The sequence below is a fragment of the Cygnus olor genome, chromosome 8 (assembly GCF_009769625.2).
Source record: "Cygnus olor isolate bCygOlo1 chromosome 8, bCygOlo1.pri.v2, whole genome shotgun sequence".
In the NCBI taxonomy this organism is placed as follows: domain Eukaryota; kingdom Metazoa; phylum Chordata; class Aves; order Anseriformes; family Anatidae; genus Cygnus; species Cygnus olor.
In genome coordinates, this window is record NC_049176.1 from 24,664,840 (window position 1) to 24,736,383 (window position 71,544).

At 44.5% G+C, this 71,544-nt stretch overlaps 1 long non-coding RNA gene across 2 annotated transcripts; it reads right to left on the minus strand.

Annotated features, from left to right (window-relative positions):
• Positions 1-5,916: 5,916 nt before the first annotated feature.
• On the minus strand, positions 5,917-15,229 carry LOC121074129. Of its 2 annotated transcripts, XR_005822148.1 has the most exons (4): positions 13,995-15,229; positions 10,578-10,672; positions 8,754-9,027; positions 5,917-6,894 (listed from the first exon to the last, which is right to left on the minus strand). It is a non-coding gene; the product is annotated as an uncharacterized LOC121074129 (long non-coding RNA). The 2 variants fall into 2 exon arrangements; XR_005822147.1 differs by lacking the exon at positions 13,995-15,229 and having other exon boundaries at positions 10,578-10,896.
• Between the last annotated feature and the right edge of the window lie 56,315 nt (positions 15,230-71,544).

Sequence of the window (71,544 nt, forward strand, 5' to 3'; positions counted from 1 at the left end):
ATTCAGACCATATGACTAAATGCACAGTCCAAATGCTTCTTAAACTCCGACAGGCTTGGTGCCGTAACTGTGGCCCTGGGGAGCCTGTTCCAGTGTGTGAAGAACCTCTTCCTGATATCCAGCCTAAACCTCGCCTGTCTCAGTTTGACACCATCCCCTCGAATCCTGTCGCTGGTCACTAAAGAGAATAGATCGGCGCCTGCCCCTCCACTGCCTCTCCTGAGGAAGCTGTAGGCCGTGATGAGGTCTCCTCTCAGCCTCCTCTTTTCCAGGCTGAACAGGCCAAGTGACCTCAGCCACTTCTTGTACGTCTTCATATGTCCTCATACAGCCAGCAGGTCAAGGGAGGTGATCCTCCCTGTCTACTCTGCCCTGGTCAGGCCTCACCTGGAGTACTGTGTCTAGTTCTGGGATCCCCAGCACAAAAAAGACAGGGATCTCCTGGAAAGAGTCCAGCAGAGGGCCACAAAGATGATACGGGGCCTGGAGAATCTCCCCTATGAGGAAAGGCTGAGAGACCTGGGTCTGTCCAGCCTTGAGAAGAGATGACTGAGAGGGGATCTTATCATTCTTTACAAGTATCTTAAGAGTGGAAGACAGAGGCATTTGGCCAACCTCTTTTCAGTGGTTTGTGGGGACAGGACAAGGGGCCACAAAACGGATCACAGGAAGTTCCTCACCAACGTGCGAAAGAACTTCTTCATGGTGAGGGTGACGGAGCACTGGGACAGGCTGCCCAGGGAGGTTGTGGAGTCTCCTTCTCTGGAGATATTCAAGGCCTGCCTGGACGCCTGCTTGGGCAACCTGCTCTAGGGAACCTGCTTTGGCAGGGCTGTTGGAGCCGATGATCTCTTGAGGTCCCTTCCAACCCCTACAATTCTGTGATTCTGTGATTCTGTCTTCCCCTCTAGGCCCTTCACCATCTTTGTAGCCCTTCTCTGGACATTATTGCGACTTCTGTAATAGCTGTGAGGTTTTTGTTTTGTTTTGTTTTGTTTTGTTTTTGTTTGTTTTTGTTTTTGTTTTCTGTCTTAGCGAAAGGCAGGATTCTGTATTTAGGAGCTGGAAAAGACACACTTTTTTAATTGCACACCTCTACTGCATAGATTAAGGAGGGTTGCACTTAGATAAAGCCATTTTCTATGCATTATCAGTCTCGAGGTTATGAACAGCTTTCCATAATTAATGAGAAGGAAATTCTCAAAGATCCAGGGCTCAGATGGTAACAGTATTAAAATAGTTTATTGCTTATGTTCAGATACCTTTCATATACATACTTTTTAGAGGGATAAATAACTTGTTAAAGATTGTGAGGTATGAGATATTACTGTAAGTGTGGCCATATAAGACCAGAAGATAGATAAATACTGAAATCAAAAATGGCATCATGTTTGTGATGAAAATTTAATATCCACATACAGTGCCCTGGAACAGAAGTACTTTATAACCCTTGAAAAACGAGCACAAGACAGGACAGAATGCCTCTCTGAAGTGACAACACGGTGTTGAGTTTCAGTTCTTTTCTCTGGTAAACCAGGGAAAACCTGGGGTAAGCTGGAGGATGCTTACATAGTGATGCTTCTCCATCCCTCTGTTCTGCAGAGCTTCTCCATATCGCCCCGCTGGGCCTTGGAAGGAAAGGCTGCTGCTGCTGCTTCTGCAGTGTTTTTCTTGTCCAGCCCTTTCTGCAGCAGTGTAAGATCCATCTGGACCTCCTGGTCATGATGAAGTGCATAATTTAGTCTTACATTTGCACTGCGGGAACAGTGATACAGGGAGTTGGGGACAATGAGGGGACTTTCAGCACAGATCCATTTGCTAATAAGCAAAACTGATAAGCAAAACCACAAAGGGCATGCTACTTAAATAGACCTGAGGTTTTAGCTGCTATAAAGTTTCCCTGCTGTGAAAACATGTGAATTCCTTCGCTTTTACAAAAGTAAATCTTCTTGTAACGCTACTTATACTTAGTTCCATGTAATACAAGAGCCTGGATGACAGCTTTGCATTATGTTAATGTTTTTACAATCTCCTCCATTTAAAAGCTTCTTTTTCAGTCCTCCAGCCCCTTCCACATACCTACTATAAGAAGCTTAATGTCATCAAAATACTCAATTCTGTTCTTATTTCTATCATTGTAAATGAGGAGTAACTATCAATAGACTGAAGTTGCCCCGGTTTAAGATAATTATCACAAGAATTCTACCCTATTGTTGTAGTGGTCCAGAGGGTCAGGCCTCAGGAGTTTCAACATATCAGTATATGCTACAACATAGGTAGGTAGGAAATATTGGAAGAATCACATTTGCAAACAGTGGATATTCCAAAATCCAGAATCTAAAAAATATTGGGGATTAGAGAGAAATGAATCAGATAAGACTGGAGATCGAAGAGTGAATCTCACATCGCTGAGTTCGTCAGAGATTCATTTTTGGTTAAGAAGACAAGAATGGTTTTCTCCTTAAACATAGGAAGCATTACACCAGGTGCAAAGTGGCATTTTACACCGGCTGCAAAAGTGGTATTTCACAGGCATTCTGGCAACAAGAATGAAGGAGATAAGAGAGCTTTCCACATTTTTCCACCTTCTACTGCAGTTCTTGTAAGCGTGTTGTCGGAGAGCTGTTTCTGCCTGCTTTAAGACCTTAATGTTGTCGAAGAAGCCAAAAAAGACCTCAGTCAATGCACATCAAGCACTTCTATTTAGATATCATCACTGAGAGTGATTGTCTTGTCAATAACTGTGGAGAATTCCAGGAAGACATCTGCTCAAATAACAGCAACAAATTATGAGATATGGGAAGATTTCCATATTAGAAAAAGCAAACAAACAAAACATTAAGGCTGTTTTACTTCGGAGAGGAGAGAAGTAAGATGTAATACAAAAGAGGTACATAAGGGATTGAATAATATGTAAAAATGGATTTTTCTATTTACCCATGCCTATTTATCCTTTCAAAGGACACATGCAGTGAAATTAAAAGACAACAATCAAAACTGATAGAGGAAAGTACTTTAGATAGTGGAACTCATTATAACAAGATACATTCACCAGTGTTCAAAGCAGAATCAGAGTGCTTTAGAGACCCCATAGGACAATACCCATGTGCATTTCTTATTTTGATCTTCTCACTCAGTGCTAGGTTAAATGTGCAATTCACAAAAGTCAGTTCCTGTGCAAAGAATTGTAGTTGAGGAAAACAGCCAGAAGAAGTTAAGACTAAACAATCCCAGTGCACTATACAGCAGAGCTGGAAGAATTTTGTAATGTGAGAGATTCTAATAGGATCTAAGGGGACCAAAGTGAATTGCATTACTGCAGACAGTAATGTAACAGAGAAGGTAGAATGTTAGATTATTGATGAGGACAGAGGATGGAGATTACCTGAGGGTGTCAGCACATGCTTCACAAAATATATTTTCATCTAATCTTTCTACTTTAAAGCAGGGGAGAAAAAAAAAAGTTGCTCAGAAGTTAGCATTCATTAATATCCACTGCATTGGAAAAAGACCACAATGACTTGTTGATCCCATCAAAGTGTGGTGTATTATGTTCGTCTTGCTCTTTCCTAACCTGCAAGAACACAACTGGGCAAAGCTCTCAGGCTTCCCTGATGAACCTACAAGTTGCTACAGGCAAAAGGGTGCCTGGTCATGTTGTTCTGTAGGGGAAGCCGTGACTTTTCTTCGCCATGCCTTACCAGTCTCACTAGTGCCTACTGAAGAGCGTTTTCTACTGCACATCTGGAGAAACTCGGCACCTCTCTTACATTTCACCATGGCTCAGCCATGACAGAGTGAGTCCTCTGTGTTGCTGCTAAGCCAAAACTCACTTTGGTGGATGTGATCATTAACCTTCACCGATGCTTGATGCAAGTCATGCCTGCAAAGGAAAAAAAAAAAGAAAAAAAAGCTATCTAAATATACTTAAATATTCTTAACATGTAAGTTTTTTTCCAGTTTTACTAAATTCTTTCTTGACTGGCTTTAGCTAAGGAAGAAATCAAATCTGATTTGATTACAGCCACTGGAGGAATATTCCAGATCTTGAATTCAGCTGTGGTAATTGGAAACTTTTCTTGTAAAGGAATGATCTAAATTCATCTAAGAGATAACTTCAATGCATTCAGTCTTATGAATTCACAAATGGTACAGATACAATCAGCCAATGCAGTATTAGATTTATACTCCTAGAAGGTTTCTGGGCTCTCCGTTAATCAATTCAAAAGAGGTAATACGTTCCTTTGTGTTTTACTTTTTTTTTTTTTTTTTTTTTCTTTAAATTATCTTAGATGGAGACGTTGCCCCAGCAAAGTTTTTGCCTGAAACAAAATTCTTCTAACCAAGTTATAAACCCCTGAAAATAGGGGGTTTAAAATGGGACTGCTGATAGACCTTTAACAATAGCGTTGTGAATTGCGCTGCTATAATTAATGATACTTCAGAAAGATTTATGGTCCTTAGACAGAGATAAAACAGAAATATCATTGCTTCTTTGCCTCCCATCATTTTATCCTCTATGAAATTTTATGTGAAATAAGTCAAATGAAAAATGTAAGCTCTTAATCTTTTCCCAGAGTCCTGTCTCTCACTTGATGAACACTTTTGTAGAATAAATTAGAGCGTTTTATTCCTTATGCATGTATAGCTTTGTATTTAAAAAGCAAAGAAAAGAACTTTGGTAGGTTGGCAGAGCAACTCAAGATGATACTAGCGGAGGACACAGAAACTACCAACTCTTCTTGCCAAGTCTTCTGCCATCCCAGAGACGATGGCTCTGGCCCTGCAGGAATCCAAAGCAGCCATCTGGGCAGCGTCCGACCGGGCTCCCGTCTGCTGCAGTGAATGCGGAAGGTTGGCAGTGATGGGCTCTAGCTGCAGCAGCGATAGCACAGACACCTGATTACAGTTGATAAATACCTTTGTATTGAGAAAATGCAGGATACTAAATGGTTCTTTAATATAAGTGGGAAAGGCATAGCAAGAGCCAGCTGCTAGAAACTGAAGCTAGAAGAATTTGAATTAGAAATTAGGTGTTGTATCTTAACACAGAAAGTGAGTAACCACTGGAACCAGCTCTTAAAGGAAAAGGGGAATCTCCATCTTCCAGGAGTTCCAGAGGAAAATGAGGAGCTGACTCTAAAGACATGCTTTTGTCAAAACAAAACTTATTTTAGCCAAACAGAAAGAAAAGTGACAAGGAGCCAAGGCCTGTCTCCCACACCTTACAGCTATGTGTACCTCTGGCCTTCCCCAGGGCTGGAAGTCCTCCTGCTGGGGAGGCCCAGAGGGCAAACACACAGCCTGGGCTCCAAGCTCCTCAGCGTGGTCTTTGCTGAGCTACTTCTGAGCATCAGACACCAGCCTTTTTGGGGAAAAGCCTCACCTTTGGGCAGCCAGGCTAGTGCAGCAGCTGAATAGGCGGCTGAGAAATCACAGTTTGGGGCATGGGCCATCTGAAATGGCAGTGAAAGCCCCAAATCCATCACATCCCACTGTAGTCCCAGGCTCTGGCTTCTGTTAGCCTCAGCGAGCTCAGATGGCATGTAGCTGCTTGTTTTTTCAAAAGCCTCTCTGCAGTGTGGCAGGAGTTTTGTCCCCCTGCCCATTAAAGTAGCAGTGTTTGAGCATCTTCCATGTTAATTTGATTGACAACAGCAAAGTCACTAGAGAACCTGAAGGACTTTCTGGCTGGCTTGTTTTCCTGTTAAAATTGTAGTGTGGTATTCTATTAGAGAAGAAAACTGAAATGCTTTCTTTAAATAATAGCTGAAGTTACCCTGTCTAATAGGGTGCTCTGAGATCTATGCTCAAATTCCTCATAAATTATAGCATTACTCCTTTAAAATTTCTCCAATCCATCAGGAACAGAGAAGGATTCTCTTTTTTTTTTTTTTAACAAGAACTTTTGGGTTTCAGTGGAATTCACTCTGGAGGGCAGAACTTTATTTTTATTTTATTTTTTTTCTTCTTTGTGAGGAAGATTTGTAAAGAGGCAGGATTGTGGCTATTATTAGAGTCAGTCCTAAAGAAAATCATCAAATCCTTTAGAGCACTAGGCAGATCTGGGCTAGAAAGCATAACAGGATGGCATAGAGCAGCCCATATAGCAACAGAGAGAAAATGGAGCAGGAAGAAAGGAAAAAATGGAAACCCAAAAAGAAGAGCAGATGCCAATTAGAATTCTTGCAGTCTGCAGCAAGGGGTGAATGTAAGAAGCCATAGGAAAAGAAAGGGGTGACTGGATTAGCGTTAATCACAGACAGAGGAAGTAGGAAAGGTTTTAAATGAGCTTTAAAAAGCAAAAACCGAGTTAGCAGCTCAGAAGAGAATTCCAGACCCAGCAAGTGTGGGAGCAAAAATAAAATGCAGAATACCAGGAGATATATCTGAGTCTAAGCAATTAAGTTCTTATGGTAATAAGAATTTTTTTGGAAATTGAAGCTTTTCTCTCTCTCTCTGCCCACCACCACCACCCCCAGCTCCCCTCTAAGGACAGCACTATTTTGCTTATCCTAGTGAAAGGGTGCATTTAGTGTTAGAAGAAAGTGACTCCAACCTGAGGTCTTTTTCACTGTCTAATGGTACATACATACAGCACCCTGTCATAGGAAAAGCCAAGCAATAATTTGCCCAGGCACACAGTCCACAATTTGCCTCTGGAGCTAAGTGAGTTACACCAGGTGAGATCTGGCACAGCTTTGCACAGCATTTGCTTAACAGCCTCAAGTTGTCTGAAGACCTCGGGGTTGAAGATGAATTCCAAAATCTGTTACCACCACCACCAACTTCAACACACATCAGAGCAGGACGGCCAGGCAGTGAGGGCAGGGGTTCTCCTTACAGCTCTGGGGTAATGAAACGTCACTTATCATTGCTGTGCTGTTGTGCTGCCTGTAAAATAACTAACAGTTAGGCACTGATGAAAAATAACAAAAATAAACCACACACAACCAACAACAACAACAGAACACATCACAGGCTATTTGTTCTTATGAGCTGCAAAATACTACCATTAAGAAATCCTATTTCTAGCTCTGGATTTATCTGCAGCATAAGAAAGAATAGCATGGTGTTTGAGTACAGGTCTTTACATTTGAATCATCGTTTAAAGGTTAATGAGGAAACTATGGAAAGGTTGTTTCCTCATTAGTTAAACACTTTCTTTTTAAAAGCTCTATGTATTCATAGCTTATCATTATCATTATCATTATTATCAAACTTATCATAGTTTATCATTTGCTGCAGAAAACCTTGATCAGTCCCTTTTTCATTTGCTTATATGACATCATTTTCAGCAAATGCAGTCCAGGCCTCCACTTGAGTCACTGGTCCTGGATCTCTGTTTCGCTGGATGCAGTGGCAGTGCAGACACGTACACTGAGCCAGCTTGAGCCAGCTTTGTGCTCTCACGCTGGCTTTGTGCTCTCACGCTGGCTTTGTGCTGGCTGCTGAGGGATGGACAGTGCCGGATCCATGTGGCGATAAAGTAACCCATAGGGGCTACAAGGAAGGAGCACTGTCATGGAGGGCTTTTGCTAGCATCACTGAATTCAAACATGTCCTAGAGGCCACATCCTTTTTCTCTGTGCTGGCATATATTTCAGAGGTGACAGCAACCCTTCTGACATGGCAGATGGATCCCACCTCACAGCCTCCAACCCAGCCATGTTGTGTGTGGCCGCATGGGGCAAGGGAACTCTCAGGGAACAGAACACCAGAAATTTGCTCCAGCTCCTTGCTCGGTGCCAGGTCCGTGTGTGCCAGCTTTTCTAGCCTGACAGGGCTCTTTTAATGACCAAAATTACACACAACCCCCCTCTGAAAGCAGGGCTCCACGACAGAAACGCCTACACAGCTGTAGCAGCCACTTCTCAAATGTGCTGCTGCTTATGAACCGCAAGAATAATATGGCGAAATGTGCCGACTTTTGCAGTTTTCTCCTCTTTTGTTGAAACTAATGAGTCACGATTAGAGTAATGCTTTTCTGTGACTCTGAAACCATTTTGCTTAATGAGGTACTAAGTCTTTATAATTAGGCCCAGAAGGGAACTGGGACGTGGCCCCTTAAGAGCAATAATTATTTAGGTTATTTATGGTAATAAAAAATTGAAAATAGGAATTCTTCCTCAGAATGTGACTATTTATTCTTTTACATATTGCCTAACAGGCAATTACCCTATTAAGGCAACGTTTTGTTGCTAAAGACATTAATTGAAATGTAAATTAAATGTAAATCAGCTAATTAAATTGATATGTAATGAACTTGTCATGCAGGCCTTTGAGATCAGATGCATTTTGCTAATAAACAAGTGTTACAGTGGTGCCATTGCTCACTGGAGTTAAGGTTGTTTAATGTGTTGCATCTATAACACTCTCCCTCCCTAAATTCAGAGGTTTGGATGTGTCGTGAGAGACCAGAACGAAGCTGGCACTGGGAAGGTCCCCATTATTCCCTCCAATTATCTCCTGATCGACCTCCTTGCATGGCAAGGTGTCCTCCCACTGACTGGTGCTGCACTGCCCACCTGCCTGCAATCCAAGTTCTGTCTGTCCCTTCTGCTCCCCAGAAGGGGTAAAACTCTTCATAAAGCCCCTCTGCAGGACCAGTGCTGCTGTGTCAGATGGCTTTTTTGCGAGGTTAGAGCCCATGGCTTCTGGTGCCAAGGTTGCGGCCTACACGGCGGGTGGGCATCCAGGCCGTGTCTCACTCAGGTGTCCCTCATTCACAGTCACATACACAAAGTGGGTACCTTTGCCTGCAAGCATGTATGCTCTTTTACTGCCATTTTTTAGGGCAGTCACCTCTCCACCAGAGTTTTTAAAAAGCATTTGAAACACATGCAGTGGCTGCTGCTTGTTGACACCATCACCTCCCAGTTAGCTTTTCTCTTCTGGTTGTTGTATCACTTGTTGGTTTTGACTTCAAGCTGTGGGGATGGCAATGCTATTTTTGTCCCAGTGCACTGTGGCTGGTTCAGGAGGGGCAGTGAACCCTCACGGCAGTGGGAGGATAACGAGACATTCCTGAAATACAAAGAAATAAAATGAGAAATGAAGCAATGAAAATTTGCTTGGAGATTATGTCAGCAACGTACAAGGTGAACATCGCAGCTGACATCATCAAGTCAATCCAGCAATAGGAGGCTGAGCCAAGATAACCTTCGGTGCTGTCCATAACACGTGAATAACCTTAATCATCCAGGTGTGAGCTTATGTCAAACTGGAAATTAAGAAGAAGGGATATGAAACTATCACTTCACACATGAAACTATCAGTTTTCCTGCAGCTACATTTTGAACCAAACCCACTGAAATTTCTGGGATAAATTTAGGCCCTGTTTTAAGGTATCATGGAGAGTAGAAGCCCCTCCCCTGCCAGAAACATGGACAAAACTCACTGTCTACCATTATACAACACTAAAGCAAATGTCACATATTTTGCTTTTGAAAAAGCCCTGGTCAGCGCCTTATAAAGTCCACTGCCCACTTCCATTCAACTCATGCGAACATTTTGTGTGCATAGTTATAAAGCTGATGGAAATGTGGCAAAATGGGCTGTGAAAGCAAGAGAATAGAAGTACAGTTTGGAGTTGCTGAAGTGCTTTTGCAGAAAGTTTTCCTGGACACGTCGAACCGTCATTGCACGTGAACATTCACATGTAATTCTGTCTTGAATAAGTCTGATGCTGCATTTATAACATCTCCTACCCAGAGAACCTTCCGCCCTGCAGTCCTTCAGGGCCTGGGGTATTTAATAAACATGTCAACTACCACTCTTCTTTAGCTTGAATGCAGCATCTTGTTTTTTTCCTGCTGAAGAACACTCCAGTTTGAAGTTTACAGAGCAATTAAAGACCCTCATGGGGCCCCTGATATGTAGAGATTGTCAGCATATGTAGATTAGTAATTGTCAAGTTTCTCCCTACGGCAGAAGAGCTCTTAGTCAAATTCCAGAGATCATCAAGTATTCAGATTTCAGTGGGCTTTGTGTCATACACAACATAGTGGCATAATTAAACTACAGTGCTTCTTTTCTAATAAACTTTTGGATCTGGCTATGTTTCTATTAATTTCTTTTAATTAGCTATGATCAGCAAATAAAAATGAACATCAATCTAAAGCTGCAACTTTGCTGTTTCCAAAAAGACGCCCTGGGAACAGCTTTTTCTTCTAAACCACTGGGGTTTGGGGACCACACTTACTGATGTGACTTGCAAAGGCCTGATATAGAACTAAAACCAACAGCCCAAGGGGAGAAGATTTCTCTGGTTGCTTTTCATCTGATGTGGGCACAAGTGATTGAATGATGCTGTCACCTTGAATTTCATTAACCCCCTGGCCTAGCTCAAATTTTAGTATGTTCTTCATTAGTTTCTTTGTCTTTGGATGTTGATCTAGACAGAAACTGAAAAAATATTTGGTTTAGAGGTCAGAGAAGGAAGTTAATTAATATAAGGATCCTCACGATGCAGATCAATGCTGTAAGGATCTATTACAGCATCCTTGTTGAGCCATCTGCCCCGCCAGGGCAGTTCTGTTCTACCAGGCAAATACACATCTGAATTTAATACTCACTTGGTTAAGTGCTGAAGAGGAATTGTGCCAGTTTGCTTTGCTTCTTGCGTGGTCAAACCCTTGAAGATCAAATGACTGCTCTAGTACAGTAGTCCCTGGAAGGCACAGGGTAACAAGAGAAAACGGATGAAGCTTTCATGCGATACCACTGGGCTGTGCACATTCTGCCAGCTGGATCCTATGCTGCAGTCCCCACAGATATTGCATTGTGGACCCTGGGCTCGTACAACGTGTAGGTCATTGGTCTGCATCCACAGTTTGGGTCCCAATCCATCAATCTGTGTACATTTGTAGACAAAGCCTGTGGTAATTTGTTATAAATGAGTGTGGAGTTTTTGACGTACAAACAGATTTTTTTTAAAGCCACATGTGGGAGCTGAAATTTTAATTCCTAATAAAATAAAAATAATTGGACATTGAAATTGTGCAGGCAGTTTTAATAACCTTTGCTACAGCATGCTAAATAAGGGTTCTGTTGTTACTCAGGAGAAGCAGATCATTTCCATGCTGTTCACACCTTCTGGGTGTAGCAGAGGACAAACTGGTCATGCTAGGAAATCGACAGAGATCTTTTGTTAACATAAAGCTGCCCAAGCATGCGTGTGTGTGTGTGTGTGTGTGTGTGTGCGCGCTCTTGCACTGACACTCACAGATAGGCACCTGTGCAAGCAATGTTCTCTTCTCAAACGGGGCTACCTGGAAATACCCTAAGAAGCCCCAAGAGGGATTGTGTTCAGGAGAAAACTCTTTGTTATCTCTATTACTTGCACAACAGTTCTGGCTGTGTAAATCCAATTTATTTGTCATAGATTACACAGACCTCCAGCGCTGGAATGTTGGCAGCTCTAAAGACTGACGTCTTTCACTCACCCCACAAAAGGCTGACGAAGGATCCCCATCCCAACACTAAGGATGATCTGAGGCCAGTGGTAGTTTCAGAGTGGCTTTCTGCAGAGTGGCTTTTTTTTTGAATTCTCAGGCTGAATTCAAAGTGAGGATCTATCATTTTGCCTCCACGTCCCCAGGCCCCTTTATGGGCTAAATCTTCATTTTACAAAAACCACTTAAATTCTTCCCATTGGTAACTACAGCCCTGGACCAGAAGTGACTCTTCTCTGCTTGGCCCACTGTGTATACATCATGCTTCTTTCTCTTCCTGAGACCTGTTTTTATGCTAGGGCATGAAAACTGGATCCAAGCAGCATGAACAAAGTTTGGTTTTGAATAGTAGCCCAGGAGGAGAATCTGAAGGTAAAAGAGTCCCGATAAAAAGAAGGAAAAAAAAAAAGAAAAAAGAAAAAAAACGAAAAAAAGAGAAAAACCTCCTCACATTCTTTCTATGATGATACGTCTCAAAATTATTAATTTTGCTTGTCCTATATCATATCTTAGGGCAAGCTACTTTTCCCAACTGAATTGCAACGTGGAGTTTGGTTCGGTGGGCTTAACTGAAGCGTGGCTATCTGGAAAAGGCAGTGCTATCTGTAATAAAGTAACTCCTTCAAATTTACTTTCTTGATCTTGTACTTTGGTTGGGCTGCCAGAGTCTTAATGCCTGGAAAAGTATCTGTCACCCAGGGCCCTCATTTTAAAGGGTTGCAGGTTTTTAGGGGCTGGATGGCGTCATATCCCTGCATCAATTTTGTCAATGTATTCCTGAGAGCGAGCCAGCTGAGCTGCGTGCTAATTTCTCATCTCGTCTTCAGCTGATGGCAGTCCTGGCTCAGCGAGATTTCAGTTTTGCTCACTGGACGCTTCTTTTCCTGCCCTCCCTGAGCTATATTTTCTAAGCACCAATTTCACTCCCAAAATTAAAGATGAAATTTAAAGATTAGGGGCTGCAGTTTTTTTTTTTTTTTTTTTTTTCCAAAGGCATTTCCATGTCTCATACCCATGATTGAGTTAGGTATCTAAATCATCCAGGGCAATCTGGCCCGTGTCCCAAATTACGTGATGTAAATGGCCAACTAGACTTTTGAAATGCTCTCCATTTTAATTGCCTGCCGTGTGATTAGTAGCACACGTAACAACTGCATCGTACATGGCATGCATAGGGTGATGCAATGGATCCCACTCCCTGGCTTGGTAGAAGTGCTAGAAATATCAAATACCACTTGTGCCAGTCTTAGTCTCAGTCAATCCTAATTACTTCAGTGGTCTGACGCCAACTTCAGTTGTACTGTGGTGTAACTGAAGTCAGGATACAGTACATGATTCTTATCTTAATACCACTTTAGTGCTGTAAAGGTCAAACTGTGCATCATCTGAGGAGAGGAGGTCAGGGCTTTGTTAATTATTCTTCGCATTCCTTGAACAAAGGGATGAAGATTGTATCTCTGCTGACGAACATTCTGCTGTACTGCATATTTACGCTTAAAAGCAAAGAAGAATGGGGGAGCCATTCCTGCAATAACTTCTGTGTGATAAATCCTTGAAGGAGCCTTGCTGGGCTCTACTGGCAGCAAGGTTGAAGCAGAAAGTTACAGCACGTGCTGTGCCAAACTTTCCAGCTGTACCAGCCCCTTTCCCTTGTGTTAGGTAGAGACCATGGAAAGTTGGGTTCAGAAGGAGTTGAACTCGGTTCACCATTTTACTTACTGTTATGGGATAACTGTTCTCATTAACTGCACCCATTTCCAGGCTGCCATCCCAGAAGCCCACGCTCACAAGACATCAGTTGTTCCGTCTCTTAAGGCTGCAACAAAATCATCTTTAAAAACCAGAAAGTGACCCCAATCTGTATTCATTCCGCTAGTTTCCTTTCCTGATACCCCTAAAGCGTTAACTGCTGAAAGCAGGAACATGAAAACCCACCATCATGAGAGCTGATTAAAATTCAGCCCACTGTGTCACCCATAAACAGGAAATAAAAGAATACATGGCTGTGATTAATTGTCTATAAATGGCTATTGCTGCCTTCCCCTATACCGTACAAACACAGCCCGTATATTTATCCAGCTCACCAGAAGACTAACAAGCAGATCACTGCTGTTTGTCAGGATGGGGAATTTAAGCAAATACACAAAGTGGGGGGCTCTGTGCTTGTGTGTATGTAGACATGCACTCACATCTGCTTTTCTGTTTGATTCCCAATATTCATGTGAAAATCAGAAAATATATTTTTATAAAGGTGTATTTGTCAATAGGTCAAAATAATTTGAGACAGCAAATTACAGCAATGGAAGATTTGGTTAAGGATTTTTGTGTGTGTGTGACATTAGAAACGTCAATCTGCAAGGACTGATAATAATAATACTATTAATAAAGAGCAGTTTTCTGCTGTTACGTGCTGTAACTTGGCCAAATCTGAGACCTGTAGAATCACCGGAAAAATAAAAATCCTGTGATATACAGAAACTAAACCTGGGGTTTTCAGCAGTGGTGGGTAAAGGCTGTTTTTAGCAGTCGCGAACGCACCTTCATTAAAGCACCAGCTTGCCTGTTCGTGGTTCAGCTGAGCTCACCGGAGCGGAGCTGCCTGCTCCATTGTCTGCCTGGCAAAGCGCAGGAGCAGCTCTCATTTGCTGTGATTTACAGTCCAGGGGCTGCCGCCGTGGACAGCGTGCTGCCTCCCGCCTCTCTGGCCTCTGCTGCGGCCGGATGCTGGGCACAGCAGGCGTCTCTCAAATATACGGCTGCACAGGTGTTGTGGTTGCTGTGCTGGTGCGGGAGTGGGAGGTGACACTCTGGAGATTCGGTCCCTCTAACACCGTCTTCCTTAATGTCTTTAAGCAATCATTTGCTTTCTGACTGTCCCAGTTTCCCTAGGTGTTAAGAAGGGATGAAGAACCACCAGCCTCTGCAGAGACATTGCAGATCAAGGAGTGAAAAGTGCTGCAGGAGACCTGGATATTACTATTATTACCCTACCTGCTGCAGAGGAATGGTATAATAGTCAGGAATTGATATAAGAAACAGGAAACAGAATCCCAGCATGGAAAAGATCTTGAGAGCATCCTGTCCAACCCCTCTGCTCAAGGCAGGTCTTCTGGAGCAGATTGCCTAGGACTGTGTCGTGTTGGGTTTTGAATCTCTACAAGGATGGAGACACCACAACTTCCAGGCCGTTAGCAGAGATTGTCTAGCCACAGGGAGCCCTCCCTGGGCCTCCCTCCCTAATTGTAAACCACAGTGATTATCTCCACCACCACCAAAAGATAGCTCCTTCAGAAATAAATAAACAAACAAACAAACAAAAAACAAACAAAGCTCATGCCTAAAGATGTTATCATGCATAATTCAGAGGAAGAAATCCATACTGCATTTAAAAGATTACATCTTATCATCCAGGGTACTTATTAGCTTGATGATTTAAAAGTACACGGGGATAGAGTCTCTGACGTGATTTTGCACTGGCATCAGTGCAGTTGTACTGATGAACAATTTGCCCTGCAGCCCTGTTTGGGACAGAACTGCTTTTCTATGCCAGAACTGGCCCAGATGGAATCAGGATGGACCCAATGCGAGGTGGGCAGCACAACAGCCAACAAAAGTGCTCTGGGGCAGCCAAGAGCTGAATGTGTTGGACTTGCTTGTCTTTATCAAGCGCAGAACACTGGGCTAGTCCATAGCACTGCTAATATAAATTCTTGGGATCATCGTTATTATTTGTATTACTTCACCTGTAACTTCTCACCCAGGGAGTTCACAGTAAGAAAGGATTTTGTCCTGCATGCATTTAAGCATGACTTTGCAGTCCCGTAATCAGCGTAAGGGGTTACAAAAGCGTCTGAGGGTTGTTGCTGCCCCTGGGCATTCCCTCCGTATCAAACACAGACAGGATGCTGGCCACCAACGTGCTGATAAACTGCTGGCAGAGACGCAGCAATGTGCTTCTCTTTGTCCCCCTCAGTTGTGCCTTCGGTCAAGTCTAGTGTTTTGAACCTACAGTGGCTGCCTGCAGCATGGACATGTTTTTACTACAAACTGCAGGCATCTGGATACTGAGAGAGTAAGGAGGCTGGAACAAAACTCAGACAACTTTACCCTGGCCACCACTGGCTGCTCTGACAGCCCTTGATATTTTACAGGACAGGTTCCCCATCTCACAGCATGCCCTTCTTTTATCCTGGCACACCCATGCTGCATGGCACCCTAACACAAAACAGGGTTTGGGTTTCCGCTTCTGGCCCCACACTGTGCAGCCAGTCACCATTTTTCTGAATCAATTAAAACATTTTTTTTTTTTTCAAACTATACCTAGGCTGCTCTCAATTCAGCACAATTGACCCAGAAGGTGCCCCCCCCCCCCCCCCCCCCCCGATCATAGCAAGGGTCATGGGGGTTTCTGGGGTTCTCCTCTGTGCGACTTCCCACACAATCTGCAGCATCCTCAGAGATCTCACATTTGTATCTCGGGCATGGAACTAACTAATTACCTGGGGACTGTGATGTTTACATCCATTTCAGTCAGAAATCTTCAGATGAATGGTTCAGGATGTCTCAGGATGGCTGAGTGACAGCTCAGTCCAGGAAAAAGGATGTACCGAACATGTAATGTGAGAGTGACAGAAGAGGAAATATTTTTCAGAAACTCTTCTCCCCATTTTTTCAAGGTTGAGATGTATGAACCACCTCGATTTAACAGCCATATTAATTACCATTTACCCTCTGCTAGCACTGCTGTGGGAGCACCTGTGATGTGTTCACCAGGCATCCATCAGCATCGCTCAGCTGGGTGCTGGGCTGCATGGGGTCTTGTTCACTTCCCTGGCTGGCTCAGTGATTTGCTTCTGTCCTACTTCAACTCACTTCAGATGCCTGAGTCTGGGGCCACCACGTGAGAAATGAGTGTTTCCTCACGTGGAAAAGAAGCTGTGTAAAGCAACAAGGTAGACTTACTGTGGGGTTTTGAATGGTAGAGATGAATCACGGAAAGGCATATCCTGCTATTTATCCTAAATCTTGCAGCATTGCATCCATGGAAGAGCTGAGCATTCAAGATTTGAAGATCATTTAAGATTTGTGGGGTGAAGTCCTGGCTTCATTTAGAAGAAAAACAAAGCTGTTCTTGACCTGGAAGGTTTCACCCAACCTTCAGTGCTGAGCTGCAAGCTCTCCAAGGGCTGCTCCAGTGCTAACAGCATCCCTCAGTTCTATGCAGCTTCCTGAGCTAAAGTTAAATCGTGCTTCTCCACCTTCCTTTCTCTCCTCTTCCTCCTACTTCTTCGTCAAGCCTGCCCAGACACACGGTGTATTTTCCGCTTTGTGACTCAGGATCAGCTGCTCAGACTCCTTGTGTGACAGAGCTGTGACCGACCAAGGGGGAAAGGAATCTGCCTTAGGGGAGGAAGAAAGAAAGCGCTGAGTACAACACGGATTTGCCAGAAAACAACTTCCCACCAAGGCCTGTGCTCGGCATTCAGCAAAGCAAACAAGAGCCCAGCAGCCTCAGAATTTACTGCAGCACAGCTCAGTAAGGTGGCATCTTGCAACTGCATCCCATAACGTGGGTTACAGAGGGCCTAAAAAAACAAAAAGACACCTCTATAAATTCCTTCATTCTTCCTTGAGATGGGCTCAAATGCTGCAGAAAAAATCCCCAATAGTCTTCGTGGTACAGTCAGGGATTGAAACCAAAAAATCGCCCGCCTTCACCTAGCACCAAAGGGAACTGCGTACGGATCCCCAGCGTTTGTTCAGGCCGCCTTGGCTGAAGGCACCCGGTGTAACAGCCCTAAATGTGCAAAATGAACCAGGGACTCCTTACACTCAGTATAATTTTGTGCATGCAGTGGGGGGATCACAGGAGGATATTGGCTCCCTCTGACTGTGAGAAAGACTTCTTCCCCGATGGCAAAAGTTGCTGTAGCTCTTTATTGATCTTCCAAACACTGGCTGGTAAGAAAATCTTCCTTCGTATACCAGGCGCTTGATACTGCAGCTTAAGTTAGAGCTGGGTGGTTCTGTTTCCCACTGCTTCCAGAGAGTAAAGTTCAATCCTTACTGGAAAAAGCAGCATTTTAATATATTTTTAATATTTTAAAACGTTTTTAATGATAAAGAACTTCTTTAATGAACAATTTTATGAAAAAAAGGGGCTCTGATTTCAAATCTTTTTAAAGTACCTCGCTGATCAGTGCCCAGCCTCCCTTGTGCTCCTGTCACGGGAGGATTCAAACCCCTCCAGACTCGCTCTCTCAAAAGCATTATCTTCCTTCTGAGTGTGCTAGTCTGCCATGGAGAGGCACAGGAAATGTGGAATAAATCCCAGTTCCCTGAATTAACCAGCTCTGACAACCCCTGGCTGCCGTACTGCTGCGGTGCAGCTCCCATCGGATGCCCTTGGATCTCTGCTCGGAGCTACCAGATGGGGAAGAACATGAGTGATGAGAGGGGCTCCTCCAGGCCCAGGCGGAACCACAGGAGGATGTATCAGAAGGATGTATCGTGCCTGAGCTGAAATCCCCTCTCGCACACCACAAACGTGCAGGCCACGGCGCACTTACCTCCAGGGAAGAGCTGAGACGAGTCACCTCTGCTGGGACGGCAGCCTGTGGCTGCAGGAAGCCTTCCAGGCTCTTCCATGCCTGAAGATGGCCCAGTTGTGTTTGCACAGAGGTAATGAGCAAGTCTGCAGGCTGTGGGCCATCCTCCCCCTCTGAAAAGTTCATACTTACATGGAGAACTTGCATCTGAGCACAGTGGAGCAGCTACATCGGTACCCAGCGCCGTGTAGCCCCGGCCTTGCAGAGACCCCGGGAAGTTGCTCTCTGCTCTTAACCTGGAGCTGTGGCCCACTGCATACCGGTACTAAAGCACAGGGAAAACCTTAATTGACTCTTGCAAAGTTCTTTGAAATCTCTTTCTGTGAGAGGACAGGGAGACTGTAAGGGGACTAAAATCAGCTCCTTCACCAGCCATGCCAAATGTTTTCAGCAGCCTCCAGTACAAAGGAGACGCAGCGAGCTCTGCTTATGAATCATTACCATCCAGCACTGTGCTTCAGGCTGCAGAGGAAACTGGTTTAACTTCGTTTATGTGAAAAGGAGATAGACACACACACACACATTTATAAAGCACACAACATATAATACAGGAGCCAGAGAGAGAATCTGTATCTACATTTATGATATCTTCCTGCACCAGGTAAGGAAAGCATCTTTTTCCTTTTAACCAGGTGCTGTACATACATTGTTTCCTTGCAGTCTATCTTTAGGTTATAGCAGTTCACAAGGTTTTTCTGCAGATGTGTTAGTCAATACTTCAGGGCTTTTCCATTTGTAATATTATGAAGCAATGATAGCCAGCAGACTTCACCTGTCTTTTAGAGATAGCCAGCCTGGTAATTTTAACTCTGCCCATTTTATCCACACCAGTAAATCTCATAACATGGTTATAGAGAGATTCCAATTTTTGTAGAACCTTCTCCCGGGAATTCCTGTATACAATATTGCCGTATAGTCTGTAATGGACATAACCTGTGATTGGATTAATGTTTCCCTAGTGAAGAAGTCAAGCATTTCATGTTCCTATAACTGGTTTGCAGCTCTGCAGTAAAGGTCCTTGGCGTGGCAGAGAAAATAATTGCAAACGCAGTCCCAATCAGAATATATAATCCCCTCACAGCGAGGGTCCAATTCAATGCAGTTAGACTGCCTGTGCAGGGGTTTGTAGCAGGATTTTCTTGTCAGGAGAGCAGAATGCACAGAAAACAAGTTAATTTCAGTATTTTAATATTCATGCCCTGGTCCTGTGCAAAGTAAAGTAAACTCATTGTTACTCCTCCAAGGGAGGGCCCTCCAACTCCCCAGGCAGAGAGCAGGAGAGGCAGGGCAGTGCAACGGGGCTCTGGTGTGGGCTCTACAAGAAGAGCCACCACATGGGCTCAGATAAACACATGCATTTGTTCTGGAAAGCAAATTCATTTCTGACAAGTCAGACACCCAATTTTGGCCTTGTATTTGTTTCTGAAACTTTGAAAATCCCTGATATTGCTTTACCTTGAACTTGACATGAGAGACTAGGAAAGAATTACTTGTGAGTGTACAACATGCATTACTTACGTCTGAGACACAGATCTTCTTATCCGGGAAGACGAGGCTCCAACCACACCAGCTGGCAGGCTAGAAGTAGTGCTCTGAAGTGGGATCTGTCTGCTCAGATGGAGGTAAACGACCTCAGTGCTCACGTGGGGGAACTGAACTAGAGACTGGGCACTGAAATGCTTCATACTTTCACCTCCCATGATCATCTCCCCAAGCATTTGTGAAACGGTGTGTGCACATCACACGCTTGGCCCCACGGATGTGCAAACCCTCATCACGTGAGCCAACAGAGAAGGCTCCTGTCCCCAGCTGGTCAGGGGAGAGCTTTCCAAGAAGCATGCTTTACTGGTGAACCACAAAAGCAGGGTGAGTCTCTGGCGAAACTCTATAGATCCACTTTGTAGGGTTCAGAGGGGACACAGTAGGGATGTCGGGGTGGAAAGATGGGTTGGGCAGCTGGTGCTGGCTAGTGGACCAGAAGGTGTGGGAGACAAACTGAGACAGGAGTGAAATGCGAGAGCAAAGACTTTGAACACAACGTGCTGGAACAAGGATGGGGAGGGTGGGCTCCAGAACGGGCACGCTGCCCAGCTGACGAGCAAGGCAGATGCTCTTGGCAGATAACCTTATGTCTGGATGTTATGGTATTGCTAGGCAGGTGGAGAGGATGGGAAGAAGGTTACCAACATGGGAGTTGACAAATGGGATGTCATCATTTCCCATATGGGTAACTGTCTCCAATCTGTCCTTTCTATCCAACTAGAAGCTTGGGATATCTCGGCAGAAAGGAAGCATCTCTGGTAGAGATGAGGATTCTGCATTAGGTCTCTACTAAAAGTTGAAAAATTGTCAGGCTCTGGAGCAGATATGGGTGACAGGAGACAATTAAGAAGCAGAGACAGCGATTTCAGGAAAATCCAGTTATTAAATCTAAACGTAAAAGGCTGACAAGTCAGATGGCAGGAATCTCTGACACCTGACAGCAGGGCTGCCCAAGGGCTTCTCAGAACCCAGCTTGTCCTCTTCTTGGTTTCAAAGTGACTCTGGGGACTACTGGGAACGAAGAAATGAAAGTGAAACAACACACACATTCCACAGCTGCTTTTATTACTTTATTCACAATTCTAGAGTAATCCTTTAGTAGCTAAGCAAATACCTGAAATTCTCTTGTTATATATATGCATATGTATATATAGAACCATCAAAATAAATAATAAAGAATTCTGCAAATGTTTTCCCAATGAATACACAAAAGGAACATTTCTCCCCAGTAAACCAACTTTGAAAATCTTCCCCTCGAAACCTATAAAACACAACGATAGTCATAAATTAACAACTAGATTAATTCAAGGAGAACTTATCCCCCCTCTGCATACCTTCTAATCCATATCTCCAAGAGGTCATTTTAATTATCGCACTGTCACTGCTATTCATTACTCTGCTCTTGGAGTCGGAAAGCCAGCACAGTGCCTTTTGGATGCCTTGGAATTCATCACGAGGGCATTTTATTCTCCCTAAAATGCTCTCAGTTTAACCCCCTCACCTTGAAAGACTGACAATATCAGGTTTGTTTGGTGTTTAAAATCATTCTCCTTTCAGTGAGATATCTCTTGCTTGTTTTCAGCCAAATTCCCCTTATCAGAGAGAAACTAACTAATGAAAGCCCAGCAAACAGCTGGCAATGCACAGACACAAGCACCTCAAGTTTTGTCAGATCCTGAGTAGCTTGCCCTTTTTCAGAGGCATACAAAGCCTAAATTTTTGTCCTGAATTATACCTGCCCACTCCTTCTGACTGCAGTCATGCTATTGGGATGGAAAGCATGTGCCAGTGGCTCCCAGGAGGGCTGTCCTGGGGGTGCAATAGAGCTACAGAAGTAGGCGTGAGGTCCCTGAGACACAGAAGGCAGACCTCAGCCCTTGACCCTGCTTGCTTTGTTTTTACTTGTATGGAAAGGACCCCCAAGGACCTTATACTGAGCTCCTTCCATGCATCGTGACATGGCTTCCTGGCTGCATGTATGCAACCCAGGCTGCTTTCAGGCAGTTCTTTGTAACATCTGTAAGATGAGGGCCCAGCTGAGTCTGTCCCTGCTCCTAGATCATAAAGCTTAAGCCCTGGGAAAGAGAAGAGGAGCAACCAACCCTGGTCTTTCAGTAGCTAAAGGAATGTCTGGGACTCTGCTACTTCTTCAAGGCCACTCCACACAAAGGGGAGCTCATTCAGTCTTGTTTCACACAACCCTCTTCAACTCCAGCCTGGCTCATCCTTTCCCTTCCTATCCACTGGGTCTCAGCATCTTCGCTCTCCAACCAGCACTTCTAAGTCCACTCTCCCTTCTCAATCCCGAGAGGTACTTCCAAGGCCCCTCCCAGTCACCCTCTTTTACTCTCCAGTCTGAGAACCACTGGCATTGCAGTTCAAATCCACATCATTGGCAAATATTTCCAGTAACTCACACAAGACAGGAGACAAGACTGCCTGATGACAGTGGCTTCAAGCAGACATTGCACTTGCTCTCCATGCAATGGGATGATAGTGACGTTCCACCTGAGATGTACAACAGTGGCACAACATCATTGGTTCATCCCTTTCAGCACTCACCCCTAGCTGATACTGCCTCATGTCATAAATCTTTTGGGAAAGTCCAGTCTTTCTAGACCCCCAACCAGTTATTTGCTGGAGGACCATGGATTGTGCCCTGTTAGACAGGTATTGCAGTGAGTTCATGCCTGCAGCCTGACAGGTGACATCAGGAACATTTCTCATATGACCACTTTCCTCAATGATTCTGATAGAACAGCAAAAAACCTAACCATGCAGCAGATGATAAACGGCACACTGAGGAGCGCCTGCCTGACTCCCAGAAGCTATTTATCAGGCTCTCTTAATGCAAGCTAACTGGGCTACTGCATGCAATTGGCATAAAAGCTTCTGAGCCTGACACTAAAAGAGGAGACATCACACGGGGCAGCAGGGGAGCCAGGACTCCCTCATTTGCTCATCGTATGGATTACCCCTTTAAAGAGAGCGAGAGAGGCTGGTGGAGGAAGGGGAGGCTTTCTCATTGTAACAAATAGCTTTTCAGCCACTGCAAATGATTTCTCTAAATCTATCGGGTCACTCTTTATTTTCCCAGAGATGAGGGGAAGAAAAAAGTCTGAAATTGATTTACCATCTATAAATAAAAAGAATCAATGGTAAAATTTCTAGCTAATTTCCCTCTCCCTCTTTCCCCCTTGGACTATTTGTTATCTTGGAAATACTTATCTGGGAAAAAAAAAGAGAACATCCAGCAGTTCCAGCCCCAGCTGCACTCCTCCTCCTCCTCGCCCCACAGACCAGACCTCTTCTCCTCTCCTCTCTCTCTTCTCTCCCTCTCATCGCGTGGAGAGAGACTGGTCCTTTTGGGTGCGTCTGGCTCCTCTTCTCCAGCTTGCCGCCGGCATGGCTGGTCCCTTGACCCTGCGGGGTAGTGCCTTTAAAAAGCGGCTCCTTTTCTTTCCTGCCAAAGGAAGAGAAAGAGAGATGTTGTGAAACGCTGTGCTGCTCCCGCAGCAGTTTAGCCGCGCATGGGCTGAGCTCTGAGGAGCCACCATGTGTAAATCTCACAGGGAAGTGCGTCTGCAAGGAAGGCTTTGGCAACTCGAGAGAAATTGGAGGTGGTTAAAGACCAGCTGGGCCCACACTCCTTTGGCCAGAGCAGGGTTAGTCCTTCCAGGAGACTTCAAGGGCTTTGCACCAGCTCTGAGCTCTCCAATAGATGGGCCCCACTGCTTCCCTTTGGGCTAACGCACCTACAGCTCACTGCAGCCCCCATGCTCCCAAAGCATTTCACTTCATTTCTCCCCAGTAACACCCCTCATCACTGTGAGTACTTCCTCCTGGGGCAGAGACTGTTGACAGGACAGCTGGGTTCCCAGGTGTGCTCACCTCTGCGTTGCCCCCGCTGCCAGAGCAGCTCACAGCCCACGGGAGTCCCCAGACTCCTGCCATGGGTCCGGGGAGCACCCATCGTACCACACGCGATGCCAATGCGCTGGCATCCAAACCAGTGTGCTCAAAGAGCCCAGCTGTTTCACCGTGCCCATTAAATCCAAATATCTAATGGTAATTGAGAACTGGAGCTGTCACTGTTGTTTGGGGCCTGGCACTTCCAGCACCTGGTGGGCTGCTGTCCGAGCAGAGCAGTGGGAGTTAACTGCTGACCTCTGAGGAGCAGAGTTACACGAAATACAAAATACTCTTGTGGAGCTGCCCCAGGAGTTCTGGGGCTAAGGACTGAGCTCAGCACAGCTCTGTGGCTTCCCACAGCTTGTCACCTTCTCCGTGCAGCTTTGGCTCCTGGAACAATCACTGCGGGTTTCCCAAAGTGCTGCTGGGGTGTGTTTACAGCGTGCGTGCTGGATGTTTGCTACTTTAAGGAAATCTTTAGCCTTTATTATCCATTAATTCTGTAGCATTTCTATTCTGTTTACTTACATAGCCTCGTTGCTTAAAGGCCTTAATTAAAATCCTCCGTATCACATCCCAGCGCTCTCGCCACCCTCCGGCTCCTGCCAGTTGTGTTTCACAGCAATGACAGGCACAGACAACTGGGCAGCCTCAGCCTGTCTGTCTGTCCTATCCATCTAGCTGCTAAGGCCCTTTGCCTTGCAGCACCGTCAGGTCACACCGGAGCTGCAAAGGTGCCTCTGAGCTGGGCGCTGGGTGCAGGAGACGAGGAGCAGCTCCTGGCCCTGCCAGCAGCCCCCAACCCTGCCGGTTTTGTTCATTCACCCCCACTGCTATGGCAGGAGGCAAGCAGAGAGCATCCTCTACCTGTGCATGACCTATCCTCTGTGCACTCGCTCTGCTCCCTCCTAACCTCAGTTATCTGAGCCTGCCGCAGCAGCTGGAGCCCCCAACCCAGCTGGTGCTCGGTGCTGTACAAACCCGCACGGAAGCAGAAATGTTTCAGTGAAAAGAGCTGAGATGGAAACCAGGTTTCCCCGATCGCTCCACCCCAAATCACCCCAGGGAACTGGGTGCCTCTGAGCCTTCCTGCCGCCGCGACACATTGCCGCCTTTCTTCCCCCCATGCAGACGTGTTTGTCAGTGCTCCTGCTTTTATTTGCAGTAAGAGGTTTAAAAATACATTTGAAATGAATTGTAATAATGTAGGTGCCGATGGGGCACAGGGCTAGGAGGCTTCGCTCCACCAGCCCTCCCCTCCCTGCTGCCATCACAGCTGCCACCATTTCAGCATCTGCTGCATCTCCACAGCTCGATCACCAACCTATGGCACAGTGGTATTTTGAAGAGATAAACATTGAGACAAAATAAATAAATTAGGACCCTGGGAGGGAGACCTGAGAGGCACACAGAAGTGAGAACGAGCGCTTTCTCTGGTGCTGTGTATAATTACATTGACAAGTTCCTAGACGACACTGGAGACCCAAACGCGGCAGCAGCTGTGGACCAAACACAGAATCCTGCAGAACACAGGGAGGCACGTCAGTCAGCCCATCCCCTGCCCTGGGGCTGCCCCTGTCACTGCTGACAGCATGCCCGTGCCCAGTGGAGGAGCAGCATTGGCCAGGCAGTGCCCCTATGGAGGCACTGATTTCCCTGCTTCCGATCTGCCAGGGCAGGAGAGCATCACTGCTGAACCTCCTTCCCAGAAAGGCAGCCCGACCCGTCTCCTCTCTACAAGGGAAGGAAGCAGTATAACAAGAAACATGCAAAGAGGAGAAAAATGGGTCTTATACCTCCTTTTTCATCAGCTAGGTAACACCAAAAAAGGAAACCTTAGTTGACCAGCGGCACTAACAGGTGGGATTTTTAGACACTGTCCTTTTTCAGCAAGCTATCCAAGCATTCATTGAACGGAAGCATCATGAGTATCAAGCACTCTGTTCACACCAGGTTCTCGTGGCAGTGATTTTTGGATGTACAGCCAATTGACAGACAGACAGTCATGATCAGATCGCAGCTCTGCTGCGAGCTCATCGCACATACAACAGTTAATCTTGCAGCCACGCAAACTGTTTTGCAAATTGAAATCTCAGAGGCATAGCAATTACAATACCAATTTATACCACATCTCACAGTCAACTAATTGTACATCCAAAAAATCACCACTTGAATAATCTGAATACATTCACCTTTACTGCTAAAAAAAACCCCACTACGTGCTTGATCTCAACATAATTTTGAGTTACGGAACCCACAGGAAAAAATGCCAACCTCTGATTTCAACAGCAAAATTGCTTCTATCTAAATACAGCAGAAGCATAGCTCGTATTGGGGCCTGGCATGTTGGTGTTTCCAGTGATGCTTTTATTTTCACATTCTGCAAATGGGGATGTTGCTTGCTTTAGCTCTCTCAGCCCATATGCAGGAAGACAAGCCCTATATATGTTTACACCAAATACACTTCCCATGTTCACCTCTAAAACAATTTTATCAGTATTTTTAATTGCTAGGAAAACTTAAACCTTATAGGTTTTACAGTGAATCAGCAGACTGACAAACCAGGCTGACGTTTTAGACGAGCTGAGGTTTACAAAGCCACTGCCCTGGAGGAGGTGAGGACTCTCACAGCCCCCAAGCACACTTGTGCCCTTGTGGCATTTTGAGCTCTTTCACACACGCGTTTCTTGACTTTAGTTCCCACCTGGTGAAGCATGTTGAGGTGGGGAATGACAGATTTTAATTAGGGACTTAGCAGCTAGCATATTAAAGAGGGCCAAAACTGAAAAGGACTCTGTTTAAACTGCAAAGGGAGGAGAAAATGAGGTTATTCGAGCCATGTGAGTGGGATCAAAAATGAATCATCAGGGCTGGAAAATGGCTAACCTCTGATCCCTGAAACCAAGAAATCTGGTTGCTGTCATGTATCTGCTGATCTAATTTTTACATGTTCCCCTCCATCCGGAGGAGCGGCGGTTCCGTTGCAGATGGGCAGCCATTTCAGCTAAACAATCAATGCCTGATTACTTCAAACGCTTCGCTCTCAGGGATGCACAATTAACCGGGCCTGTATTTGACACTGCAAGGAGAGCGCAGTATTTTCTGGGATTGTCTGACAAGTTTCAAACGTAAAAAACACAAATCAAATGGCCCAGCAGATAATGACAGCCAGTGCCCTGGCAGTTAGATAATGTGCGTGCTCCAAAGCAAGGCCAATTAGAAGCTATAAAAACAAATTTACAATGTTAGAGCAAAGGTCAGAAATCCTCAGCCATTACCACAGGCTTGATTTTTTTTTTTCTTTGAGCAGTCACCAGTGCCTATTTCCAGAAAGCGAGCACAGATTCACGTTTCCCAGATGGCCACCCACCTCTTACTGCAGATCATGATTTCTGGGCCATGCAAAGCCCACTAGGTTGGTGCATGGAGAATCCCAGGGCTACTCGGCAATCACACCGGGTCCATACCCTGGGGCCGTACCTTTCCGAATGCAGGGATTGTTCCACGCTGCTTATAGAGAAGGCATCATATTAGAGCCTGCTCCTCAGGGGAGTTCGCAGGTGTCTCTCCCTCTGCCGCTGAGGGGATCCTGCTACTTGTCATCCATCCCTCTGTTCCTGCCCTCCCTCCCCACCTCACCGCAGCGAGGCACATCTTCTTCTAGAGGAGAGACCTCATGGAGGCAGGAGTGATTCGCCTGTAACTGGGACCACATTTTCACGCAAGGGAAGGAGAAGTAGCCACAATTACAAGCAATGTGCATGGCTCAGACCCAGCCATAGTTGTGTATCTGTACTGACCCTGGAGCAGAAAGCTGCAAAGAGGATGAGAAAAGGTTTCTTCTTGTCCCCCATCCTCCTATTTTCTAAGGAGGATAATGCATTGCATTCACCTGATGAGATATTAGCAGAAAATGACCATCTCTTGAGTTCAAATAAGAAATATGATATTGGGATTAACATGCTACGTACACCAGACATTACCCAAGTCAACCCATCCAACACACAGCAGCTCTCCGTGCTTTCAAAGTGGAGTGTGCTGTCCTGCTCTTTGGAAACAGGGGAGTCCACACAGGGGTGAGGCTTGAAGTAACCACAGATGCTGTAAATCTGCTTACTGAGCCCTGGCTTCCTCAGAGCTGCAAGCCCAAGGAAGGAAGAGAAAAGCAGGTGGGTACGTCTAGGCGTATCTACGTGAGGATACCCAGGAGAGCTAATCCAAATACATTTAAGGTGTAAACGTAAAGCTGATTAGTGAAACCACAGTAAGCTCCTATGTGGATATGCTCCTCCAGAGTTAAAGTAGCCATAATTCAATTCATTCATTTAGCTCATTTCCAAAAGTAAATTAAGGTAGAGAAAATTAAATTAAACAAGCTGACAGCACCTTCATTTGAAAAGGATTGTTAACACGGACCCAGTCTACCTCATGCAGTAATGCAGATTATTTTCCTCTGCTAGGCAGGCATGCTGGCTCCCCAGGCCAGCCTTGAAGCCGTGTGTTTTCACACATCCTTTGTTCAGGGATGGTCTGAAAGCAGGACCAAGCCTGAGGTGTATTTGGCTGTTTGCATGTGCTTTAGACTGCGTGTGCTTAAATCCAGGGCAAAATCCTTCCAGCCAGTGCTCCGGTCCCTAAGCGCTTGACAAGGTAATTGTGGTAATGGGGTGTTTTGGTGAGCCCTCTGCTGGAAGCCAGCCAAGCGCTGCAGATCTCCCCAAACTCTGCAAATGGATCCTTTTCATTGAACCCATGCAAACGTGTCACAGTTTAAAACCTGAAAGGCTTTCTGTAATGACAGCCACAAGTATTAAGAGTTGCATAAAACGTGCAGACGTGTGTGGGAGTGAGCTGACAGATTATAATTACCAATAGAGAAGGGGGAAAAAACAAAAATTAATTTTTGAGGCAAAACATATAATTTGCCTTTAAACCATAGTAGTGTTCCCATTACTAATGCCATTTACAGCCCTGGAAATCGGATTGAAGTTGTTTGACTCCTCAGCAGTTTTATTTGCTTTTTTCTTTCTTTGCCTTTTTTTTTTTTTTCTTTCCTTGTAAAGGTGCACCAGCCAATGTGGGAGGATAAAAAAGCAGGGCTTTTTTTTTTTAGACACTCATATGAGATTTGCACTGTTTGAACACGAAGGGAGCCAGGTAAGACAGTCTGCAGGCTTTGGCAGCGTTTCTGTGCTAGCTGGTAGGATCGTGCAACATTGCAGGCCCATACAGCCCTGCCAGTGACACAGGGAAGGCTCTTAAATTCAGTCTGCTGCCACTTGTCTACTTCTCCCTACAAAACGGACACAGCTATAGGGCACCCATTGACCATGAACTGGTAAAATCCCCAAGACAGGTTGCAATCCTCCCTTGGAGCCAGGCTGGTGATGGAGGGTTTTTCAGCTGACTTTTTTTCCTACTCTCACTTCATTTCCTCCTTTCTTTACAAATTGTAAGTGGTTTTGCTGATCTTCCTCTGGAACAGCGCTGGAGGAAGGGTAATAAACCATTTACTTTGCTGTGCCTGCACAATTCAAGAGGCGCTGCCAGTAGCGTACACCCTCAGGCTGTAGTAGGGTGAAGTGCTGATGTTACAAGTAGCCCGGGGAGGTGAAGAGCCTGTGTGCATCCTCTGTGGGCAAGAGAAATGGCCAGACCTGCTAATGTCTCCAGGATTGCTCTGGGGAACTTCTCTTTGAAGACCCAAGTCAGTTTTATTTTGTGATAAAAAATAAAATAAAATAAAATAAAATAAAATAAAATAAAATAAAATAAAATAAAATAAAATAAAATAAAATGAGACACCAAACTTGCTCTCAGCAGTAGTAGCAGCCTCCCAGTGTTGCTGGCTGAGCTGCCTCCTTACCCACATGTCGGAGCACATGTAGTTTGGGTGTCCCACACTGACATTTCATTCAGCCCAGTTTACTAATGGGGCTGGGAAGCCTATTTTCCTATACTAACACATGCCCATGCACTGTCATCACCTGAGCCCAGTGGATGTATGCCTCGAAGATGGCCAGCCACATCTTCAGTATGAGAGAAGTTGCGAGCAAAAGGGAAAAGGTACCTAATTTTCTTTTCTCCCACTTCCACAGAATTGCAATGCTACTGTGCCCTGGAAGCTCTGGAGTATTTCGGATCTCAGTTGCACTGAGATCAAATTTGTTCTAGAGCACTGTTACCCTGATAAAACTAGTAATTCTTGTGAGGACCTCTACTTTTTTTTTTTTTTTTTTTTATAATATAGGACTGCTTTCTCACTCAAAATGTTGGGGGAAAAGATGACAAACCAGCAGTTTAAGTTTGGAGGAAGTGAGCTGGGGATGACAGCAGAGTCCCCAGAGAATGACAAGAAGCAGCCATCTACATAAAGCAGGCAGGTGGCTTCACTTCCAGCTCTCATCTCAGACATGGCCAGGTCAAAGAAAGCACCGACAGATGCTGGTAAAACCTCAAAAATCCTCAAGGCATATCTTTAAAGCATAGAGAGAATTTTTTTTCTGAAGACAGCAAGAGGGGGAGTGGGAAGACATCCCAGACCCAGTGGGACAGAAGGACCCCCACACAGCATGTGCCACAAAGCAGCAAATCCCCGGGATGCCATCAGCCTGAGCCTGCAAGACCACACAACCCTGGAAACATCTCCTTTGATCAGATGGGGCTCAAAATGTGAAAGACTGAGTTATCCCAGCAGAAGCACCTGCTTGTCAGACCGTGCTTGTCCACGGGAAGACATTCCCCATCTCCACCCGACGTGATGCAGATGATGGTTCCCATCGCCTCCGAGGATGACGGGCCAGCCCTGTGGGCCTCTCTGTCCAGGTGGGTACGCAGCTGTGAACTCATACATCATCATTAAGGCTGCAAAGTCAAGCAGCAAGAGGAGGAATTGCCAGAATAAAGGCTGTCAGAGCAATTTTAATTCAACCTCCTGGTGGATATGCCTTCTGATGCAGTCTTTAATTACCTCATCACAGCCTACTTTTTCCTCAACAAGACTGCTGCTTCATTCAGGGCACGACAGACAGGCAGCAATTAGTGAAGGGCCGGTCAATATTTTGTTCTGTCCTTTTTTTGTTCAGTGCGCTGCCCCAGGCATTATTTGCTGCATGCCATCAATGCCTGCTCTTAGAATTATTCATCTTCTCCTGGACTTTCTTACACATATATCAGTGCAGCAACTGAAAGTTTCCCATGTAGGAAGGAATTTCTTTTCCTACACCCCTAAAGGAAAACCCAGTGCAGAAATGAGTTGCAGAATATTCCACTGGTGAGGTGAGGTTTTTTAGGGTACTGACATGATGTCTGTTCAAAGCCCAGCTCCCATAACCTCAGTCAGAGCTGTAAGCACTTAACGTTTCTATAATTTGGACTCCAGTTGCCAGAAAACCAGAAACATGGGCAGCTTTCGGGGGGGGGGGGGGGGGGGGGGGGGGTTGGGGAAAGTTGTTGGTTAGACAGGCAAGAGGAACTCTGCTGACGCTGCGCTGGAGCACGGCTCTGCTGCACAGTCAATGAGCCAGGAATGAAAGAACAGAGCGATGCTGGTGTGGGCAAAGGCTTCAGGCAGTGTGCAAGGTGACTTGCATTTGCAAATTTTTGCATTGCAAAATTTCTGTTTTCCTACTTAGCAGCTGTACTCTGCTTTCTCTTCATCTCATACAATTTTTTTTTTTTTTTTTTTTTTGTCTTTTACCAGACTACAGTGGAGGACATTTTTTTGCTTTCAAGCCAAGCAATGTTAACCTTTACCTTGGCACAAGTAGACAGGTGTGTGCAGGATTGACTCAGCAAGAGAAAGAGCTGCCTGTGCCACTGACGGCATCAAAGGGAGTCCCAGTCAGATGCTTCCCAGTGAGTGCAGAGAGAGCAGAATTTGCTGGCCACTGAGCAGCATAAAAAAGCACGATAACAAGAGGAGAGGAAGGGCAGGGACCTTCATTGCCACCTGACAGCCCCTGTCTGCATTGTGCTCTCCTGCTCTGTGCCCACTTAACCCAACCTTGGGGAGATGTCTTTATGCACTGGGTGGACTTTCCTGAGCCTCTCTGAAGGCTTATCACTCTAGAAAATGTTCAGCATTTTCAGCAAGGCTTTTAATTCATTAGCTCACACATGAAAATATACTAACCTTTCTGCCCCTCCTAGCTGAGTCATCGATGCTTTCCTATCTTGCAGCAGACACATCACCTTCAGGAAAATAATGGCTTAGCATGCTGATAGCAACGGACCTTATCTTCCTCAACTGGGCATTCGTTTAGGATCACAGGGTCTTGCACGCTGTGGGGAACCCTGTGTGGCCACTAGGCTCCTGGGGAAGCTGAGGTAAGGCTGGAGGAAACTCAACAAGAAGAGTCCTGGAAGAGACTGAATGGACTGTGGTGGGAGGGAGGTCGCATGGGAGGATAGCTGTGGGCAAGGTGGGGGTGGAACAGACAGAAAAGATTGTCTGAGAAGTAGTTGGTGATAAAATGCCCTTTAAGCATTTCACTTTTGTGTTTGGCTCTCTACGGAGTCAGTGTAGAGTCCAGAAGTCTCCTCAGGGCTCTGAGCTACCTGGGGACTTGAGGCTTGCCCAGATCCTCCCTTGGCTACAGGGCGAGCAGAAACCCCTAAGGTAGGCCGTGGCCAGCAGCTGCGAACACCTCCCCATGCTGGTGAGGACATGTTGGGAGGGGATGGGTTTCCCAGCTGCAGAGCCGGGTGCACACAGACTCACTCCAGTCCTTTAGAGACCACCACAACAATGGGTTCAAGCTTCATTTCTAGCACCAGCTATTCAGAGACAAAGCACAACACCCCTGCTGCCCCAGCAGGCTCAGCAAATACTTGAGGGCACCAGCCCTAAACTAACTTTCACAGTGGTCTCTTCAGAAGGCAGTGGAGCCTTACTCCTGGGAGGATGGTGGGAACAGTTCAACACTGGGGAACTGAAGGCCTCATCTAGAGGTGACTTGTCACACAGGCTTCTGTAGACAAGGGCTAGTGGCGTCTAACCACAGGTCCAACTGTGGATCTGACCAGTCGAATTCACTTGCAGGCACATAAACACCTTATACAGATGCAGCTATTCCTCTTTCCCTCTTGGAATAAGATGCACAAGTATACATATAGCACAGGGTGCTCTAGTCCCAGCCTCAGTCTTGGGCCTGTAACCAGAGCTGCTGCATCAGTTCTTGTCTCTTGCTCCAGGTGATCCTAATTCCAATAAAATGCCCATGTTATCTAAGCCCTAAGGATGTTATCAACCATCTAAGGACGGCTGTTGTCAGACATTCTGAGAGGACTAAACTTTGTGAAAAGGTGTCTGAATCTGAGCACTAGAAATATTTCCAGCAATTTTCAGGACCATCTCTTGCTTTCTATGCCTCAGTTTCCTTCTGTGACGATACCATCATACACACTTCCTTCTTTAAGACCCTTCAGTCAGATGTGCTCTGGAAGCGTTTCAGGTTGTTGTTATTTTCAGGGCTATAGTTATAACACATTTTGGCTGCACTAATTCCCTCAAACAGAAATCGTTTCGCCTGTAGTAGGCTGGGACAAAGCAGCCAATTAGTTGTCCCTTACACGTTTATTAACTCTGCAGCTTTCTTTCAATGAGTATGTGGAATCTGGTAATGTTTTAATATATTTTCATAAACTGTGGGCACAACATGTCCTGTTTCAAGCTAATAACCATACCATATAATTAGTCCTGATTACACAGATATTTAGTATCATTTTCCATATTCCAATCCCTTCCTAGTGCCACTGCCCAGCCAAGACATATTTAAAGCCACAGTCATCTCCCTCCTCTTCCCCAGCAGTTTGCAAGATTTTCTTTTGGACAGGTTTGCAGTTAACATGATAGCTTCAAAGGAAAATTTCATTTCATTGATGTACATTTTATATATATACAGGCTCTGATCAAATGTCAGGTGACAAAACCCAGGATACAAATAGAAGGCATTTGTCTCTTACAGGGAAAAGCCGGTATTTGAAAGCGATGAGGAAATTAACAACATGAATCTTTAAAGATCTATTCCTTAAACATCTGTTGGCTCTGGGCTGAACATTTACTGTATTTAGGATTTTACCGTGAGGTAGCACTCCCCAAACAAAAGATCCCTCACCCCATTAGATTCTGGTGGGGGAAGGAGAGAAATTTGCTCTGTTCAACCTGATTATAGATGTGTATCTTTCCCTGCTGGCGTGGCTGTCTCTATAGAGATGGACATGGATATTTGATGAGATTAAAATGCTTCAGTTACCACTGTCAGTGGCTCTTTAATTTAAAATGAAGAAAGCAAACAAACATTCCTTTTGATGAGGTAACTGAATGATGCTACAGAAAAGCACTTTGCTGTCAGGTGGTAATTAGGTTCGGTAATAGTCATGGGTTTTTAGCCTTGGAGGCTGTGGCCCCTGGGAGTCTGAAAGAAATGATACATTCAATTTCCGGAGGAAAGGAAGATGCTGGATGCTTTTCTTTGCTAACCCTGCAGGTCTCTGCAGATAAGAGCATTCAGAGCTGCAGCGCTGACAATCCTCCTTGAGCCAGCCTAAACTGTTGTGTCAAGATCATGAACAGAGAAAGGGAGATGGACCCAAAGTAGGACATTTAAACACCTAATGCAGTCAGGCTGGCCCTGACCGCATATATAAGGAACTGCCAGGATGGCTGCACCGAAAGGATTTTTAAAGGCTGCCAAAGGGTACTCCAGCAATTGCTTTATGGCCTGGGCTGATATTTGTAACATCCATCTTAGGCATCAATGGAAAATCTCCGGTAGGAAAGTATTCCTTTGTAAACAAGCAACTGTTCCCACAGGTGCTTTCTTAAGGGGAAAAAAGAAGGGAAAAGAGGAAAGTGAATTTCAAGGCTCATCTGCATTCCTTGGTGGAGAGGAACAATTCCATTTGGAACTGGATTTTCTATTGTAAAGTATAAATTATATCTGGCTATGCTGTTAAGAGCTGAAATCCAAGAGAAACACTGCAATTGATCCAAATGCATTTAGCTGGAAATTTTGATACTGGAGTTGTAACTTCTCTGTTCTCAGAACAGAGATAAATTCTGAATATGGTGTTTCCCATGAAATAGGAGCTTTGGTTCTTTGCTCCTCTCCTCATGCTATTATGAGGCTTTGTCTGTTCAAATAATGGTGGTTCTCAACCAACACTTCAGTAGTATTACCCCTGCTCCTTACACAAGGTAAGATGCTGAAAAGACACCACACTGAGGACCAGCAGCATTGCAGGGCAGTGCTTGGGCATTTCAAACCCTTTCTTCACACCTTTGTGCATTGCTCACTGGTGGCCTTACTTCATGTCCAAAAAGGACTTGCTTTTGGAGAAACAGCCACTAAGCTGGCTGTAAAGCTGGATTAAGGATTTATGGTGAGGGGGAAACTTGAGGCAAAGGGTCCTGGTCACACTAGGAGAAGGAAACCTGCCGTCCAGCTGCCAGCGCTGCAGCAGGTCCAAGGCGAGGTGAAGAGCACTCGCTGCCTTCAGTATAGGCTTGCCAGTAATTTCCTGAAGCACTGAAAAGTTTTCACTTCCAGAATTAAAACTTTTCAAAATAAAGCAAGTCTGATTCTCCTCTCACTCTTGGGAGATAAATGAAGGGTAAGTCCATTAAAGATACTGGTGTGAGATTGGTGTACAGCAGACAGAATTCAGGAAAGATATTGATATCTCCAAAATCCCCTGAATATTTTTTCAGGCATAAACCAGGTATCTTTCCTGATCATAAATGCTTTATTTCTGAATGGAATTTCAATAAAATAAGCACAGTTAGACTGGCATGCTTATTATAAAGCCATAATGCAGCAGCACTGAAGTTTAGTCATGAAAGGTATTAAAAAAGCAGCCCCACTAAAGCAAGAGAAATTGCTTTTTGACCTACCGAGTTTTAGGAGTAGGTGCTAGCGGTCTTTCCACCAAGGAGTTCAGTCTGTAGTAGTCCAAGAATGTCCTGGCCACGTTCCTTCCAAGCTTCATATCTGTAAGTTTTTAATTAAGGAGCATTTCTGGAAATAATTAAAAATAATAATAATAAAAAAGCAGAGTCTAGAGGTAAATTACTGCTATTTGACGCATGAGCAAGTTTTACATTAGCCATCCCACAGTGCTCAGACCTCAGGCAAAATGACTTACATAAGCAGATAAAGTGAGGGTCATCTTGTTTGCTTCTTGTTTTCAGAGGCAGATGTTATATAAAACCACAGACAGGAGGAAACAATCTCCTTTTCTCCCAATGCCTGGCTGCAGATCCCCGTGGCATTCATGAGGTAATAGACAAAACCAAGGAGCGTTCCAATTTCAATGTTCAGGGAAAATAAATATCTAAAAATGTCTGTATACAGGCAGTATTTCTGTGCTTGTATCTAGGAAACAAGGTCAACGATGTCGTGGCATGAACCAGCTATGAACCAGTATACAAACTCAACACTGGGATTAAAGTTGTAGCCCTCCACCTTGAGCACAGACCTCCCACACTGTCCTAGGAGAATCTTTAGTTGTGGTGTATTCAGGACCTAAAATGGTGTTTTAGCACTGAACTGGAAGGATGCCTTGGAGAGCTGTACGTTACCTTAAGGAGGTCAGCAGTAACACTGGGAGCTCTTCCCTCCTCACTAGCCATGATTTCAGCTTTGGTTAACCCAAACCCAACACTACACAGATGCTACCTGTAAAAACTGCTACAGAGACCTTGCAGGCACCTGAACCTCCTGAAGACTCAGTTGCCTAAAAAGAAGCTCAATAATCCATGTTTGAATTGAAAAATAATTTGCTAGCCAATATATCTATGGGGCAAACCTCCTCTGTGAAATATCAGTGCTAGACCTGCCCGTTACAGAGTAGCACCTGCTTATCCTCTACAGGGTGGTGAGCAACTGGAAGAAATGCAATGGATGCCATTACCCACAGCTATATTGTGGGGGCTGAGGACTCCCTTAGTTGCTTATTTTTAACTGATGCCTACACAGACACATATTTTTTACCAGGATGCTGCCCCAAACAGCTATTTCAGGGGTGTTGATGCAGAAGCTGAGGAGGGTACGTAACCTGGGGAATCTAAACATGCCTCTGGATCTGACAGCCAGCAGTCCAAGGAAATAAACCATTGCTGGGTTGTTTTGCGTGCATGTGTGCATGTTCTGTTTCATCAATAGTTATCTGCTGATGTTTCCATTAGAGGAAAATTCCAGAAGTGCAGCATCCCAGGGGCTTCCAGCAGCGCCTGTGAAGATGCTAGCTTCTAAATGAAGCTTTTATTACCCGCCCACTTACATTAGACACATCAAAACAAGTGAGCATGAGACATCAGGTTCAGGCATCACTGTGAAACCTCTTTATCATTTATTTATTTATTTGTAGGGGAGGTCGAACTGACATGACAGTCTCTAGCTCTAGCTCTGCAACCAAAAACCGTTAGCCAGCCACCAGCTCTGCTGGCGCTGCAGTCAAGCCCTGATCAAGTGGTTGAGGATGACTCCTGACACTGATTTTCTCCCCAGTGATCCGGTCCCACTTCTCTAGTTTCCATTGCCATGCCTGGGGATGGGTACACAGATCCATCCCTTCTGTTTCAGAGTCTACTTGGGTACACTAATTGCCATCCTAATACCATGTGTGCTTCGGGCATCTATACTCCTCTGCCCAGTGGTGCAGCACAGCCCAAACAGCTGGTGTTCGTGGCTGTTGGCTGCATGGACAGGGACAAGGGGGTGTGTGAAACGGCACCGGCTGCATCTCGGCTGCTGCAGCACCCAGAGAGCAGCAGCCTGCCAGCACCAACAGATGTGGATAACTGTACATGCACAAAAGTTTAGAAAGTTGGAGACAGCTTAAAGTTTATCAGTTCCAGGGAAGGCACCATCTCTTTGAAAGTGTTTTGTGATTGTTACAGGAATTTGGGGATGGCTGGGGGTAGTTTGGTTTCTGCAGCTGTGAGCTCAAAGCAGCAGCAAAGGTTAAGAGTTCAAAGTCGTCTGAGAAAGCCAGAAAGACGGGGAGAGGGCTGTCAAACATTTAAGGGATTGAGACGACTAACATGGCTTGATCTTGTAGTTTCTTTCATTTACTCGGCACTTTAAAGACACAAAGTGGTAATTGGACTCAGTCAAGTCTCTAGGACATTTTGTCGGTGCCACTCTCAGAAGGCTCATCTGCCAGAACTGGCCCTGCTGCCCTTTTCTTTGTCTCCCTACATCACGTGTGTTCACATGGTGGGAAATGCCTGACCTGCTGTCCTGGGGGACGAAGCCCTGAGATGAGAGTGGGTGCAGCTCAGGAAGTGGCTACATGAGCTCCTCCACGGTGCCTTACAACTCTGCTTCAGCCCTGACCTGGAGAAACCCAGTTCTACGCCTGAACTTAGATCTTGGGGAAAGCTTTTTAATGACAAGCACAGTTAACTACTGGCATAACCTGCCTAAGCACACCTTGAAATCTCCAGAGTTAAGGTCTTCAAGAACAGGTTAAACCCATAGCAGACAAGAAGGACTTAGGTCTAACTAGCTTTGCATGAAGTTAGGGAAAGGAAGTATAGAAGAGCCCCTAATGCCCCTCCAGCCCCATATCCTTCAGTTCTCACCGTGTCCTGCAGCCCACACAGACCTCCTGTTTGCTAGGTTTACAAGGAAAGGCAAAGGCATTTTGCAGAGCATGGACACACCGGTAGGTGGACCCTGGGGCAAAACTGGACACGCAAACCTGTGCCACCACATGGGGCTACTGCAAAGCCACAACACGGGAACAACTCGCAGTCAGTGCTGCCGGGGAGAGAGATTCAGAGCAGCATGGGATAAAAAATGTGCATGTTCTATTACTAGCCTCTGTAGCCATCCTACCCCCACTGCTCTGCCGGCCGCCTCCGCAAAGGATGAGTGGTTTGTGTCATAGAAATCAGGCACCTGATACATAAAAACAGAAACAGCAATAACAGCTTCTCCCTGTGACTGCCTAGCCTGGGCGAGAAATGGCCTGACTCACTCAGACAGTGCGGGCAGCAGGCGCCTGCACAACTGACAGAGAAAAACAAATCAAAGCAATGACATTTGCATTTATTTCACACGCACAGAAGACCCAGACTCCATTTTGCTTCGCTAAATATCACAAGCACATAAGTAACTGTAGCTACAACCAGAACCCACCTTTTTCTGGGTAGTTGTTTTGGTTTGCTTTTTAATCACCTTTCCTTCTGCAACCACTCATGCTGTGCTGTTGCTCACAGAAACACCCTACATAACTTCAGCCACATTTGACAGAAGACCATTGCCCAGCTATTCCCATCACAGGAGATCCCATGAGACAGTAGAAATCCACCTGGAAATCCACAGTGGAAACAGCTGGGTGAATCTCCACCCCCACAGGCTGCCATGACTTCCTCTCCTCTTCTTTACTCCTCCATCTATTTGTTGTTTCACCATGCTCTGTATTTCTACCTGGAAGTGGAAACCGGCATCCCCATGGCTGGTTTCCCTCCTGGAAATGCTGTGAGAACAGCATTCGCTCTTTGAATGGCATCAGCACTTTCAGGGAGATTTCGGAACAGTCTGCTCATGCACAACGCTGCCAAATTTTGCAGATGTGAGGAAGTTCAGATAAGACAGGAATCATGTGGGGCTCTTTGCTAAATTCCCCATACTTATGATCCTCACCACGTCTCACACCCTGAAGCTGCTGGCCCTGGCATGAAAACAGGACAGAGGAGGAGTGGGGATCTCGCAAGTCATTACGAGTTTTTGACTGAGAAGATTCACTGATCCTATTGTGAACAGTCTGCTTCAGCTGGAGGCTCCAGAAGCGCACACACAGTCTTGTTCTGTTCGTGTGTGGAGGCAATAAAAATCTCAATTTGGAAACCAGTTAGCAGTACAAGTCATTAGGGGAGGTACTAAATGTTGCTGCTTTAATAGCTCACTGATCATTTAATAATGTCACTGCTGCAGAGCATGGTGGCACCATTCACTCGCTTTTGTTTTGCTTTTTGAAATTCACGGTCATTCCACTTTCAAGTGAGTGGATTATCTCTCTTTCCCCCTCTTGCCAGACACTGCAAACTGCTTTAAATAATTAGAAAAAGGATGGCTCCTTCAAGTTTGCCATCTCATTTTCATAAGGTCCAGTGTCATTGCTTTGGAACAGGAAGAGAAGCTGTGGTGGTAGCGAGGATTTGACAAGGGCAAAACAGTTAGCAGCCCCCACTCATCTTTGATAAGTCCTGTGGGGTCCCTGCCAAGCAGATTGGATCTCTATTTTTATGTCTCATCTAGAGGACAGCACCTCCATCAATTTGAAACACTGCACTGGGTTATTAGTTTATGGAATTCGTCCAAGTTTACTCCTAAGCAGGATTTAAAATCGTGACCTTCCAATTCAGAGGCACCACTTACCAGACCCACACAAGCCTTTTGTTTCAAACGAATAGCTTTAAGTTCTATAGATAGACAGGAGGGAAGAAGAAAAAACAGGGAAGGAAGAAAGAGGAAAGGAAAATGAGATGCAAAGAGAAAGAAAGATGAATCTTTTTAACAGCGCAAATTAAAAACCAGAAGAAGCTCTTTGTCTAACAAAACTGAATTCTACAGCAAATCTCAGTCCACCACCACAACAATCCTGTTATTTATGAAAAGAGGGTTATTTTGTGTGGGAGAGTCCCAGATGACTGTGGTCAGTGAGCATACTGTCAGCTTCATACAATCTCAAGAGAAATATGGATGAGGTTTTCTCGTCTGTTTATAACAGCTTCCATCAATGGATCAAACCCCTTCCTGACATGAACAGGAGCTCTAATGGAAAATGGCATTACACGGCTTTAAACCGCAGTGCTATATTACTGTGCTATATTACACCCAGAACCAGTCCTCTATTTTAGCAGAGCTGTTCTCGCCACAGTCACTTACTTGTTGTTTCACAGGACTGCCACTGTCCTTTGACAAGTAAGAGATGCTGCCTACGTCACGTCTAATTGTGGGGGGACACTTCAGATGAAGTGTGACTGGGACAATGCAGAGACTTTGGCAGGGGGCAGTTCTGTGGCTTTTCCTGATCACTTAACACAGTGCAAACCCGGGTGCTGATGATATATCCTTCCCCAGGACTGTCACTTCAGGAAACAAGGTTCACATGTTTCATATATCTCATTATGTATTTCAAAATCATTAGCAAAGGAGGAAACTTCCAAAAGGGAATGTGGGAGTGGACAGGACTGACCCAGTCCTTCCTACTGACTTTTGCAGGAGCAGGGCTTGGGCAGAAAAGCGCTGAAAACACCAGGCTGTCAGCTTGCAGGGCTGCGAGGTGTCCGTGGGCATGCTTCCTGGGAGGGTCTGCCATGGTCAGTGAGGACAGGGCTCCTCGTAGCTCCAGTGTGAGGCCCAGGCTGGATATAGGAACTGCTGGTCACAACCTCTCGTGGTACCTGGCAGGAGGTCAGGAGACAGATTTGCAGCTCTCCCCTCTGGCCTTAAAATCTATCAACGTCCTGAACGCAGCCAGCCTGGAAATGGCATAAGGACCTTCCCCAAGTCCTCTCACACATTAGGAGAGTATTTCCATTCCCAACAGCCTCTGATCCTGATCCAAGGCATGACCAGGCAGCACAGATGCTTTTGGAAATGAAACATAATGGCAAAGACAAGTCTTCATTTTTATTCCTCTTGCGTGTTATCAAGGAAGGAGCTGGGCAGAAAGCCCCCTGGCTGACTATTTCAGGCTTTCAGGCCCTTTTCCTGAAATGCTTGATTGTGGTGGAAGAAATTACAAAGATGGAAGTTGTGCGCTCTTCTCCCTGAGCAATCAGAGGCCTGTAATTTTCCTTCCTCCTCTGAAAGGGGAGGATGAAGAACAGGTATCTTGGAGAGCGGGGTTTTATCTCTGCTAGAGGGAGTGTGCCGCAAGGACTGCGCCGTATTTCCCATGAACTCATTTCAATATCAGCTGTTGCATCTGCCCTTCTTGTGAACTCAACAGAAACAGGCAGATCCTGGTTAATGCCTGGGGTGCAGAGCAAGGGTTCTCATGGTAGAGAAAGAAGTAGGTAGAAGGTGGAGTTGCTGGATGGGAGACACTGTCAGGAGAGAGTCAAGAGCCCCTGACCCCATGCCCATGATGGGGAGCAGAGGGAAACATGGTTAAATGCCTGGAGCCTCACTTCTCCCTCTGCCACACCACAGCACCAGCGAAGAAGCCACCCAACTGAACACGTTTGGCTGCTGATGAAAACCTCTGCACAAAACCGACCTGCAGAGCTGCCGCCACATGCGGCCAGGAAAGGGGAGCACTTAATTCACCGTGGGATTAGAGATACGCAGACAGGGAAGGAAAATCAGGCCACCCAGAGCAAGCACAGAAACAGAGAGGTGTGAGATGTCTCAGACACTACCAAAGTAGCACTGGAAATGCAACACTGCCCATTTTTAACTCTGAATCCACATGCCATTTACCCTGCACTATGAGCATCATTTTGCAGGGACATCTCTGACTGCTGTTCCATTATCCTAATGCCATCTTCACATTGCTCTGTGCAAGTTACATTTTATCCATCTTACAGTCACTCTACGCCACTGGGAGATGGAAATGGGCCCTCCTGTAAATGGTAATCTGGCCTAAGCTGTAAAATGAAAAAAAGAAAATGGTTTATTTAATATCTTGGCGGCACTGACTCCTGATGAGATTATCTAAAGGGCAGAGGTCACAGCTCACAGCTGAAAAGGAACGTCTCAGAAGGGGTGAATTTCAGCACCAGTATATTTTAATTCATGAAAATACTGTATCAGCATCACTCTATATATTGATATACTTTAAAAATGATTTACTTAAAAAAAATAGTTATAATAGCTCCTGCTAAATTGTCCCAGAATGAATTTGGGCCCGTATTTACTGGTCTCACATTACTATCCGAGGAATCTTTAGTCAGAGTATCAAGAAAACATGGGGCTACGTCTCTTCTTGTGATGTTAACGTTTCAGATATTTTGTATTGTTTAATTCTGGTCACTTGCCAAAGCTGGGAAGGAGCCTTTGTGGATTAGCTGACCTCAGCTCTTTACACAGTCAATGAAAATTACAGAGTTGATTCTCTCAGACACACTGAAAAGGGATGAGGGGAAAGGAAGCAATTTCCAAGTGAAAATACAGCATTCACAATCTTCTCCGATCACTGATGTTCTCAAATGCACAAGGGAAAAGCAGCAAGTAAACTTAAGTGTTAACAGCTTTTGTTTTCAGTTTGGTTAGAAATGCAAGAACAGTACAAGCATTTCCAATTCCAATTAAAACTCCCAAAATACAGTGGAAAATCATGAGCAGAACTTTTTTTGGATGCTCTTGGTCCATCACAGCTCAGCCCTGAAGCATGATGACACCCATCGCTTCACGTCTAACAGTTTGCATTAGATATTCCACTCACAGCTTTGTGCATAACATTCACCACTACCCAAACAAAATCAGTTTCAAGATAAATGGTAAAAAGAATGTTTCAACACACCAAAGTGTGGATAAACCATTTTTCATCTCTAAATTGTTGGAAGCTCATGAATTGTATAACTCATAACTAGGCATCAGTAGTCTGTTGCATGCTGCATTTTCCCTCTTCAGCTGCAGCTTGCATTTTGAGACAATAAGTAGCTCTGAGGAGAGAAATCCTAAAAAAGATGAAGTTATGAAATACGAGGAGCTAAGAAATATGAGAAATTAAGAAATTACGAAATGTGAGAATTGAGTTCTGTTGTGATATAAACCTGCCTATAACTGATTTTAAAGCTTTTGGGTAGAGGAAAGATAGAGTTAAAATGCCTCTCCTTAAGGACTTGCTCAAAGACCCACTGGATTCTTCCTGCCTTCAGTCAGTCTTTGGTAAGTCCGTTCAGGGCAAGGCATCGTCTGCGTTTGTACTGGACAAAATGCAAGGAAGAGAAAATTTATATTCAGAAACTGGCTCACCTCCTCTCTCAGATTGTCCTGGGAGGAAAAAGGACCATGGCCTCAGAGGCTGTACCTTTAAAAACACTTGCAGGCTGCAAGTAATAGTCATGCTTCAGTGTGTTCAACATTTTGGCTGAGCTCAGTACAATGCGCAGTGATTTAAGGCTGGGAGATCAGGCGGGATTCAGCAAATTCAGAATTATTTATTTCTTTAGAGCAGAAAGTCTGGCTACAGATTATTTACTGCAAATGGGTCTGTTTGGGGGAGGGGAGAAAGGAGAGAGGGTAGAGAAGGGGCAAATTGAATGACTGAAATTTTTCAATTAAAATAAGCAGTTTTTTAAAAGATTTAAGGTTTTATTGGAAAGTGTGAAATAATTCAAGAGTGTGGAGCCCTGCTAAGTGCAGATCATAGAGATCTGGGGAGGGAAAAAAACAAAATCTTATTCTGTGGAAGAAGGGGAGGAAGGAAAAAAAATGGAAGAAAAACATCATTATCTTTGTTTCTTCTGCTACGTTAATGTATTTCTCTCCCCGTGTTATCTCCAGTATCTGCAAGTATTGATTCAGAATAAGGCACTGTGGTGTAGGCTGCAGGCAGCAGAAAGCTCTGCTGGGAGTGGCATGTTTCCAGGGCTGTCAGGGCATGAAAAAAGACCGGGGGATTGGTTTTACAATGGGATCTGTGCCTGGCCAAACTGGAGACAGGGACACTACCTGCAAGGACCAGGCTGAGCTGGAGTAGCAGAGAGGGTCCAGCTCAAGGGGTGGATCAATGATGGAGGCGTCTTTGAGTGTTTTGCCTGGGCTTGAGTAGCATTAAAGGATAGGAGGACAATGAGAGTTAAATGAAGTAAAATTCTTCTGGATGGGGAACATGAGGCATGCATGCCAAGACCTTATTTTTGTTTGTTTTTCTGTTTTGGACTCAAAGGTCCACACCAGCTCTTGAGCTCAGGCTGTAGGGGACACACATGAGCTCTCTTCACATCAGCCAGACACACCTCATTTGTAGCTGGTTACTCCAAAGTGATGCTGGTGAAGGACAGGAAAGAATTAAGGCTGTTACTAGTAGGTAGAGAAAACGAATGCTATTTTTGCCTCTGTAAGGCAGGAGTAAAATATTATTGTAATCTCCGTCCCCCCAATTAATTTCCTCTTTTGCTATTATAATTCCCATTCCCAGATAAATTTAGCTTTTCCTAAAACCTTTGATTTTTCCTTTGTGTTTTACACTCAAGCTGGAATGCAGTGATAAGGGACTACACACACATATATATTTAATCTACACACGCACACGTATAGCTATATATAGTCCCTGCCACAAATAACACTCCTCTGACTGCTGTCACAAAGCCCTTGCTAGAAAAGCTACTCACCCAAGCTGGCTTGCTTTCCTACATCATGTCCCTCAGGGAAGGACTGTTGGCAGCAGCATGTCTGTGTCCAAATAAAGATGCTGGAAAGGTCTGCAGCTCTCCCCTGCTCCACTGCCTGTCTCTTCCGCTTACTTCTCCTATGGGGTGGGAATAAACCCCTGCCAAACTTCAGCCCCACCGTCTCCTCTCACAGAAACAACAGCTGACTTTGCTGAAGTGGCTGGAATTACACCGCTCGGCAGTCAGTGTGGGAGAGGCTCTTGATTTATAAAAGGGGGCATCGCAAATTGGGAGGGGATTCAGCATTACCTGGTGGGGCAGCTTTAGAGCCACTGCTTTCTCTGGTGAAAAGGGCTTTCCTAACAAGATGCTTGTGACCATAATATATCCACAAACCTCTGTAGTTTATGAGAGACCTGAGCAGCAACTTCGCATCTCTCCATTTTCCAGAGTGTCACTTATGGTTATAAAAATCACTTCCCTTTCACATTCTCCTTGTAGGGGTGAGGCCTGTCTGCTGCACTGGCACAGCTCCTGTGCAATAAAATGAGAGGCTGGACTGAGTGACAGCCCCAGTGGATAAAGGTAACAGGAACAGGAGGCTGTTTGCCTCCTATGTTTTTTTTTTTCTTTTGGTAAAACAAACCCCCAGTAATATTATATTACTTTTTTCCTATGAAAGCCTTGTATTTTGAGGCCACATCCTGTTTTGCTATTGCCACAGTCTCACTGTCTGCTTGCATTCCCCATCTCTATCCCCATATTTCTATGAATAACTAGTATTAATTCCAGAACTTGCCTGAACTCACAGGTTCCTGTATCTTGTGGAGGACTTGCACTGACACACAGCTCAACTGAAACAGCAGCACCAACCTCTGCACCACCAGCACCCCCTTCCCCGACCCACCTCCTACACCGGTGTTCACATCACATCACCAGGGAATATTCACCCACGGGTGCCAAAGGACTTGGCTGCAGCTGCAGACCCTGACACACAGGGATGAGATTGAATGCCCCCCTTCAGTGAGCAGCCCTGCTAAGCTGGATGGCCGAGCTTCCAGCTGCATCCCAGGCTTTTGTGAGATGCAACATTTGGCTATGGAGTCACCAAGCAGAGTCACCTTCTGCCTCTCCTGAAGTTGGTTTAATTTCAGCTTCATTGTCTGGGGGCTTAAAAGACTTTTAAAAGGATGATCAGAAGTCCAGAAAGCCTGGGGAAGAAGAACTGGTAGAATCTTTGGCCTTTGGACCACAGAATAGTGAAGAGAGAGGATGCTCTGAATGGGTAAATGCTGATGTAGAAGAGGATAAACTTCTCTGCATCTGCTGGTGATGGGATAAGAAACAAAGGTCTTATTTCACAAGAAAACAAACTGTCATTAGATTTTAAGGCAAGCTTTCCAGTGATAAGACTAATGAAACACTGGAAAAATATCTCCTGGGGAGGCCAAGGCAGAATTAGGAAAACAGATATTAGGAGAGGGACAAGTAGAATTGATCCTGCCTCAAGACTGAGGGGTAGGTAGACAGAGGGGTACCCATCTAACTCAATTCTCTAGGTTCAGATTGTGTCGCATAAGCGACACGGGGACATCTCCATGGGGATATTTCTCAGTCCTTAGCAAGGCAGATATGACAAGTCCCTACTTCTACTGCCAGGAAGAATAAGAAGCATGAAGAGGCAGGTGCTGGTCTAGTGCATGGTGTCTCTGCCACGGCTCTGGGGTTGGAATCAGATACCTTTCTTTAAGGCCCTTTGTAGCTCACAACCCCCAGAAGACCACCACAACCATCTCACCACCCACCACTATGGCCTGCAATTGAAAATTCAACCCCCTTAAAGTCACTACATGCTGCCATCTTCAGCTGGACTGAATCCTGAATTCATTTGCTCTGTATTTCTGAATTCAAATGCTGTTCTTCTTTAAAAGCCTCTCCGCCTTTTGCTGCTAATTAAAATATTGGTTGCACTCTGGCTTGCTTTTCCAAGAGGTCTGGACAGCATCGCAGGCAGCTCAGACAAACAAACAACCAACCAAACAGGATCCATTAGGAACTGCCACTCCTGACTGTCGCCCTTTCGCATACATCACGTTGAAAAGGTTAATGCTTCCCCAAAGGTGTGAAGGAGACTGGCGGCGGGGAAGGGCAGGAGGGATCCAATCCTGTAAGGACCAGATGTCAATGAGACTCAATACAGCACAGAATGGGCTCCCCCTGCCCCCCCAAGTAAGACAATTGCCCATCCCTTGGCAAAGCTTCCCTTTGAGGGATCTATAATTTATTAGGGAAGGTGGAGTTCTGAATAAATTGCACATAGAGATGAAGTGGTGATGATCACTAACTCAAATCCCTAGGAGCTTGGCATTTTCAGTCTTTAGCTCCCATTTGTGTCCCCCCCGGTCCCTACTAAGTGAGCAAGCCAAAGAGCTGAATATCGACAAAACATAATGAGCTCATTGAGATCTAAGCATTGCAATTAGCAGGGTGGAATGGAGCAGAGGGGCTGGGAGGCAGACTGTAATTATTTATAATGTTGATAATCACTTACATGTAGTTAAAAATATAAATACATCCCAAAGCTTGATGGCATTAACTACCCTTCAATTAGCTCCGTGCCCAATAAGTAAGCGATACCCAAGCACTTAGAGGAGAAAGGCTCCAGGCCTCTGTCTCAGGGCTGTACTCACTGGGAGCCTACAAACTATTGGCACGGGTGGGTGGAAGTAGAGTTTTTAGAGGAGATATCATCAAGACAGCTCCCATCACTAGCTTATTGCTAATACAGTTGTGGAGGAAGACAGCTCAGATACGTGGCTCATGCTCACCTGGTGGCTATTTCCCCTCTGCCATTTTCCCTCATAAATTCCATGCATCAAATCCTTTAGATAGCTCTATGGGTTCTCACTGACCAGAATTCGATTAAGTCGAGGGGCACTGGTACAGAGAGCCCCCCGGGAGGAGAGAAGCCCTTTGCTGTGTGACAGGCTGGTATCTCTGTGCTGCAGTCCCAAAGTACCCGTGGTGCATTACAGAGATACTCGAACCCTCGTTAGGAGCACTCAAACCACGGCACCGTGTGTCTGTGCACAGCTCACCTCATGCTGTTTCTCTTGTGCCTAAGCCAGCTTGTTTAAAAATAGCTTGAGTACCTCTGTGCTGCAGATATTTCCCTGTTCCTGAAGATTTCGACCAAAGCAACTCTTCCACAAAGCCAGCCAGTATGAAGAATTGCCGAGATGGACAATCAACTGCTTTCCTTTCCTGCAATATCCCATCTCTTTGTGGACACTGAATCAAAATGTCTCTCTTACAGAAACAGAAGAGATGTTACGAAAGAGTCGGTCCAAATACAGACATGTTTTACCAACCCGAGGGAAGGGAGAACAAGCAGTGGAAAGCAGCAACTCTGGGCAGAGGCAAGCTCTTGGGGAAGATTACGTGCTTGAGAGCAGAGCCAAAGATCAACAACACACCTTCACCTGAACGGTAAGCAGCTGTGACCCTTATCATCTCCACAGTGCACTCCACTGACGTAAAAGTACAGCCTAAGTCAGGTTTTAATGCAAAAACAGGTAAGAGTGAAACCACCAGGGAGGGGGAGATTACTGTACATCAAAAAGAAAGAGATTTTGGGGTGGGGGAGTAGATGAAACCCCAATCTGCCTGCACCATTGATTTCCTTCCAGGTGAAGGGAGCATTTAACACACGGAGGTTAAACGTGGGCCCTTCTCAGTGCAAATGTACGGAGAGGGCAGCGGTGGAGGAATGGTCACCGGAGTCTAGTGAGGGAGCTTAATGAAAACAAGGAAATTGTGGAAAGAAAAAAAAAGCAGAAAAAGAAAAAAAAAAGGAGGGGAACAGAAGCAGGCTGTACTGCAGTCAGACAAGCTCTGAGAAAATACAGGCAGTGTTCAGTGAAACCGAAAGGGAGAAAAGCAAAAGCAGAGTAAATGGAAATTGTTCAAAGATAATTGAATGTATGTCCAAGTGCTTGCGTTTGCCAGCTAGCAATAAATACACTGCCTGCGAAAGCAAGCCAGTGTGGGCAAAGGGAGGAAGTGCAAAAAGCAATCAAGGGGAAGCAAGAAGCATATGCAAGCGGGGCAGCAGTGCTGCGGGGTACAGGAACAGGAGACAAGGGACGACAGGTTAGAGAATGAAGCCGTGAGACTGGAAATGAGGCAGAACTATGTATCTTGAACTGCATTCAAATGGGGCTCTTAGGCCTACCTCGAGCATGCTGGAAACCTGAAGGAAAGGCAGCTGGATCACGCTGCTAGGGCCTGGCAGCGGTCAGGAGAGTCGACGTGTATGGGACTGTGTTCTGGTAGGATGACCATTCAATATAGTAAGAAGGTCCAGGAAATTGGTCCTTGCTCTGTAGAGGATTTTGCAGGGACTGAAGCAAGTGATTTTCAGCTAACAGAGAAATATACCCGAGCTATTCTAGCAGAGAAAGAGCAGAGAAAGCAGAAAGCACAGGGAATTTCTGGCCTGTCTAGAAAAAAAACGCAGAGAGCAGGAATAAAAGATTCTTTCACAAGAAATACCAAACCAGGTCAGACCAAACTTAACCTACCCTAACAGCCTGCCTTTGTTACCAGCAAGCGTTCAAAGGAAGAATACAAGAAATACTTCAAGTGAAGAGACCCCTCTCCTGGTAAGAGGAGCAGTGCAGCCACCTCAGCCAGGGGCAGTGCCCGAGCTGAGCACATCGGTTCACAGCCCAAATCAGCTTGGGCACAGCACTGGACAAACACAGCTCAGCCATTTGCAAGGCCGATTTCCCCTCTCAGCTGCCAGCAAAGCCCACCGAGAACCAAAGGGACCACCGCACAGGCATAGTGCTACAGCACCAAGTACCAAGCCAGGAGCCAACATTTCCCCAGCACATTCTTGCAAGTGGTGTTCCCAAATAAAAAGATTAATGCAGGTGATAAGAGACATAAAGAGAGGGTCACAACAACAAATCAAACAATACTACTTTCACCTGCCAGTAGTAAAAACCTTTCAAAGGCCCACAGGCTCCTCTGTTTGCAGATTAAACCAAGGTGCAAAAGGGGATGTGACGTTTCCAACCCCACCAAGGAAATCCAGCAGCGCAAACAAGAAAAGGAACAATTTCCTGGCTTGATCCATAAGAACATGCCTGTCCTTGCTCAAGGTGATTCATGTTTCAGAGGAGACAGCCTAGATGCATTATTTGGTAAGGACACCAAGGAGGGAACAGCATCAACAATATTTCCACAAAGATCTTCTACAAGAAAATCCCTCTGCTCCAGCAACATTTGTGCTTGCAGCACATCGCTTTTCTCATAGCTTGCAAGAAATCAGTGTTCTGCTGCCTCACCTCTCACAACCAGCAAGACGCCTCACCCATGTTCAGCCAATGCAGGAAAAAGGAAATGAACCCACGGGAGCAGGGAGCCCCCTCAAAGCAGATCGCCTGTCAAAGCGTGGCTCCCATGAAGAACGGCTTACAATCAAACAGCCACCCCAAAATTGCTTGGCAAGTCATTTTGAGCTGATGCAGCTGGAAAACGTGGGTCTGTTTGCAGATCATTTGTCAGGCTGGAGAATACGCCAGACTGATCAGAGAAGGCAAAACTGTCAGAAGAGCCAAAATGTGTCCTATAGCTGAAAGAGCATGAGAGCTGAGAGCTGGCCTTTATTTAAGCCCTTCTGAGCACCTCAACCTGCACTTTTTTGCTTTTCCAGAAACGCTTGAGCTGATTGCTATTTTTGTTTGGTTGGTGTTTTTTGTTTTAAGTTTAAATTTATTTTTAATATAAAAACAATGATAGGTGTTTTCTGTTTTCCAAATCTAGTATTTTCAGAAAAGAACATGTGTTAATAACAACTACTATTTAAAACATGGAAAGAAAATTAAAAATAGGTCCTTTTCCTGTCTTGTAACATGGAAACAACCTCAGTACTTTCAATGCTTTTGATGCTACATTTTTCTCTCTCTTATGCAGTCACATCAACTCTAACTGGTTTTGACTAACACATCTGCTTTAGGAACACCTGAACCACAAGGCAGGGATGCCAACAGGGAGACGCCTGGCTATTTCATGTGCTTCAGAGAAGTTTTGTGTTGGATTAACCACTGAATCCAGTCAAAGACCTGGAGAACAGGGGTGGAAGTAATTCAGGCTCCCAAACACGGGATTACGAGATTTTGGCAAACCAGGCCTAGAGGTGGGAAGGTGTCTAGATCGACACCTGTTCACCTGCCTGTGACTCCTGCAGTAACTTGTCGCACGTTAGATCAGTTTTGTGACAGCCAGCTCAGCTGATCCCACAGCCCTGCTATTTCTGTCCCGTATTTCTGATTCATTTATTGCACTGTTTTTCATGCGTGCTAAAATCCCCTTTATTCCTCTCTGTGCTACTGTTGCCTTTGATTGCACAGAAGGGATTTCTAAATGCTTATTTACTACCATCCTCTTATAATTCCAGCATCTTGGAGGAAAGGCCGACCAGTTCATTTTGAAGCAGGACGTTCATCTTCTCGACAGCTAGCATAGACCAGGGCATCAATAAATTAAAGCTTCTAGGGATTAATTGATTGGAACAAGGTTGGTTAACTTTATGACTAAATGGGAACTAATCTGCTAGCAGACAGAGCAGAGCTGGGTTACATTTGTACTCAGCGAGTTTGGGCTGAGAAAATGAAACACTGATGAAGGTAATAATAATACAAACAGGGATGCCAAAAGGAAAAGGGAAAAGGGAGGTTTTCTCCCTAAAGAAAACGTACACAGGCTCTGTTAGATCTGAAACGATATCTCCCTCAACCTCTTTTCTTTGTGAAAATCACTACTTCTGAAACAGAAATTCTACCGAAGGAAAGATCCCATTATCAGCAGCAGTCACATTTCACAGCAATGTGATTAACTGCCGGTCACATGGGCCCCTCGCTCGCCACTTGTAGACAGCTCAATAATTTTAACGAGGAAAGAAGAGCGTCTTTCTCTTCCTTCCTTCCTTCCTTCCTTCCCCTCCCCCTTCCTTTTTTTTTTTTTTTCTTCCTTTCTTCCCCTCCCCTCTCCCCCTTCAGACTTCCCTTACAAGGCAGGCAGTTGAAGCTGACCCTTAAGGAGAACCCCTCGGGGACCTGGATATCACTTATCAAGTCTAAATACGCTGTCCTGGTCCAGGTTGATGCGAAGCGCGGCAGCTGCAGCTCAGAAATCTCCCCCTTTCGGAACAAAACCAGTCACCTTGGCCAGGAAATGTACTGCCTCCATCGCAGTCACACTTCAATCACCAGCCTCTCCCTCGTCTCAGCTCCTGTCCTTGGTTTGGAGTATTTACAGCCCATCTGTCTGTCTCAAACACACTTCTCACTCAAGAGGGAAATTAATCTCTCCTTCTCTCCTCTCTCTGCTTTCTCTCTCCTTCTCCCTCCCCCTTCCCCCAACACTTGCAATTTGCCATGAACAGCTTCCCTTTTCTCATCTAAAATTCTCGATGACTTTGAAAATTGACTGCACCCACACACCTGGGCACGGCGAGAGATAATTGATTGCATTTTTATTTTGTCTCTTCCCTAAACTGTTTTCCTTGCTAATGGCCAGTTCTCTGCCATTTTTTTTTTTTTTTAAACTGACACTTGGTGTGAGGGACTGAGGGAAAGGTAGAAATAACCAGCTGCTGAATATTGTCTTTTCTGCTTCTCTAAGGAAGTAAAAGCTCGGTGAGTGATGAGGATCCTGTCTGGAGATGGACCAGAGCTCCCGGGGTCCAGGTGACAGCGACCCCTGCACACAGCCTCTCTGGGGCTTTGCAAAGGGGCACCTCCTTCAGCACTGTTAAAAGCAAAGGCCACACAGTTTGCACAGACAGTAGCTACAGACACCTCCACATTCTCCTCTCTCACCATCCAGACTAAGTTATGTACCACTTCTGCACCCTCTCTCCAAATTGATCAAGCTCAACATCTTACAGGGCAAGAAAACTGAGGCACGGTTTGTGTGCAATGCCATGGGATGGGAGGCAGCACAACCAGCAAAGCAAAGGACCGGGAGCCAAGACACCCTGATTCTTAGCCCAGACTACCCAGCTAGGCATCAAGTGAGGTCAGAGAAACCAAAATACTCAGATACAAATCCAAAAAAAAAAAAAAATAATTCTAAATCCAAAATGAAGGCACTAAATCCAAAATAAAGGCACATAAAGAGACATCCAGATTTTTCAGGTGAAATACTGGCTGTAATGTCTCTGACTCAGTTTCCCCATGCAAGAGGTGACTGTGAACCTGCCTCCCATTGCCAGGAACTGGTGGCAGCTATCTTATGCCTTTCAGATCGATGGGATGTTACTAGTGTATTTGTTCCCAGCAAAACCTGCCTCTCCTCCCATCCTCTTCACATGAAAGAGTATAAGATGCATCGATATCAGTCAATTAGATAAATGACACACACACACACACACACAAAAGGCAGCCCTAGTGAATAGCCAGAAAACCAGGTGTGAAGGGCTGGGAGCAAAGGATAAACATGGAAGAAAATTACAAACCAAAACCCACAAGTTACAACGTGAGAAAGCCTGTGCTAACCAGAACTGCTCTGAACGCATACAGAAATGAACCACAAAGGAGAATTAATCTGGAGACTAAAAGTAAGGTACAGGGATACTGGAGGAGTTTTAAAGGAGGAATGAAGCAGATTTGGTAACGTCAAGTCATCATTTGAACCTGGAAGGCATCCACTGGTTAGGTGATTACTTCCCACCTGTATCTACCTCCTTGAGGCTGTGCTTCTTAAAAGTAAAGCTGTTCTTGCCTAGTGGTGGCTCTGACTGCAGGAACGTGCTGAGAAGGCGGCGATGCTTCTGGGGCGCGCCGGGGCAATCAATCTGTGGCTGAAGGCCCAGCAAGAGCAGTCTGGAGACAGATGGCAACACAGGAGAAGCCACCATTCAAATGGCACACACTCATTTGACCCTCAGATCCTGACAGACAGGTTCTGCACATCCAGATTGCCTGCAGCACCTGCAGACACCCTTGGGCAAACGCACATTTGTACATTATTTACAAAAATGGTACTAACAGAAAAACGGCCACAGTCCACAGCTTAGGGGAGATCACGAGCATCTTATGAAACATTTCTCTTTGAGAGTCGACATCTAGCTATGCAAGAAATAGATCTGGAGCTACTAAGGAGAAGGAAGAGAAAGGGCTGGACTCAAATCCCCAGTATGAACTTGCCTCCCTGATTTTTGTGCTGTACACAGCCAGCAAGATCCTGGCACTGAAATCAGCTTTCAGCTTAATTCTATACCTGGGAGCTCAAGATTGAGGAAAAACTGGAGAGAATTTGTGGTCATACAGGATTTCTGCAGTGCAAGATGATGGAAAGCTGGTGAAGCAACCTGATTACTGACCAAAACCTAAAGACATTTTGGCACTATTCAGTTAAAATCTACACTACACTTTAGTTTCCTTTTACGTCTGTGCAGCAAAACAAGATCCAAAAGAAACTTTACCCATGACTACAATCTGTCCAGCAAACTGTGAGCTTGCAGTTACGTGGGCTAAGTCAATTTATCTCAAATCTCATAAGGCCAAAGCTACTCTACCGTTTTGCTAATCTGTAACAGGAAGGAGCATCCTTCACTTCTAGTCTTTCCAGCATGGATCAGCTGATTACATACATCAAATACTGATGCCAGAGATGAGTGAGAGCAGGAACAGTGGGAAATAAGATTTAGCCCACACCTTCATTTATTTTTTATGATCAGAATGTTTCCAAACCCAGTTATGTCTGAGGATATCCTCAAGCTGCATGAAGGTGTCAGGCAGAAACTGGACCCTTCTTTTCTGTTAGCCCATTGCAGAAAACAGAAGGGACAGTCTGGTGCTTCCAGAAAGCCAGGACAGGTGCCTAAAGAGCATCTCCTCGGGGTGCAGCTCTGAAAGATTTCAAAGCAAGACTTCTCCAGCAATAACGTTTAGAGGAGAATGGATGATATTTTTAGGGACGATATAGGTTTGTTTGAACTATTTATCCTCTCTGTACAAAACTGTTTCCTCTTCTATTTCAGTAAGTACATAGTTCCTCTCCAGATTTATATTCCTAGGTGTTTGTATAACCTTCACTCAAGGCTCACAGATTTAAGCATAAACACGTTTGATCCTTTCCCTTCACCTCATCCCTGGATTTCTGTAACTGCAGGAATGAAGAAGCATGAAGAAGCGCTCCCCAAGGCAAGCTCCCCTCTCATCAGGTAGCAGTGACCTTGGGTCACAACCTCTGGCTTTGCCAAAAGTGGGCAAACACAAAATATGTACAGAGCTGCAGTTCAATTCAGTTTTAACATTCCCATTAAAAGTCAAACCTTCTTGTTATTTATTGTCAGTCTTTGGACAAAAGCAACAATAACAATTTCTGGTGCGCCGACCTGCTGCGACCCTCTCACCTTTCTTGACTATCCCCACCATTACCAAAAACCATCTCCAGAGCTGGTGGTTGTCAACAAGAGCTAACTTTTATTGGCCTAGCAAAGCTCTATTCTCAGAGGTTCCTGAATGCCACCAATTGGCAATTTCTCAATTTGCTGTCTGGAGATCACCCCTCTTTTTCTGAGTGCTCTGTTAATAAGCATTTCTGAGCAAAAGGACTGAGAGGCCCAAATCCCAGCACAGTAGGAAGCCTTCTTCTGCATCCATCAAGATCTGGATCAGGCTTCTAACTGGACAGTAATTACTTGGATAATAAATAAATAATAATAAAAAAGGTAATTGCAGACTTTGGAGCCAGCATAAGGCACAGAATCATTCCCAAGTGTTAACCCTGGTGCTGGACCACCAGCAGCTCAACTCTCTTCCTATCCTACAGCACCGTTCCTGGGGTCAGCCAGGAATATGGATATGACCTTCTGCAGTCCTACAGAAAAGGAAAATCTTAAATTCAAAACCCAAAAGATGCACTCTCCAGTGGGCAACATGCCTCTGACTTTCTCAGCAAGGGTTTGTGGCTTTGCAGTCGGGCTGTTTTATTTTACAAATAAATTTCATACAAGATGGGAAATGTAACAAACAAACCATTTAATTAGCAGGTATTGCAGAAAGCAAGAAAAGAGCAATGCTGTGGAGAGAGTGACTGTATTTTCTCTCCATTTATTTCACACAGACAGAAGTGTTAGTGACAGCAAAAAAAAAAAGTAATTCTTGAAAGAAAAAAAGTTTTTTTTTTTTTTTTTAATAAAAAAACTTAACAGTATCTGTTTGAAGACAGCCTTTAAAATGAGCAAGGCCCTACTTGGCCCAGATAGTTTTTGATCTGTACTAGAACTGTTCTCTTTGGGATGTCATATAAACGCAATTGATCCTTCCACTGAAGCACAGGAGATTTACACTGCTCACGCCCAGTCGCACTAATGAATGTCCCCATACTGCGGCAGGAAAACAGGCTGCTGGAGAATCAGTATATATATTATGTACATAGGTGATTTTTTTTTGTATTTCTCTCTGCTTAACTAGAGTCCAAATGTGCAAATATTTTAGTCCTCAGTACTTCAGTTCCCCTAGGTGATCTGACCTTGGTTAGGGCCATGGTAGAGTCACTGCCATGACTCCGCCGCAATACAGATCTACCAACGGTGCTGTAGGACCCTTGTGTGAAATGCGTGGCCTGTCCAGTGCTGCTCTGCCGTGTCTTCAACAGGCAGAAACCACAGCTTGCCCTAGCTGCATGTGACTTGAAAATGGTTTGACGCCAGGAGAGTACTATGGAGGAAATGCAGAAGAAAACTGATTTTAAGTCCAGAAAAGGATTCAGATATATCCCACTATCTCACAAGCCACAGAAGATACAAAGCCTGCCCAGGAAGAGGAGTGAACACAAAGATGCTCAGTGTGACTTAAAATTTGTGCTACTTCTCCAGACTTTGTCTTCTCGAGCAGGGGACACCCAAGTTGTTGCAGCCACCATGCCGTTTGTTAGGCTCTGAGCCTGCCAGGCTAACAGAAAATGCTATGTAATTACTGTGTTTGATATGCAGGGACGGCGGGACTCTTGTGTAAATAAGAGGTATCTTTAGCCCCAGAGAAAGGAATTTAATGCCATTTAGTAGGAAGTTCAATTACAGCATGATGGAAATGTCAATTACCCTCTAAGTGAGAAGAATCAAACCCCAAATATTCAAAGAGGAGGAACCCAATGAGAAAGTACACGAGAGAGAGAAAACACAGCACAGCTGTTTAAAGTAGAGATACTGTCTGTATCCAAAGCTGCAGGAGGCTGTAAACGTGAAGGAAGCAGAGACCCTAGAGGACACCTAACAGACCTGCAGAGTGCTCCCCTCCAGACAATCAACGCCCTGCCTCAAGTCAATAAACGTGGCTCACCAGCTGTGCTTTGGTATGGACTGGGCCTGGGCTTTGAAGGGGGCACGAAGGTCAAGTGGGCACATGCAAAATGCTGCAGCAGGTCATCTTGGAGCAGATGACCATTTCGTAAAGTGTGGCCCCTATGTACATCATGCAGTTGAAGGAAATGAGGTGGTCTTAGGTCCATTTGCCAGTGGAAATGTGTCCACAAGACAAAGCCTGCTGCTGCCAGGGTTGGCACCCTTGTTGCCTGTTTTCACAGAGAAACAAAGCACTCAGTGGGCTATTGAGAGGTCTTTACTTTTCACCTCTAAAGTTGGTCCTTCCAGATGAGTGCTAAGACAGTGGCACGGATAAGCTCTTCAGAGGATGCGTTTTTCAGGGCTGTTAATCCATCACTAAATTCACACACACACACAACATTCTCATAATAAGGTATAAAAGCAATTCCTTGTATATGTCACACCATTCACAGTATCTCACAGGCACTCTCTGGGGCTTTCAAATACAGCACAGTCAGACCTGTGGAGACTCAGAGACACTGGGTCATCTTTGGATGCCGAGTTACTAGCCTTTCCCCGCACCCTGGTGGCCTGGCTGGTAATGGATGTTTCAGGGAAGAGCCCAGAAACACAAAAACTGTCTCACACCGATTGCATTTTAGAGCACTGTGCTCTGAAAAAAAAAAAAAACAAAAAAAAAAAAAAAAAAAAAACAAAAAAAAAACAGCCTGCACTCAACAGCTCTCCAGAGCAAAACAAGCTGGAGGCAGCTGAAAGCACCTGCTTCTTCAGAGAAACCCAGACCTGCCTCTTGGTATCTGGGAGACATCCTTTTGAAACAGCCCAACTGCAGCTCAGTAAATAGCAGCCTGTTTTGCTACGCTACGTTCTTATTCAGCTTGGGGAAACATGCACCAAATGTTTCTGCCACAGCTGGGAAGCAGTGTCAACAATGCAAATCTGAGAGCTAAGAATTGTGTCACTCGTGACTGTCTTGCTTTACTCCTGCCTCTTAACTTCAATCAAAATCCACTCATCTACCTCACTGAATTGAGCTTGTTTCTTGTTGCTGTTTTCTGTAACGACTATAAAAGTCACCGAGTGACAGCAGTTGGGTTCTCTATAAGTATTTGCAATTGTTTCATGATGCAGTAAGTGGACGCTGGGACAGACAAAACCACAGTGATGTCTCTTGAACTCAAGTCATCGGTGTCTACATGAAGAGCAACAAACAGGAAGGCATGTGAAGCATGCACATCCACACTGCTGCATTTCAGTGAGCACCAGGCCTGAAATGCACATCTACAAAGTTTCTCATACGTATGGATAACAACACAGCGCGTGTATGTGGCTGTGCCCCTCATCGGTGCAGCTGAGCATACCACAGCTGCTGACTAATGCTAGAAAAATGGAATCGACCCACCTGGGCGTGGGTTTGCTCGTCTTGCTTTGTGCCCACCCATGGAACAAAATGCCTGTCAGCTTAGAGGCAATCAGTCCGTATCCTTTTCAACGCCCCAATAGTAACCGAAAAGGTGAGAAAGAAAAAGAAAAGAAAAAACAATTTACCTTAATGATACGGTTTGGTTAAGAATTAAGTGTTGATGAAAATTTGAAAGCTAAAGCCCACTTTTTAATTCACAGACCAGCTGCAGCACAGCATGTAGAAAGTGGGGTTGTCTGTTTCATTTGCTAAAACACCTCTTTCCTAGCATGGTGATGACTATACTCTTCTGTAATTCAGTTTAATTGAAATTCTATGCCTGTTAAATTCTGAGTCCTATATTGATCAACATATGTCAACTGTGGAAAATTGTACTAAATTGTGCTGTGTTACTGTGCAGCAGTCAACTGTCCATTGGTGTCTGAAGTCAGTTTATTTCACCTACTCAGAATTGGACCTGGGCTGATATTACATCTACAATTTGATTTTCTGTTCTTGATTTTTAATAACTAGGATTTGTACCACACTCAGAGAGATAAACAGGCAGCACGTTGGGCTGTGAATCCATCAAGCCGTACACACAAAGCAGAGCCTTGCCTGGTTAGGAGCTGCACAGAGCAGTCAGCTCTCGTGCAAGGCAGTGCCGGAGTTTTGACAAGCAGCTCTCTCCCCACCCTGCCAGCTCTGAACCGATCCCATGACACAGGGTTCATGGCAGTTAAACATGCTTCTGACCATACTTTTTTACAACAATATTTTCTAGGCCTTCTTTTCCTGTTCTGAATGATCTCCCGTGGCTTTTTGCAAGAGCCAGGATGCTGAAATGTCGCATCCTGAGCACTGGAATGTGATCCTCTAAACCAGACAAGATTCCCCAAAATACAAGCCAAGGATAAAATTATGTCAATGTATATGCAGAAAGCAGATAAAACAATAAAGGGACCCCAATGTGCTTGCTGGTTACCACACCAGCATGGGATTTAAGCAAAGTGCGCTACAGGGGATTGGCAGCTGTGGCTTTTTGGCCCACCAGTCATACTAGTTTGAGGAACCTAAACTCAACATCTAGCACTCCAGAAATGGAAGGAGGATATAGATGACATTTAAGAGGTTAGAGTCTTTGAAACTTTCCATGCGTGAATTTTCCATCCTGAGCAGTTCTCCCTTTTGTGGGGCTAAGAGGTGACTCATAGAAAAGGCATCTACAACCAGTGTTTTTTGTTTTTTTTTTCCCACCTCCACAGCTTATTGCTAAGGATGATGCTTCCAAAATGAAGACATTCAATAATTACAAACTGACCCTAGGATCTACAGACTGTTGCTCTATGAATATTTTATCTGGATTTATTTCAGCTGGAACTGACTAGCAAGGTTACTTTTTTTTTTTTTTTTCCTTCCCCCCCCCCCCCCTCCCCCCAAGTCATCAGGTAACAAAATCGTTCTGGAAAACAACAGAACAAATTTGTTCTCCATTCTTTACACCTCTTTTTGGATTTGCAGGTCCTTGATCTCCCAGGTTAACAAGTCTGTGGCCTGACCTCAAAAGCAGGCAGCGGTGAAGGAGAAAAATGCAAAGAAGAATCAGCCAGACAAGATGAACAGAGAACAGAGGTGGAGTCAGTTTTACCCATCCGTTGCTAGACAAAATCTGGCTGTAGTTATCTTTTCTACTTGTTAGCCGATGTAAAGCCAGTTGTGTGTCCCACCCTGGTTCTTGCTGGGTAGTAAGTTGTTGCTTCAGGCTGACAGGTTTCCGCACGGAGGATCCTCAATGTATTCTGCCCGTTTGCTTTTGAGGAAGGTTTATAAGAGCAGACTGAGCAGTGTTAGCCATGACGAGATTGGAACGGACACCCTGAGACGCACAGCTCTTTTATCAGATAGCTAACCCTCCGGCAGGGCGTGGGTGGGAGATCCAAGGAAGTAAATTGCCTGTCACAGAGCTTCTCTGAGTCACACTAGTGATCATATGGCCACCGGGCCTACATCTGCAGTCTAGCAAAGGGGCTGGGGATCAAATGGACCTGTTAAAATTAAATTTAAACAGAGACTTCTAGGAAAGGACCATCTGAGGTTATCTAGCTCCTTTCTTTGCCCCAGGTTGCTCAGGCAGCTCCTGCCAGATGGGTGCTCCTTTTGTTCTGAAGACAGCAATGGGGTCCCTGAGCCTCCCTCCCCACTGCTTAACTGAGGACCTTGCTATCACACCCTCAGTATTTTCTTCGAGTCTCAGACAAATCCACCCCTTGCTGCGAGTTAAGCACATCACTCCTACTCCTAACTACCATGGCCACGGAGAACAGATTATTCCCTTCTTCTTTGCAGTCATGCAGGTGTTTAAAGACTGTAATGTGTTCTCCCTCTATCCTGCTCTTTCCTGTGCTAAACAGCTCTGAGTTGTTTTGACCCTTCTCAAATCCTGTTTTCGAGATCTCCAATTGTTTCTGCAGCTCTTCTTCCGCCACACATTTTCTTGAAAAACCACACACCCCCAACGAATCACAGTGCCCCAGCTGTGACCCGACTAACGCTGAGCAAAGCACAGGGGTCATTCCATTACCTATTTCCGAGGAAGACTGCTGTTTTCCCCCCACACAGCAGAATTTGTGTCATGCTGGTGATCCACAGCTCCAAGAACCTTTTCATAAGTAGTTTGTTGCCTGCCTCACTCTGTACAGCTGATTCTTCCTGCCTGCGTATAGATTCCTGCCTTTGCTTTCTGGATAGCATCCTCCCTCTCTCTTTTTTTTTTTTTTTCCTGAACATTTCTCCAATTTGTTTGATCTTCTCAAGTGGAAGCTCTTGCACTGAGCAGCCTCTACAAATACACGGTGCAGTTTAAATTCCCCAGTGTTAAAAATATATACTTGACTGTAAAACACTCTACTTTTTATATGGAAATAGCAGCTCACTGGGAGAAAAGTGGCATTGCATTGCATGGCATGCTGAAGCAATCTGGGAAAAATAAAAACTATTACACACCCAAAATAAAAATACAAAGAAAATAAGTAAATAAAGCCAATGGGATTGTATTTACCAACATATCAAAAACTTCCTATTCAGAGACATTTACTTTCCATGCAAATGTAGATTCTCATTTGCTTTTATCTCCATTCTATATGCACACTGTATGTCTCAGGAGTCTGTCAGGTTGATTTGCTATTGATTGGGAGGGGGAGGTACGTACAGAATAGACAAATACTTCTTTAGCAAGTAGCAAAACTATTAACTCAACATCCATCGGCCTCAAAAAGCAATTCTGTCCTCTTTTGCCTGTTTTCTCATTTTGTTTCAACCACCACTGACAGATACCTTCAGCTTTCTTCTCTTTCGTGCATAGTGGAAGCAGCAGTAATTAATTCTAATCACAGGTAAGGAAAGCACAACTGTAGACCATGTACGATGGAAAAATATGGTCAGAAACTCTCTACTCACACTCCTGCCTGTCTGTATCTATAATGTACAAAGAACTGTAAAGCCAAGGGAGAGGAAATGCACCTTTCGCTCAATATTTTGTGCTTGTGGCAGAACAGCAATGAAACAGAAAAAATGAAGCCTTGTTTCAGTTTCCACGCAACGCATGAATATCTATCTCAGAATGAAGGTACGAGGTAAAGGACCAACAGAACCCCAGGAGCACATCTGCTGCCATGCTGGGACAGGGGGCCAGACCCTCAAAGGACAGCTCTCACTTTCTGATTCTGCTCGGTTCTCCATGATGCATATTGCCTGATACATCCATGCTTCAACTGCATGTTGGGCAGAGACCCAGTGATACCACGCTTTAGAGCCGATTAAGGCTACCCACTTGAGAGCTGTTTAAAATACAAACAAAGTGACTCTCATTCACGAGGTACCACCATTTCTTCAATTTATTCTTCCAAATTTCCATCCACAAGGAATTTTAAGCCTTGTGTGTTTAAAACTCTCCTATCATCCACTGAATCCCTCCCAGCTTGCCACAGGACATCAGGCACCTGTGCCCAAAGCAACTGTCCATGCCTCATACAACAAATACCCAATACACTTGGATACCTCTTAGCAAACTGTCTCTTTCTCCTTGCCTGATGGCTCGCCTGCAGTGTTTCAAAAGACTCACCAGGCCAAACCTTGCCTGTTCTTCAAGCCACATTTGACAGCAAGCTTTGCATGCTAAATACTTCTTTCAGCATCGCCTTCTCGAAGTAATGATATATCTAGTTCATTTTTCTTTATGATCCCCTCTGAAATATTTGCCAGAGTAATATCTCTCTTTGCTAAGCTTCACAGCTCAATATCTGTAGCAAAAAGTTTCATGGATACTAAGTCCTCTTTGTTCATCAGTTTTCACCTCTTTTACACATCTTATGGGAATGCATGGAGACATGGATCTGCCAGCTCCACTTCTGACAGCTATTAAGAAAAATCTTTTCATGTTTGTGAGCTAAGCGAGCTGGGAACAGTTAGTACCACTTTCAAAATGTCTGTGATGAAAGCATGCTCAGCGAGAACCTTCTACAGAGCATTTGATTGTTGCAAACTTCGATTTGGACTCTGTTGGAGAAGCACTCTGCATTACAGAAATGGCAGCATAACTTCATCTCCTCTCAGTCCTGGTGGCAAAACAAAGCCAGTGCTTTCCTTTCCAGCAGTATCCTAAGCACTAACACTGCACTGAGTGCACTGTGCATTTCAGACTAGCACTGTTCTCTGGCCAGGCTGCTCTTGAAATAAAGGAGCAGTACCAATCCCTTAATAAAAGGGATAATAATAAGGAAATATCAGAAATGTTAGACAGAAAGACTTCATGACCATGAGCTTGACTTCTCTCAAAATATTATCACATTTCTAGAACAGACAGATGTGCAACTAAACATGTGCGGTTTAATCCTGGAGAGAAAGAGACACTAAATCCTTTTAAGAAATGCCGAAGGTAGAACAGTACCTAATTAGTGGTTTTAGAGAAACAGCCATATAAAAATAGAAATAAGAAAAAAAAAAACAAACACAAAATTATATCTGATGTAGTTAAACTGATATAAATTCTGTGTTTTGAGAGAACTAAGTTTCTTCATTTAGATACCAAAACCCTTGGGCCTAAAGCAAGTTTGTCAATAGCTTTGCAATGGAATTTTATGGGATTTGGCATGGGGATTTAGACATGTTTTCCTTTTAATTAGCAATGCCTCCAAATTTCACAGCACGCTTTGAAACTCCATACCTTCCTCACGTTTCACAACCCCCTTTTCCTCCAATAAAAACACCTGAACTGGAATAATCTTACATAACAGTTCTAGTGTTTCCTTCCCCAAAAGATCCAAAATGTTCTAGACTTTTACTTAGCTGTAACTGCTTCGTGGCATAAAGTAATGCTACAAAAAGTCCAAGAGAGGAACAAAGACCAAAAGGTCTGCATAAGAAATTCAGGGACATGAAAGACCATTACACGTGCATCGCGATTTGTCTAGGTGAGATAGCTGCCAGAACATCAAACACTAATTTTAGGATTTAGTATCATATATCACACAAAAGAAGAACATACGTATTTTTTTTTAAAGGACTATTATTTTTATATCCACTGAGTCAGTGGAAGACAGATACGCAGTTACTGCAGCAAGCACAGACGATTCTGTGTGTTCAGAAGTGCTTAGTGGAGGAGTCTGGGGAAGTGAAAGAATGGACTTCACTCAACATTTGGATCCACGGCAACTCCTGAAAAGGCAAGTTCAATGTCCCACTTCCAGGTGAGTACAGGTGGACTCTTTTTAGCTATTTTTGGCCTTTCTAACTTCTGGTTTCTACTAGAATGCAGAATAAAAAAAATATAAGCAACAAAAGGATGCTACGTAGATATTTTGGACCCCACAAAGCATTTAGTTTACCCTTGGGATAAGCTGAGTCAATGGTCCTTGGAGCCATTTTGACTGGTGTTTATTTTTACTGCTTATTGTAGGCACTCAGGGAAACACTTTTTGTGCTATTTCAGTAGCTTTAGCATCATACTGCATTGAAGCTAAAAATCTCTCTGTCCTCGTCTCTCTAACATATCACTGGAATGACAGAGACAGCAAAAGAACCCAGCAAACACAGTGTGTCGACTAGCTAGCGGCATGCATAAAAGGAAGCGAAGAAGATGTAATTTCAGGTATTTTATTATATTCCAATTTTCACTCAATCTGATTGTAACCAGGCAATTTCAGAGCCAATACTTTCTTCTTTCCTTCCAGATAAGCCTCAGAAGCAGGGACTTTTTTTTTTATCATTATGAGAGTAACTTATTGCAGTGTTGATTTATACCAAGGACCAAGTGGGATAACTTGAGGCCAACTTGAAGCTTGACCATTTAACAAGCAATGGACAAATCCAAGTCATCACTGAATGGTATGCTGTGAAAATACTACTTGGTATTTTGATCTCAACTAAAGAATTGATGCTTTTGTAAACAATCTGTTGCGGTCCCTGCAGATGAGAGAAACTCAGATATGAAAAGCACTAATTAATCAGGTAAGCATCCCAAAAGTATAACTTATTGAAATGAACATGCATACAATTATACATTAATAATATCTGATGGGCCTAGAGATGCATTTGTCCCCATGTAAGGCCTTCATTTCCTCCTAAAACCCCATGAAAACCACAGTCACAGTTAAACAAAGCTTTTAAAATCACAATGGTTCAGGTTCTCCATGAGTTGTGGACAGTATTTGATACTCGAAAAACTATCAAAGGACTTCTTATTTTTTTAGTACTTCCTTCACAAATTGAATTACCAGATAGAACTGGTTGAAGTGCATACTAACAAATCCAAGTGGCCATTATGTTCTTATTTGCAAATTTCAGGTTATTTATGCTAGCTTACTATGATTTATTTATTTATTTTTTTACCTTTATAAATATATGGGGCCAGCATGATCCTGAATGTTGCAGCTGAGGTTTCAAATTCCAGACCATGTCTGGGAAGAAATGGCATTGACTTGGCAGGCACAAGATATAAGTCCTGTTCTTGACTCTGCAATTTATTTGCTATCTCACTTTGCACATGCCTTTTTCTTCTCCCATAATACATTTGTCCATGTAAATTGGACAACCTTTGCAGCCAGGATGGTCTTTTCCTTAGGGTTTGTATCTGGCATCACTCAACAGGGCTCCTGTTTCCTCTGGAATCTTGAGCAGCACTGTATCTCAAGCAATTAAGAAGAGCAAAAAGCCTGATTATTCTGCCTAAAAAGTCTGTAATGGAACCAACACCATGCAGATGGGAGAACAGATACTGCATCATATGACTAGTTTGCTCCACTACACAATAAAGAGTCAACTGTAAGCAGCTCTCTAAGAAGCTGTATGGTGGTAGTTTTTTGTCCAGACCATTCAGCAAATACTGATAAATAACAAATGAGTTTGCATTTTACGAGTGATTTATTAACCAAAACTAGGAGCTAGCACTGCAGCACAAACTAAACTAAAAACAAATGGGTGTACTTATTTTGCTGTCACCAGTAGAGGCATCTTCACTAGTGATAATGAGACTTGGACTGCAAACTCTGCAGGGCACAGACTTTGCCTTGCATTCATACAACAGTTAGCACAGTGGGATCCCAGTCTATTATGAGATGCCACGGATGTTAAATTAACACAAATACACATTTAGTAAGAAGCAAATGATAGATGTTTTGTGGACAGTCAGGCTGCCATATTATTTGGATTACAAAGTTCTCCTGTAGCCCAGGCAGTACTAAGAAAATACTATATTAAGATATCCAGCGTATTTTTAGGAGCTCTCTCATGCAATATTCAATCACCTGAAGTGATTCGGAGCACTGCTAGCATTAAAGAGCATACTTTGCTGTATTCATTTGTGAGCTGTTGCATACCAAAATCTGAGCACACAAGAGATCCAGAATAACAGGTAATATCTGCCAGAGGTCTTTACATCTCAGAAATTCAGCCATCAACATCTGCTGAGCTGGGCCCTGTTTTAGATGAATTTTATGGAAAAGCTATTGATTAAACTACAGCTTTAGCTCTGTTTACCACTTACACAGACACACACACACACAAACAAATAAATACACTACAGAGCTGAATAGCATTTCAAATTATAGGAGTTTCCACTTCCAAAAGCACTTAAAAACATTATCCACAGACATACACATACATGTTTGCTGTTTAATTGACATTGTTTTCCCAACTCCTTCAAGTCACCTGTAATATCAAGTCAATTAAGTATTATTTTCACAACCTATTTACCGAGCTACCTAGCAATCAATCCACCTACACACAGAGAGAACAAATGCTCATGGGGGATGGTAGAGCTTAAGAAACTGCTGAAAACCCGTCAGCCTCCTCCAATGGCAGCCAGGCTCGTAGCTGTGCAGGATTACACAGCCTGACATCTTGCAGAAAATAAGTCCACGGGATAAAAGCTCCATATTCTGACAGAGCCGTTCCTTCTCTGCAAATCAATATACTCCTGCATGGAATAGCGTTACTGTTTCAAGTTATACACGTGCTAAATATGTTTTGGATTACACTGGTATAAGTAGATAGATGAGAACACAATTCTTTTTCATCTCTTGGTGCAGGACAGCGGCCTGGGTCACCGGGTGGATTGGGTTTGGTTCTTGTCACTGCCAGACACTTCCCAGACGACCCTGGGCATGTCATGCAGGGTCTGACTTCCAAAGTGGGCTGCACATGTGATGGAGATGCAGTAATCCCAGACACTTGTTATCAGTTGGTCACCTCATCTCAGCTCATTCACCAGCTTGCAGCATACTCAGCCAACTAAGCGGTCAGCTCTGCAATATATTCAATTCTGTACGTGTGTGTGACAGTGATGACAGAGACAGAGATAAAGATATAATCAATTGCTTTTCTGTAAACTCAGTCTAAATCAGGGTCAATCGGGCCCACAGTTGATGCATTTGCAAAGTCTGACTGTGGTCTGTCTCATCAGGGAGTGTGCAGGGTCACGGAGCAGGAGAGTCTGTCCGACCTTCTGCCACATCAGGCTTCACCGTTGTTCTCAAAGGAGCCCCCACTGTTGCTTGACATATAGGACCCATCTTGTGAGAGTGCATACGACCCCATTGACAAATACTTTTGTTGTGTGTGTTTTATTCCCTAACCTTGTAAATCAAAGCATTAGACCCTTTTCTTCCTCCCTTTGTCTGTGCTGCATCTCGAACTTCATTCCTGAGCACTTGTAATGTCCCCAGCATGAGGGGCTCCAATTTACACAGGAAAATCTGGGTCTTTCAACATAAACCAAACAATAATAAATCCTAGCAGCACACTGCACGGAGCCAGCATGAGGCTGAAATCAGGGATGGCTATAAAGGTCTTTCAGAGTGAAAACTATTATTATTTGTATTGCTTCATTTAGTAGAATTGCAAGTCATATACCTGTACAAATACATACATTTTTGGGCACCAAGCCAGGCACTAAAACAATAGCAACTGTGACTTGTCAGGTGAGACAAGATCAATCAGGCCAGGATTCGGAGTTCAATTCACTATTGGAAATAGACCTTCCTGGGAGCTAAAGCAAACTAAATTAAAGCACAGGTATTCACACCACCAGAACATCTCACAATGAAATTTAACGGGCTTCTTCACAGAGATTGGAAGGTAATGCAAACAAATGCCCATGAATATTTGTTCACATTTTACAAGCCTTTGGTTTGGACGTTTTTGCCTGCTTTCAGTACTTTACTGTGTGTTCAAGTGATCCACATTTCGTGGTTCAAAAGTCACAGCGTTTCAGTGCTCACTGCAAATGGGTTGTCTAACATTTCCAGGTGGGGAGTAACGCCAGATGATTCCCCCCACTCAGCTGTATTAGGTAACGTGGTCTGACTTCTGAATTCAATACCAAATGGAAATTGGAAACTTCCTTTTTCTTCGGACCACATCAGTTTTAGCAAAGATACTGTTTAGTGTTTTCAGAGGAGTGCTATGAGGTTTTTTTTTTTTTCTTTTTTTTTTTTTTTTTTTGCCTTCCATGTTCAGCTCAGCCAGGCCTGAAGAAAGGTCTAAAACTTGAGTCTTCTGTCGTGATGGCTCCTCTGCTACTTTATCCCTAATATCTATTCCTCCCTTTACGCTCCCTGTGCTAATCTTCACTCACTAACCAGTTGATGTGCCTACACATCCTGTACAATGAGACACACTGGCAGCTGTCACAGCGTCACTGAACCTATTGTTTGATGTGGTGCATGCATACTCTTTTCACGGCACTTTTAGCCTGCCTTTTCATCACATTCAATGCGAATACACCACAAGGAAGGAACAGAATTTCGGTTTAAATCAGGCACTGTTATATACTGACAACAGTTCTGGAACAGACATTTTATCCCTTATTGTTCTTTTTCATAAGAAAAACACATTGCCTTCCATAAATCTTTTCTGTGAGTCCACAGGGTCATCTATTTGCCAAAAGAGCAATTATTGATTATTCCCAGCCTACAGCTTCTGTTGCTGTTCCTGAAAGTGTGTGTCCATTTCTAATCAGAGCTGAGGTTATGACACAGCTTTTGTCATCTGCCTTACCAGAAAACAGCAATATCCCAACAATATCCAATGCACTGGTGTAAAGCACCAGAAAAAAAATTGGTTCTTAGTGAAGGATCTTCTTTTATTACAATCCCATATTTTAGCAAGGTTGATGCCCTGCATATCAGTCAAATCAGCTGCGAGTGCAGTCCATCCTTTGAGTCTCTCTAAGCAGGAATCTCTGACAATGCCTTCTAGCACATTAGGGCTTAAAGGAAAAATTAAGTAGTGTTTCAAAATACCAATTAGACCTAAGACTTAACCAGGCATTGAGAGTAATGATCAATCACTTGAAATTTCAAATCTAGGTACTCTGATCCTTCTTGCTCACAATATAATCACATTCTCTCACCAAAGGACAGCAAAAGAGGCTAACGCAGAGGTTTTATATGAAAACCTCAGCCCTTGCTGGGACTGACTGGCCCCAGGACATGCCAGTGACACTCCTTCTTAGACCACTAATTAGAATCAGTGATTATGGCTCGAAAGGGCCACTGTGAAATGAGTTGCTAATAATCATCATGTACACAGCCAACATTTTGGACTGGGCTGGGATGCCCCATGACAGCCTTTACTTTATGTTCGTGTGTTTAATCCCCCTATCAGATAATTCATACCCATTTGACAGTACCAACCTGGGAAAATAAATCCTTAGATAACCCGCGCAGTCAAATAATCCACCAAATCTGATGTGGAGGGATGACTGGGGGTAGGGAAACTATTAGAAAAAAAAAAAAAGAGAAGACCGTGGGAGCCAGCACCAGTTGAGCATGTAGAAGAAAAGGGACACTGAGGTAAATGTCCCCTCATCTTATCCATAAATGCTGGCAGAGACCACAGTGCTGCCGGAGCAGTTTGGCTCATTTTATTTTTTTATTTTTTCCTCCACAGAGAACAAGCAGCTTGTTCATGAGAGAATGTAAAACTCTACAGAATCAATGAGATTTGAAAACTGCATATTTTCCACCCACACTACAATGGGCATTATTGCTGGCAGCCAGCAGTGGGAATAGCTGGTTAGACAACCAGCCTTAATTAGGAGGAAGGCATATTCTTCTCAGGAGAAAGCCAGGGTTGGAAATATTTGTATCAAGCACATTCCTTGGATTTTGGATGTAGCAACCTTTGCGAAGCAAGACCTGATTAAAAATGAATGCACTGCAGGGCACCGTTTCCAAAATTCTGCACAGGATGCTCCTCCAGACAAACAACAGAGGACATTTCAGATGCTGTCCCTTCTTACTTTATGAATTGTAGGTGATGCATTCATCCAAAATACCAAGTGTCAGAAACGTGGCCCACCATAACTGCAAGAGCTGAGCCCTCACGAACGCCACAGATCACTGAGCCTGAATTTAAACAAGTCAGGATGAGCTGGAAAATTATTCGGGGTTCTGGTGCTGAGTTCCTATGTGACCTTGGCATTTGTGGCCACGTTTGGTCCGTGTGATGCCAGGAATCACAGAATGGCTTGGGGTGGAAGGGACCTTAAAGATCACCTAGTTCTGACAAGTCGGACTGTCTGCAGAAGGTGGGAGCAATTGCACCTCTTAAAAACACAATGATGTTATTAAGGGAGCGCTCTTTAAGATCACAAGGGTTTAGGCAGGTCACGCAGATCAAGAGTTGCCCAAGCAAATATAGCCCTTTACTCATGATCCAACACATTTCCAGTGGACCCTCAGAAGCATCAGCCCGTCACTGAGTGCACAGCTGCCTGGGCCAATTGTCTTTTACTGACACTAAGCAAGATGGAAGAATTTGTTGCAAAAAGCATTTTGCAAAAGGATTTTCCATGTAAGCTCAGCATTTGTAAAGCTGTTTTGATGCCCTTCCTGTGTTTGGGCTGTTCTTAGAAAACTGTTTGAAAACAGAAAGCTGATTATTGTTCCTGGTGAAAAGCTGAAATGTTGTGTTGTTTATTCTGCTTTGGAAGTGTTTAGGCTGCAGACATCTGAACCTGGCTCCATTTCACTTCTGTATGGCTTCCAGCCTCCCCTAGAGACGTACTCACACACACAGCCCCGTCCCTCTGCCCTCCCACCAGCAGGCTGCCACCAAGCCAGGAGGTGCTGCTTCCTCTAAAGTAGTTGTCAATGTCAGCACATGAATCTGCTGACAGATGGAGACTGAAAAGTCATTAAAAAAATAAAAATAAAAAACCCTCCTGCCCTGGAGTTCAAATCCATCAGCTTCCCACCATGTCTCGCTTCTCTGGCCTGCCCAGGAACTGGCTCCCTCAGCCCCCCTGGAAGAAGGATCTCCCCAGGGCCAAAGCACAAAGCTGCAAAGAAGCTGGCTGAGCCGGGGTTTTGTTGTTTCACACTGTAATTACACATTAAAATTTGGATTTTTTTTTTTTCTCAGTGTTCTTTTTAGAGGCAGACGAGTCTCTCTGGCCTGTC